The sequence below is a fragment of the Enhydra lutris genome, unplaced genomic scaffold (assembly GCF_002288905.1).
Source record: "Enhydra lutris kenyoni isolate GAN:26980312 unplaced genomic scaffold, ASM228890v2 scaffoldscaffold92, whole genome shotgun sequence".
Lineage (NCBI taxonomy): Eukaryota > Metazoa > Chordata > Mammalia > Carnivora > Mustelidae > Enhydra > Enhydra lutris.
Genome location: NW_019154176.1, coordinates 2,197,719 through 2,262,911, shown reverse-complemented (window position 1 = coordinate 2,262,911; position 65,193 = coordinate 2,197,719). Strand labels below are relative to the sequence as shown.

At 56.8% G+C, this 65,193-nt stretch overlaps 6 protein-coding genes across 13 annotated transcripts in view; 1 reads left to right on the top strand and 5 right to left on the bottom strand.

Moving 5' to 3' along the window:
* Nucleotides 1-2,667, bottom strand: part of LOC111162487 (erythropoietin receptor) — a 5,209-nt gene extending 2,542 nt beyond the window's left edge. Inside the window, exons 1-5 of the mRNA XM_022526940.1 lie at nt 2,417-2,667; nt 1,445-1,580; nt 887-1,065; nt 651-808; nt 8-161 (exon numbers count right to left, since the gene is read on the bottom strand). Coding sequence (XP_022382648.1) covers nt 8-161; nt 651-808; nt 887-1,065; nt 1,445-1,580; nt 2,417-2,531 — 742 coding nt within the window. The 5' untranslated portion in view covers nt 2,532-2,667. The remainder of the gene's footprint in view (nt 1-7; nt 162-650; nt 809-886; nt 1,066-1,444; nt 1,581-2,416) is intronic.
* A 2,228-nt stretch (nt 2,668-4,895) lies between these two features.
* Nucleotides 4,896-18,457, bottom strand: LOC111162533 (ral guanine nucleotide dissociation stimulator like 3). 2 transcript variants are annotated; one of them, XM_022527021.1, is made up of 19 exons: nt 18,314-18,457; nt 17,688-17,801; nt 16,882-17,105; nt 16,699-16,752; nt 16,370-16,581; nt 11,103-11,245; nt 10,783-10,998; nt 9,961-10,064; nt 9,730-9,814; nt 8,821-8,877; nt 8,636-8,722; nt 8,399-8,431; nt 8,193-8,314; nt 7,385-7,480; nt 7,216-7,284; nt 7,038-7,131; nt 6,242-6,394; nt 6,037-6,151; nt 4,896-5,014 (listed from the first exon to the last, which is right to left on the bottom strand). In XM_022527021.1, the coding sequence occupies exons 1-19, from the start codon at nt 18,344-18,346 to the stop codon at nt 4,896-4,898; spliced, it is 2,130 nt and encodes a 709-aa protein (XP_022382729.1). In that variant the 5' UTR covers nt 18,347-18,457. The 2 variants fall into 2 exon arrangements, with proteins under 2 accessions (XP_022382729.1, XP_022382728.1); XM_022527020.1 differs by having other exon boundaries at nt 7,038-7,173; nt 18,314-18,346.
* A 432-nt stretch (nt 18,458-18,889) lies between these two features.
* LOC111162441 (coiled-coil domain containing 151) lies at nt 18,890-27,726 on the bottom strand. 3 transcript variants are annotated; one of them, XM_022526864.1, is made up of 13 exons: nt 27,186-27,726; nt 25,839-25,960; nt 25,640-25,717; nt 23,483-23,653; nt 23,298-23,399; nt 23,072-23,197; nt 22,757-22,879; nt 22,068-22,220; nt 20,961-21,121; nt 20,718-20,874; nt 19,936-20,091; nt 19,436-19,520; nt 18,898-19,254 (listed from the first exon to the last, which is right to left on the bottom strand). In XM_022526864.1, exons 1-13 carry the CDS (start codon nt 27,424-27,426, stop codon nt 19,136-19,138), a joined length of 1,794 nt encoding a protein of 597 aa, XP_022382572.1. In that variant the 5' UTR covers nt 27,427-27,726; the 3' UTR covers nt 18,898-19,135. The 3 variants fall into 3 exon arrangements, with proteins under 3 accessions (XP_022382574.1, XP_022382572.1, XP_022382573.1); XM_022526865.1 differs by having other exon boundaries at nt 23,483-23,650; XM_022526866.1 differs by lacking the exons at nt 23,298-23,399; nt 25,640-25,717 and having other exon boundaries at nt 18,890-19,254; nt 23,483-23,650.
* Nucleotides 27,727-28,288: 562 nt separating this feature from the next.
* Nucleotides 28,289-39,394, top strand: LOC111162443 (protein kinase C substrate 80K-H). 3 transcript variants are annotated; one of them, XM_022526869.1, is made up of 18 exons: nt 28,289-28,367; nt 28,757-28,909; nt 29,102-29,218; nt 29,795-29,890; nt 29,989-30,046; nt 30,959-31,076; nt 32,526-32,655; nt 35,229-35,313; nt 35,918-35,996; nt 36,645-36,731; nt 37,020-37,187; nt 37,282-37,381; nt 37,823-37,892; nt 38,165-38,254; nt 38,452-38,526; nt 38,619-38,718; nt 38,800-38,963; nt 39,078-39,394. In XM_022526869.1, the coding sequence occupies exons 2-17, from the start codon at nt 28,834-28,836 to the stop codon at nt 38,944-38,946; spliced, it is 1,596 nt and encodes a 531-aa protein (XP_022382577.1). In that variant the 5' UTR covers nt 28,289-28,367; nt 28,757-28,833; the 3' UTR covers nt 38,947-38,963; nt 39,078-39,394. The 3 variants fall into 3 exon arrangements, with proteins under 3 accessions (XP_022382577.1, XP_022382576.1, XP_022382575.1); XM_022526868.1 differs by having other exon boundaries at nt 37,020-37,208; XM_022526867.1 differs by having other exon boundaries at nt 37,017-37,208.
* Nucleotides 39,395-43,150: 3,756 nt separating this feature from the next.
* Nucleotides 43,151-50,543, bottom strand: LOC111162507 (ELAV-like protein 3). Its single transcript, XM_022526970.1, has 6 exons — nt 50,330-50,543; nt 49,901-50,004; nt 46,385-46,538; nt 46,009-46,234; nt 44,992-45,030; nt 43,151-43,481 (listed from the first exon to the last, which is right to left on the bottom strand). Exons 1-6 carry the CDS (start codon nt 50,532-50,534, stop codon nt 43,151-43,153), a joined length of 1,059 nt encoding a protein of 352 aa, XP_022382678.1. The 5' UTR covers nt 50,535-50,543.
* A 7,694-nt stretch (nt 50,544-58,237) lies between these two features.
* LOC111162439 (coiled-coil domain-containing protein 151-like) overlaps nt 58,238-65,193 on the bottom strand; it is an 8,837-nt gene continuing 1,881 nt past the window's right edge. The window contains exons 2-13 of one of the 3 annotated variants that reach the window (XM_022526856.1): nt 65,187-65,193; nt 64,988-65,065; nt 62,831-63,001; nt 62,646-62,747; nt 62,420-62,545; nt 62,105-62,227; nt 61,416-61,568; nt 60,309-60,469; nt 60,066-60,222; nt 59,284-59,439; nt 58,784-58,868; nt 58,246-58,602 (exon numbers count right to left, since the gene is read on the bottom strand). The exon at nt 65,187-65,193 is cut by the window's right edge and continues 115 nt beyond it. In XM_022526856.1, the coding sequence (XP_022382564.1) occupies nt 58,484-58,602; nt 58,784-58,868; nt 59,284-59,439; nt 60,066-60,222; nt 60,309-60,469; nt 61,416-61,568; nt 62,105-62,227; nt 62,420-62,545; nt 62,646-62,747; nt 62,831-63,001; nt 64,988-65,065; nt 65,187-65,193 (1,438 nt within the window). In that variant the 3' untranslated portion in view covers nt 58,246-58,483. Of the gene's footprint in view, nt 58,603-58,783; nt 58,869-59,283; nt 59,440-60,065; nt 60,223-60,308; nt 60,470-61,415; nt 61,569-62,104; nt 62,228-62,419; nt 62,546-62,645; nt 62,748-62,830; nt 63,002-64,987; nt 65,066-65,186 lie in introns of all 3 variants that reach the window. The other 2 variants (XM_022526858.1, XM_022526859.1) reach the window with 2 other exon arrangements.

The window sequence follows — 65,193 nt, the reverse complement described above, 5'->3', positions numbered from 1 at the left end:
GCCTCACCACTAACTGTCAGCAGCGACGCAGGCTCGGACCAAGCGCTCCAGAAGCCACCGAAGCTCGGCTCGGCCATCCGCGCGCGTACCATGAAGGTGTAACGCGTTCCACCCCGAAGGTTGCTCAGCACACACTCAGTGCGACCATCCAGGATCTCCACCTGGGGGCGGGGCCTGGGTGAGAGGCGTGGCCAGTGGGGCGGGGCTAGCAGAGAAGCATGGGGGGCGGCACTGAGCCAATCAGAGAAAGGAAGGACAGCTCCCCAGCGCAGCCGTGAGGGGAAGGGCGAGGAAAGCAGGACGCCGCTTCCCGAAGGCTTGGGGCCAAACAGGACGGGTCCCAGGGAGCAGAGGGCGGACTATTGAGGGGCAGTGCCAGAGCCTAGAGGGTCGGGACCTTGAAGGGGTCTAGTGTTTGGGACACTGGGGTAAGTGGGATTGGGTCCAGGTGCGCTGGTGGGGCACTGGGAAAGAAAACCTGTCACTGGGCGTGGAGGTGTCTCGGGCAAGGAGATGACGGGCGTCAGAGGCTGGGCCTGGAGGGGCGAGGCCAGGGGGCGGGGCCGTGGGGACTATCTGGGCGAGAGGGAGGGAGGAGGCGGGGCTGTCCACCTTGGAGCCTTTGGGGCTGGCGTTAGAGGAGGCCTCACCTTCTGTGCGCCCGCTGCGATGTTGCCGGAGGAGATGTTCACTTCGTAGCGGATGAGGCTGGCCACCGGGGCCCCAGGAGGCGGGAGCCAACGCAGTACCACGTGGCCGCCCTCGTCGGCCCGCCGCGCCAGCAGCCCCGTGGGGGGATCCAGGAGCACTGAGGAGACGGGTTGATCAGGTGGGTGGAGGGCGAGACTCCCTCACCCGACAGAGTCCCCATTCCCTGCTAACTTACCCACTTCGTTGATGTGGATGATACGGCGATAGCGTGGAGCGCCCGAGGATACCGCTGTGACGCGCAGCTCTAAGGGCACGAAGCTCGACGTGTCGGCCGTAGGCAGCGAGCACCAAAAACGCACCGCGCCGCGAGCCGTGGGCGCCTGGTGCAGGCTGCATGGCTTCCATGGCTCACCCCTGTGCGCCAAGGGGCCAGAGAGGGAAGGGATCAAGTTGGGGCTAGGGGTGCGACAATTTGCCTGGACCGTGGGCGCATTTTGGGCACGACCACCAAAGGGCGTACAACCAGCCCCGACGCACGCGACGCCTTAGTCCCATCGGAGGGGTGCTGTCCCCGGAATTGCTCTCCAACAGAGATCGCGGGAGTGTTCCAACCCCAGCCACTAGGGGCGCGTGTCAGTCCCGACCCCGCGGGCTTCCCACCGACTGGGGAGGTGCCACCCGTCCCCGGACACCAGCAGATATCCCAAAGCGAGAGCTCCGGGGCGCGCTCAGTCCTGCCCACCCGCCCCCTCCTCAGAGCGTGGGGGCGCTCCTCTTGCCATGCTGCACTCACTCGAGCTGGTAGAAGAAACTGTAGTTGTCGGAGCCGACCCCGGCGCTTGCCGCTTCCTCCCAGAAACACACCAAGTCCTCCAACCGTTCGGTGAAGCACAGAAGCTCTTCGGGCTCGCGGGCAGCCAGCAGGGCCGCTGCGGGTGGGAACAAGGGGAGGGGGTCGGGGGAACCCAGTCTTTGGGTCTCCGCGTCCTCCCCCTCCCTCCTGCCGCCTGTGCGAACCGATAAGAAAAAAGCCCCGCCTCGCTCTCTACCCCAAGCGGGGCCCCTCGAAGGGTCCCCAGAGGTGGTGCCCCCCGAACTCCCAGGCACAGGTTGCTTGCCTTACTGTTCCCACACACATCCCCGCCCACCCCACAACGCGCTGCACCGCGCGCGGCCTGCCCGGCCTCCGCCTCCCGCTGCCGGCCCCGCCCCAGGCCAGGCGGGTCCCTGGATGTGTGCGGAGGTGGCGGGCTCCCCTATCAGCCCCGGCAGGCTGCCGGGGACCAGATAACGCCAACCGTGACCCCCTCCCCCGCCCCTTCCTTCGACCCGGCAGGCCCGGGGATCTGGCGCCCGCATACAAACCATGTTTACAGTCGCCAGCGGCCCGGCCCCTCTGCCTCGATCTGGGCTTTGTCCTCCCTCCCTCAGTGCAGGGTGGGCTAGGTCCCCTCTCCTCAGGGACTCTGGACGTCGAGGCCTAGACCCAGCACCACCCCTGCCCCATTAGGATATATCATGTCCCAGGGCCCCCTGAAAAGATAAAATGGGAACTTTATGTCCCCCTCCAGACCCAGTCTGGAGTCTTAGACCCCGGCATGGTACACCGGGTCCTAGTCTAAGAGGCTCAAAGACCAGTTTGGCCCCAGGATCTAAACTGGAGGTTCAGAACCCGATATGATCCCCAGGAGCCATGCTGGAAGTTCAGGCCTGAGCAATGCCCTCCGGGACCTAGGGCGGGGGTCCCACACCGATCTACCCTTACCTTTACTTTCAAACTTGGGGTCCAGGGATTTGGGTGGGGAAGCCCAGGCGGCCCCAGCCAGCAAGAAACAGAGAGAGCCGACACTGGGCCAGAGGTGGGCCCGAAGGTGATCCATGATGCAGTCCCTGGCGATGGGGGGCCCAGGGCCCCTGCCCCCTGCCCCCCTTCCGCCCCTGGCACAATCCACAGCTGGGTCAGCAGCTGCCTCCGCCGGACACAGCTGACCAGGCCCTTCCCGGCCAGGCGCCTCCAAGTGGCAGCTCCCCCGAGGGGGCGGGACCACACGCAGCCTGGGCTGAGATAAGCGGGAGGAGGCCGCCCTGCTGGTCCCGCGGGAGGCGGCAGGGGCCCTGGGGGCCCCCCCCGCGGCCACTTGGGGGTCAGGAACAGTGCCGGTTTCTGGGTTTCTGAGGCAGGCAGACTTTCTTACTCTGTGACCCTGGACAGGTGACTGACCTGAGCTTCAGCCTTCTCATCTGTAAAACCCGGCTTGGCACATAGCAAACATTCAAAAAATGTAAGATACTGTTATTATCGTGCTAATCAACATCTCTTCCCAGGCTGGGTAGGAATAAATAATCATAATAGTGACCTGCGGTTGAGTGCACGGTGTTAAGCAGTGTGGCCAAACAGTACGTACCATATGATCCTGTAATAAAATAACATATATTCTAGATTTGTGACTTTTTTTGGAAAACAGTTTTTTTTAACTCTTGGGTGTTTTTTTTGTTTTTTGTTTTTTTTTCCTGTTGGGATCTTATTTTATTTTTAAGATTTTATTTATTTATTTGAGAGAGAGAGTGAGAGAGCATGAGAGGGGAGAAGTTCAGAGGGAAAAGCAGACTGCCCACGGAGCCTGGAGCTCAATGACGGACTTGATTCCAGGACTCCAGGACCAAGACCCTGAGCCAAAGGTAGTCGCCCAACCAACCGAGTCTGGGGATTTTTATTTTATAAGGAATGTGCTGTTCTTTTAATAATCTGGAAAGTAATTATAGTTGCACATGGTGAAAGCTATTTGCTTGAGCTGAGCTTCTCAAACTAGGGTAAACATCACCACGGTGGTACCTGCCTGGAGCAGCGCTGGATATTGGTGCCTGCCCTCCCTAGACTAGCCAGTCAGAACACTCCATTTCCTGGAGAACCGTGATTGGCTGGGGATGGGCATGTGACCTAAACGGATCCAATCAGCCTCTGTCCTGGGACTTTATCCAAAGTTACTGTGAGAAAAAGAATTTGCCTACATCCCATTGGCCAAGACTTAGTCACATGATTACATTTTGCCGCAAGGGAGACTGGAAACGTGTTTTCTACTTTGGATGACCAGCTAAAAATCAGGTTGTTCTGTTGCCACAGAGGGTGATTGGATTTGGTAGAGTACAGGGTGGGGGGTGGAGGGTGGACACAGTCTCATTCTCAGAGCAAATCAGGGCCCAGAGACAGCAACAAAATCCCCATGACAATTTTTGCCTCACTGAATCCAATTGTGATTGAAGCTGGACCCACCGAACTTCTCATTTACACGAGCCATTAGTTTCCTTTTTTGCACATCTGCTTGGACTGAATTTTTGAACACTTGAAGCACAAAGAACCCAAAGCCCCTAGTTGACGTTCGGCACAGAGGAGAAGTTCCTCAGTGAACACATTATTGTTAGGATGGTGATTGTTGACAGTTACGACTGTGTCGCAGTTGACCCTATGGCTCCCTTTGTCTCTGCCTTCTCCGTTTCCTCTCCTTCCCCCAGTACAGGGAGACGGTGTACCGCTCTCCTTTCATCCCCACATCCTGTTGGCTGGTGGGTGATGATGGTATTTGTCTCCGATCCCAATGGATTTTCATTTCTCCACTCACCCATACCCATATCTGCCGAAAAGAAGGATAGTGGCCCCCAAATGCTGGGGAGTCCCAACCCCTGTGTGTGATAGGCAACCTCTGCGTGTGATAGCACCCACCCGCCCCACCCCCTCGTATCTGGTCGTGTCTCACCCAAACCCTTTCACAAGGCTCTTAGATTTTTTTGTTTTTGTTTTTGTTTTTTTAATTTCTGTCATGATAGAGAACACAAGGCCTAGGCTCAGAGCAGACAAGACAGACCTGTTTCATAACTTTGGTTACTATTTTCATCCACTTCTGTCAGTTCTGATGTGTCTCTGCCAGTTACAAGATTTCTCTAGGGAAGGGTCTGCCCCCCCACCCCCAGCACCCTACCAGCCTTCTATGTTTATGGGATGAAGCTTCTCACGGCCCACCCGTGAGCTGATGGCTCTGGAATAAGGATCTGGTGCCAAGAGGGTCAGAGAGAGGGTGTCCAAAGGGCTAAAATTGGAGGTGGGGGGTCATGGAGTACAGAACACAATGGGCTTTACTGGAGAATGGGACTTCTCTAGGAGAGGAACCCTCTCCCCACTTCCATGGTGAGGGAAGCTAATCCCCAACCTGCCCCTGGGGCCTGTGACCTAGAGGGAGAAGGGGGCCCCCTCAGGCTGAGGAGATTGTGGTTGTGGGCCGGGCCCCCTCCTTTCGCCGCAGCACAAAGTCTCCAGGGGCGGCTGGACTCATTGCATAGAAGACATTGGCATTGTCAGGAATCAGGAGCTCTGGCCAGGGCAGACATGATGGTCAAAGGCGGGCACAATCTCATATTTTCCCCACAAAAGACCTAGGTAATCTTCTGCCATTCACCAGTCTGCTCTGCAGAACAACCTTGGGTCCCTTCAGCCAGCGCTAAGCCAACCTCATTCTCCTCTCATTCAAAACCCGGACAACCTCCCACACAAAGCCTGCACAACCTCATGTCTCTCCCTCCTCGCGCCTGGGCAACCTCCTGCTATTTCCCTCTGGAGTCTAGACAAGCACACTGCAAGGTGGGACAAACTCGGGTCACCCATCCCTAACGACTTCCTGCTCATTCACCCTTCCCCCCAGCCAAGTTCATGCTGCTCTCACCATGAACTTGGACAACTTGACTTTCTGCATCCCCCTTGTAAAATCTGTGGCCCTCACTCTTGATAGCCAAAGCCAACAGCCTTCTATGTTCCTTCCTAAAATCCAACCAACCCCATGTCATGTCCTTTAGCATGTCACTCTATTGCCTCTCCTTCTTGAGAACTGGGCGACCTTCTACTTGTGTCTGTATTGAACAACATCGTGCTCCCCTACCCTGAATTTCAATACCATGTGGCCCTCCCCCGTGCCAAGTTCAGATAACTTCAGGATCCCCTTGCTGAGCTGGAGCAAGCTCATTTCCTCACAAATTCAAGCCTAGACCCTCTTTAGACTCCTACCCTACCAGGCTGAGCCTGAATGACCTCATGATCCTACAAATTGAAGCCAAGACAACCTCCTTTCCTCCCTCTCCCATTTGACTTTGAACAACTTCACTTCCCCACAAATCCTAAGAAGACACCTTTAGTGCTCCTCTCACTCACACAGCAAAGGCAACCTCAGGACCCTGCAAAATCGAGGCACCAATAACATTTCCTCTTACCCCCACCCTGTTTCATCTTACCCCTACTCTGTCAGAGCCACTGCCTGGCCCTGTTAGGCCAGCCTTGATTCTAGTCAGTCTGCTGCCCTTGGAGCTAACCCCCAGCCCAGCCTACATGCAGTCGCTGCTCACCCCTGTCCCCAGGAAGGACTTGGAAGAGCTGGTAGTCCCGGGCCCAGGGCTGAGCCACATTGTGCTTTTCCAGGGCTCGCTGCACCACGCTGGGGGCCTTGTCCTGACTAGTGAGCTGGGAAAAGATGGTGGGTGGTGAGGTGTGACAGCCAAGCCCCAGGGGGCAGGGCTGCCCAGCATGTTCCTGTCCCCATCCCTCCCTCACCAAGATGCTCCGATAGAGGTTCCCATGGTCATTGTCAATGCTGACGCGGATGACTCGAGCCTCCGATCCTGGCTGCCCCGGTACAGAGATGTGAGAGCTGCTCAGGGGCAAAGCCAAGAGCCGCAGGGCCGGCAGGTCCAGGCTCAAGGGCAGCTGTAGGCAGTGGGGGGGGGGTTGAGTGGGGGCGGGAGTTTTATGTCCCCCTTCACAAGCGGAGCCTGGAGACAGGCAGTGAGGGTGCACTCACAAGCCCACATCCATGCAATCACATATGTGGTCTGTATGTGATCTATGCATCACATACAGACCTTCGTGCCCTGTGACGAAAACAAATTTACGCGTGACCCATACACATGGCACAAAGCTGTGTTTATGCACAAGAAATCCCACGTGCACAGACAGCAGCGAGTACACACACGCTTGTAATTGCTATGCCTCCACAAGTCCGTGAACAGCCCCATTCAGGGTCCCGTGGACACTGTGGATATTTATGCCCATGCGTCCCTTTAGGCATGCCAATTCCTGGGGACATGCATATTCTTGCAGAAGTATAATCACACCCTGGAGCGCCCTGTGGGCGAGCTGACTTATCCAGATCAGAGCATAAGCCAGACCCAGGGACAGTCCCTCAGACAGAGCCATGAGATGCACGTGGTCTCCTGGGCAGATACCTGGAGTGCTCAGCCAGGCGTGTTCTTATGTACATGCCTGGCTGTGACATCCCATGTACACACACAGACACACAAACACACACAGACACACACAGCCCCACAATGCACATAGGCAGGCCTAATACCTTGGTGTTGGGGCCCTGGGGCCCTGGAGAGGCCGGGGGACTGCCAGGAGGGTCTCTCGTTCTAGGACTAGATGGGGGGGACCCTGGGGACAGACTGCAGGAGACACAGAGTCCGAGGTCAAGTGGCTGCCCTGAACTCTGACCCTGCCATGTCTAGTCCCTTCACTGGGAGGCTCACCTAGAGGTGGGGGATGACGGGTCCCCAGGACTCCCAGCAGGGGATGAGCGCCTCTCTCGGGACAGCTTTCTAAAGACAGACGCAAGGGACAAGGATGAGCCTGGACTTGCGCCAGGAGCAGCCTCCCATCTCTGCCCACATCACTCCCCAGGTGCACCCCAAGACTCACGCGCTGAGGCGCTTGGTGGGGCTGATTCGCCGCCGGACGTGTGGGGAGCTGGGACAGGAGGCAGCAGGTGGCTCAATGACACGGGAGACCCGATAGCTGAGGAGTCAAGGTGCACGTTGGGGTGGGTTGGGGCCAGGAAGCAGCAAGGAAAGAGGTAAAAGCTAGAAGCAGTTGGGAGCTGCATTATGGGTGTGTGTGTGGGGGGGAGCAGCGGGGGTTGGGCTGAATACCAGGGTCAGGATAGCAAATGGGGACATATTATGGCATCAGAGTCTTATTAGGGATGAGACACGATGGCTTGGTTGGCAGGTCATACAGGGATTTTCAGAGTGGGATTGAGGAGTAAGATTTGGTCAAAGATAGAGTTCAAGGTCAAGTAATCACTGGGGGTCAATGATTAGGGTAATGGATTCAATAGAATGAAGAGAAACAAATGGGATAGTTGAGTTGGATGGTTGGTTATTCCAAACTGGGGGAAAATGATCAGGCTCAGAGATTCAGACTGGGGTTACCAGTGGGGTCATAGGTCAGAGAGGGTCAGAAGGTGGGGAAGAGAACAGATGGGACGGGGGGATGGAATGGCCCCTGTACATTAAAGGCTGAAGTCAGAAAGTCAGACGGGGTCAGAATTTGAGGTCAGAGGTGAACTGGGGGCCTCCATGGGATGGAAAAAATGCAAGATCATAGGATGGGAGTCAGGCTCAGGAGAAGGTCTGGGGAGTTGGAGAGGTACATGGGGTAAGTGGGTCAAGCATGCTGTCCAGAATCAGCCAGGGTGGGGGCTGGGCCAGGCCAGGGGTGGGGTCACCTCTGCTCCTCGCTGAGCTGGCACTGGGCACGCAGGGCAGCCAGGACTGGGGTGCGGGGACTCAGGCAATAGCTCCCACACCGTTTCTGCAACTGCTGGATGTGGGCCAGGATCTCCCATTCCTGAGGGGGTGGCCTCTCAGAACCAGCCCCTCCCCCCCCCCAGCCTGTCCTCCCCCCAGCCATACCCATCCCAGTGTCACTCACTTTCCTCCTCTTCTCAAAGTTGATGAGATCCCCCTGGGGGCAAACTTTGTCTGAACTGGAGCCTCCAGAATCAAGACCCTTGAGGGTCACGGTCAGGGGCTGGGATGTCAGGAGCCCCACTGCACTAAGGGGGCTGGGATAGGGAACGTGGGCAGGGTCAAGGGTGGGTTATCAGGAGGCCCACTGTGCTGAGGGTAGGTGGTGCTAGGGTCAGGAGTCAAGGGTCAGGGGTCAGACCTCCAGCATGTCCGGCAGGGCTGTGTCCAGCATAACCAGGTCCGTGAGAAAGGTGCCAAGGTAGGGGACAGGGCCCGGGGGCAGTTTCTGTGGTCCCCAGAATTTCAGTCACTCTCAGCCCCATCACGTACCACCCCCTTCTGTGAGGACCCTGCTTGGCCCCCATCCCAAACCACCTCACTCACTGGGGGCAGGTTTCCTGGGAAGGTATCCTCCTCTTGGGGGCCCTCGGTGGCCTCCTCCTGGGGGGAGAGGGAAGAACTGAGCAGTCCCGGGTTCTCTCCGCCCCTGTCCTCAGGGAAGATGCCTCAAGACCCACCATATATGCTTGTTTTGCTTTCAGCCACCACGGGCACAGCGCCTGGCACCCAGTAGCTGCTGAATTCAGAGCTTCCTGCTCCTTGACCTCTTATCCTAATCTGAGACATCCATTCACTCGCCGGTATTTACTGAGCAGCTACTCTGGGCCCGGCGCTGTTCCGAGTGCTGGGGAGGCAGCAGGGAGCAAGGGACAAACATCCTGGCCTCCCAGAGCTGACTATTAGCCAGGGAGAGACAGCATCAACCAAGCTCCGCGGGTAGCTGGTACAGGTAAGGGCAATCCAGGAGCAAGCAGGGTAAGACCTGCGGAAGGCGAATGTGAAGAATGTTCTGGGCCGAAGGAACAGGCTTCACCTTCCATCTGTTGTGGATTCACCCTAACAACCAGCATTAATTGCGATTCAAATCTCAATCTTGCCTACAGCAAGTCAGACTTGTTGGCAGACAATTCTGTTTTGCTTATCAAAGTCAAGTCCTAGTGTGATTTTGTTTTTTGTTTTTTTGTGTTTTTTTACGCTTTACTCTTTGCTGTGACTCTGGCCTCAAATGACCTTTTCCGTGTAACTTCTGGTATTTGATGAATGAATAAATAAGGCGGTCACGGAGCGTGAGCGATATTGAGGGCAGCAGAGGCAGTAAAACAAGGGGAAGGTCATTGCTGAGCAGTATTGAAAGGACATTGAATTTTTGGCAATGCCAAGTGGTGCCCGGCCGCAGGTCTCGGTTTTCCCTTTCTGGGCCTGGGATCCTCGGGGGTCCACACCCATCATTACCTGGGAAAGAATCTCTCTACTACTGAGGTGGTTGTTCTCATCGGAGAAAATCTGCGAAAGTTTTCTGAAAGTGGATAACCTTTCCCTGGGGGGTCAGGAGAGGGGTCAGGAGTCAGCGGCTGGGAAGGTCAGAGCTGCGTTGGGGAGGACATTACGCCTCAGCGACAAGCCCCCTCCCCCCCTCAACGGCTTACTGCGCCCGGGCTCCCCCCTCCCCCCCCACCTCTTTACCTGCTGACTGCGCCCCAGCTGCGCTTGAGCCGGTATATGGGGTTAGACTGCAGGGCGGACAATATAGCGCGCAGCGAGGAGAAGTTCCGCAGTTCCCGGCAGCGCTGCGGGTGGGCGGGGAGCCGGTGACACCCCACGCCTGACCCCCAGCTATGATTCTCTTTTGATCCGAGACTTCTGACCCCAGGTCAGACTCCTAGGGACTGCCCAACAAGCTACCAGTGGTCAGCCTCTCCCCTCAGGACGCTCCCCCCTCCCCTACCTGCAGCCCCAGCCCCTCCCCCAGCTGCCCCTCCACTCCCTACGTCCCATCTTGGCTTCCTTTGTCCCCGCTCCTTACTTCTCCTGGGCCCTAGACGTGCCCAAAGTATCTCTCCTGGACCCAGACCTCTCCTCCCCCGACCTGTGTTTCACCCTGGGTATCAGCCATCTACCCCCTTCCCTTCCTCCCTTGCCACTCCCCCACTCTCCTGGGCCCCCATTTCTTTCTCTTCAGCCTTGAGGCTGTTGACCTGCCCCCATCCAGTCTCTCTCTCTCGGACCCGCTGCCCCCTTCTCTGAGCATTGGGTCCTCCTCCAACCCAACCCCTCCTCGTTAACCCCCCCACCATCCCATCCTCTTATCCCTAGAACCATCCAGTGTCCCTCAGTAGCCCTGGCCCCCCTGTTAGGTTTTCCGTTAGGGGGACCTCCTAACCCCAACCCTCCCCTCATTCCCAGACCCTGGTCTTCTGCCTTCTGCCTCCCGTCCCCTGTCTCTCACCAGGCCTGGTCCCTCCCCCCATACCCCTCCCCCCATGTCCCCTTTCCTCGGAGGAGCACCTGGGCCACACGGATCCACTTCTCCAGCCGCTGTGCCCTCTGTGGGGCAGCCAGGCCCTGCTCTCCCAGCACGGAGCCCAGCACGCAACCGATCACCATGTTGAACTGGGTCACAGTGGCGCGCACAGTGGGGGCGGTGCTCGCGGCCCCTGGACGGTCCCGCTGTGACCACACGGAGCCCAGGCACTCGCAGGAACGCACGCGTGAAAACAGCTCCTGAGTGGAGGTGGGGAGGGTGGGAGGGTGCGTGTGTGGGTAGGTGTGTAGGATCTGTGCTCAACCGAATCTGCCCCACAACCGCGGCCCGCCCCGGTGCTCACCACGTCCAACAGCGTGAGCTGTTCGGCCAATTCATCTACACTGAAGTCTAGGAGCTCAGGGCCTTCCCGCACCGGTCCTGCCTCCTCTTCAGAGCAGTCATCGGGGAAGTCTGGGCAGGGGGTGTGGACAGCTCCAGGAGGTCCTGAGGGAGTATTAGAGAGGGTTAAAAACTGTCAGGATTGAATCTGGGACTGGTTCTGTGATCTTGGACTAGTTCCTTAGTGTCTCCAAGTCTCACTTTCCTAATCTGCAGAAGGGAAACCTCTCTGGGTATTTTTAGGGGTGTCAGAGCAATGGTAATGTTCATTTAGCACCTACGGTGGTAATCCACCCTAGGTAACTGGTAACTGAGCTACTCAGTTACTCTAGGTAACTGAGCACCTCAGTTACTCTAGGTAACTGAGCACACTAACCCAGTGAGGGAGGTACTATTATCCACCTCCCATGGAAGAGGCAGCTGAGGCAGAAACAGTTTGTCCTAAGGTACACCTACAGGAAATAACAGGATGGGGATTTGAAGCCAGGTTCTTTTTTTTTTTTTTTTTTTTAAAGATTTATTTATTTATTTATTTGACAGAGAGAGATCACAAGTAGACAGAGAGGCAGGCAGAGAGAGAGAGAGAGAGGAAAGCAGGCTCCCTGCCGAGCAGAGAGCCCCATGCGGGACTCGATCCCAGGACCCTGAGATCATGACCTGAGCCGAAGGCAGCGGCTCAACCCACTGAGCCACCCAGGCGCCCTGAAGCCAGGTTCTTAAAGGCTAGAGTAGGAAAGAGTGGTGTTTTGGGTTTTGAACCTATACTATAGTTAAGATCTGTCTGCCCTATTCTTGTGGTGAGAGGTGGTATATAACTTTGTAGTTAAGGGAAGGCTATAGTATCAGTCCCAAGGTCAAATCCAAACTTGTCCCCCCGGGCTTGCTATGTGAACTAAAGCAAACTCTTTAACCAGTGTGTGCCTTGATTTCTTCATCTGGATTTTAAAAAATCAGGGATCAGGGGCACCTGGGTGGCTCAGTGGGTTAAAGCCTCTGCCTTCGGCTCGGGTCGTGATCCCAGGGTCCTGGGATCGGCCCCGCATTGGACTCTCTGCTCAGCAGGGAGCCTGCTTCCTCCTCTCTCTCTCTGCCTGCCTCTCTGCCTACTTGTAATCTCTGCCTGTCAAATAAAATAAATAAAATCTTTAAAAAAGAAATCAGAGATCGTACATACTAGACAGCTATAAAGTACCCAATAAATAGAGATGATTTTTCTGTAGTGGGATTCTATAGTGGCGTTCCCTAGGAGATATTTTGACGTGGAAATCTGCCACAAGGGGGCCGACCTGCACAGTGAATTTGTGCGCTCAGCCTCCAAGCGTCCCTCCAAGACATTTGTGTCCTTGGAAAACCTGTTTACAATAATCTGCACCTAGAACAAAGCTATCTTTCTCATAAACACCCATTAGTTTGGCTCCAGGAATGCAAAGACTGCCAGAGTCTGGGCTCTGTTTTGTTTGGAATATATGAGTGTTATTCACCATTCTAGAAAGTGAGGTCACCAGTGTTTATGCTGCTACACCTGTGTGGCCGGTCCTCTCCCCTGCATTAGCTGGTGTTTGTGGCTGTTACATTGACCGTGATGCTGTAAGAGACAAAGGCTCTGGACTACTTCACCATGTATCTTAGTAAGACATGGCGACAAGTATAGTTTATTATTGTGTAAACTGCTTTCGCTTTATTTCTCCTTCATATTATATTACAGCACTATATTATTATTTTTAAATTGTCTTTGTAAGTCCACTTAATTATCTGTCTTTCATTTCAAATTAGGACAGATGGCGTTGCAAAATACTAGCTTGAAAAAGTTGGCATTGGAAAAAAATCGCACTTAAGCTAATCGAATTTGCAGATCTTATGGCAAATAGGGGGATAGAAGAACATGCTTCATGTCACCATGAGACAGCAAACAGGTAAATGGAGAAGGTGAGACACTCCTCAGGACAAATGACCCATTTTTTTCCCCTTATGACATTAAACAAAAGGCAAAGGGAGATTGTCATAGAATAAAACAGACTTAAGAAATGAAAAATCAAGTGCCTACAATAGATGTTTGCATTTCAAAGAAATAACTGTAAAAAAAAAAAAAAGACAATTTAGGGCACCTGGGTGGCTCAGTTGTTAAGTGTCTGCCTTGGGCTTGGGTCATGATCCTGGGGTCCTGGGGTCAAGCCCCGCATTGGGCTCCCTGCTTGGCAGGGAGCCTGCTTCTCCTTCTCCCTCTGCCTGCTGCTCCCCCTCTCACTGTGTCAAGTAAATAAATAAATAAATAAATAATCTTTAAAAATCTAAATAAATAAATAATCTTAAAAAAAAAAGAATTTAGGGACAATGGAGGGATTTGAATCTGGACTGGGTTTTTTGCTGTTGTTGTTTGTTTGGTTTTGTTTGTTTTGTTTTTGAGAAATAGTAAGATGGAGGGGCAGAGAGCGAGATAATCTTTTTTTTTAAAGATTTTATTTTCTTGAGAGAGAGAGAGAGAACATAAGAAGGGGGAGGGTCAGAGGGAGAGGCCGACTCCCTGCCAAGCAGGGAGCCTGATGCGGGACTCCATCCCAGGACTCCAGGATCATGACCTGAGCTGAAGGCAGTCGCTTAACCAACTGAGCCACCCAGGGCCCGAGAGAGAGAGAGAATGAATCTTAAGCAGGCTCCACACCCAGTGTGTGGAGCCTGACTCGGGACTCAGATCTCATTACCCTGAGATCATGACCTGAGCCAAAATCAAGAGTTAGACGCTTTAACTGACAGAGCCACCCAGGCCCTCCAGGACTGGGTAACTTTTGATATTAAGTAATTATTGCTGATTTTGTTAGAAATGATTGTATGCATGAGGTTATATTAAAAAAAAAAAGTCCTTCTCAGTTAAGGTGTGTAGTGAAGTATTTATATGTGAAGTGATGTAAGTCAGGGATTTGTTTTCAAATCATCCTAAAAACACATTTTTGTGTCAGATTCATTGGTGTCTGAGTATTCTTTATACTATTCTCTCTACTTTTCTCTATGTCTGCAATTTTTCACAGTAAAAAGTAATCCCAAAATAAAGATGTTAAAATAAAGTATATCCAGGGCACCTGGGTGAATCAGTGGGTTAAAGAACTCTGCCTTTGGCTCAGGTCGTGATTCCAGGGTTCTGGTATCACGAGCCCCGAATTGGGCTCTCTGCTCAGTGGGGAGCCTGCTTCCTCCTCTCTCTCTGCCTGCCTCTCTGCCTGCTTGTGATCTCTGTCTGTCAAATAAATAAAATCTTAAAAAAAAAATAAAAATAAAAAATAAAGTATATCCCAGCAGGGCACACAGTCGGTGTGAACACTAGAAATGTGGCTAGTGTGACCAAAGAACTGAAATTTTTATTTTATTTTATTTTTTTTAAAGATTTTATTTATTTATTTGACAGAGAGAGATCACAAGTGGGCAGAGAGAGAGAGGAGGAAGCAGGCTCCCTGCTGAGCGGAGAGCCCGACGCGGGGCTTGATCCCAGGACCCTGAGATCATGACCCGAGCCGAAGGCAGCGGCTTAACCCACTGAGCCACCCAGGTGCCCCTGAAATTTTTATTTTAAATTCAATCTCAATAACGACATGTGGTGAACAGCTACCCCCACTGGACTGTGTAGCTCTAGTGACTTGGAATCGGCTGGTGAAATCCCATAGGCAGAGGAAGATGACACTTAAAAACCAAGGGGAAAGACAGAGGGATAAAATATATATAAATAACGGATTTTGTCACCAGGGAAAAAGAAGTGGCTGCTACTTTGTAAAGCAGAGATGAATGCGGCCACTTTAATCTGAGGATTAAAGGATAGGGATTAGGGATTTAGATGCTTTTGAGATCGTGATCAGGTCCAACACAGATGGATGAAAGATGATACCTTATAAGCAGGATGCAATTATTCAATCAACAAATCTTGGTTGTTTCTGCCCCTGGGGACAGAGTCAGGGAAAAGGCCAGTGAGGGCTATGCATAAAAATAAGGCTGGCAGGGCGCCTGGGTGGCTCAGTGGGTTAAAGCCTCTGCCTTCAGCTCAGGTCATGATCCCAGGGTCCTGGGATCGAGCCCCGAGTCTCTGCTTGGCAGGGGGCCTGCTTCCCCCTCTCTCTCTGCCTGCCTCTCTGCCTACTTGTGATCTCTGTCTGTCAAATAAATAAATAAATAAAATTAAAAAAAAAATAAGGCAGGCAAGGAGGCAGAGTGGGAGGATATATTTGCTTGGAGATCAGAGAAAGGGACAAGTTGAACAAAGACCTGAATGAAGTATGTAGATCTTTTTCCCTCTCCCCAAAAGCTCTCTGCAACAGAGGTTGGCAAATTCTATGAAGGACCATATAGGGCACCTGGGTGGTTCAGTTGTTAAGTGTCTGCCTTTGGCTCAGGTCATGATCCCTGTGGGATCCCATGTGGGATTGAGCCCCACATGGGGTTCCCTGCTCGGTGGGAAGCCTGCTTCTCCCTCTCTCTCTCCCACTCCTCCTGCTTGTGTTCCATCTCTCCCTGTCTCTCTGTCAAATAAAAAAAATTTAAAAATCCTGAAAAAAAAAAAAAAAAGAACCAGATAGTTTGCTGATACCTTACTCTACAAGAAAATATCAGTGTGGGTTCTTATGTCTTTTCACCTTAAGTGGTAGATTCTAAGTAAGAATCAGTGATAACAACAATGATGAAAATAACACTATTGCCAAGTTTTATTTCAATGTTTCAATGTTTCAATGTTTATTTATTTACTGGTTTACTGTTGCCTTCCCTAGGAACTGGGAACCCCTGTCCATTTATATGCCAAGAGCGAGTAGCTAACTATTTGTTGAATGAATAAAGAGGTCAATGAGGGAAATAGTATTATCTCCCCCATTTCACAGATATGGAAACAGAGGCTCAGAGAGAGAAGGGACTTATCCAAGGTCACACAGTCAGCAAGTGGCAGAACTGGGATTTGAACCCAGGTCTCTTGGCTCCTAAGGTAAGCAGCAATGGAATAAGTTGTAGCGAAAAACAAAGGGCACCATGACCCAAAGGCAGAGTATTTTTGTAGTTAGGATGGAGGTGTAGGGGGAAGTGTTAGACAATGCTAATTTGTTCCACAAAGGGTCAATACTCCCATTATACAGGTGGGGAAACTAAGGCTCAGACACAGTTAAGAATTTTGCCCAAGACTTGTCACTCTGTGAGGGCAGAAGGCCACTGGGAAACAGATGATGCAGGAAAAAGCCTGCTCCGGGACCCTATACCCCTCACCTGTCCATGCCTCAGGCTTCTTCTCTTCCTGCTTTTGCTCAGCCTCCTCCAGGAAATCTCCCAGCAGCTTCTCTGCCTCCTGGGCCTCGGGCCCTGCTGGGGCCGCCCAGCCCAGAAAGGTGCAGACACTGCCTAGGTCCGAGTGGGCAGGGGGATCCCGGAAATCCTGAGGGTGATCCCGCAGCCAGGAGCCCAGCACGGACACAACAGCCCTGGCCAGAGTGGGGGGCCTCAGAGAGGAGCCCGGAACTCTGGATCTCGGGAGCTACTACGCCTCAGACATGACCTTGGACCTCTAAGACCCCCACCCTCACCTATGGGAGACCAACCTTAAATTCTTGTTGACACGCAGACCTCCTCCCTCCGTCTTCTTGATCTCTATCCTGGGAAAAGCAACTCCCCCATCAGGTGAAGAGGGAGGCTAGGGGGCGCTTAGGGGTAGGGAATGCCGGATCGAGTACCCTGGTGAGAGTCTGGGGGTGGGAACACGGAGGTTTCCCCTTGGTACTGACCCTGGAGGCAGGGGCGGTGGCGGTGGTGGCAGGAGAAGGCCCAGCACGCGGGCGGTGGACACAAAGGCTCTGTGGGTGGCCAAGAAGGCAGGCACGAAGCCCGGGTCCTGCTCGCGGTCCCCAGACACCAATTCCTGCACTAGCCGCTCCAGCCTCGCCGCCCTCAGCGCCCGCACCTTGCTCGTACGGTAATGGAGGAAGGCATCCGCAGTGGGGTTGGAGGCCTGCGGGACAAGGGGACGGCAAAGAGACACAAGGAGTGGCCCCCAGAGCACCCCTTTTTCCAATCACACCCATCGCTAAGTACAGCTCTTGCATCTGACCTTGACCATTTCTCTGAACCCCGCCTCCTGGATTCACGATTCTGCTCCATATCCAAACGAAATCGAAATCCGCGCAGCACACGGCTCTCCCCCCAGCCCCGCCCCGTGCCCTCACTCACTCTGCCCTCCCATGCCGTTCCCAGCTCTCCAGCCGCGCTTCGCTAGTCGCTCCCCGGCCAGGGTCCCAGCCCTCCACCCCAGCCCGCTCTCACCCGGCTGCTTCTAAAGACCACCCCCCACTCCAGCTCCGCCCCACTAAACCTGGCCTACCTAGGCCCTACGGTCGGGTTTAGTCCCAGGTTCCACACTCATCAACCCCATTCACCTGGCCGCCCGCAGGCGCTTTTCCACCCTTACCTGGGCGCTTGTAAGCCCCGCCTTTCCCACCGGCCTCAGCTCCGCCCCGCGGCTGTGCCCTCGGGCCTCTTCACCTCCAGGCCCCTCCACACCGCTCGGCGCTCCACCCTCCAACCCCTGCCTCACCTGGCTGCCCCCGGGCCCTGCCCTCGGGCTCAAGCGCTGACTGAGCTGCCGACGCAGGGAGACGCTGTACACCGCTCCGTCCTCGGTCTCCTCGCCCCAGTCTTGCAGCGGCGCCTGTACGCGGAGTCGGGCTCAGGGTGCCGCGGGAGGACCGGCCCCGAGACCTCGGCCCCCGCTCTCCCGCGCAGACTCAAGCCGGGCCTTCTAGCACCATTCCCCCTTCCCAGTCAGACTCAGCGAGGCTCGGGGCGGGATCCCGGGGGCCTCAGGCAGCCTCCTCCCCGGCCCTGCATGGAGTGGGATCTGGGGACGTCCCAGGGTCCGGGCCTCAGGCAGCCTCCTCCCCGGCCCTGCATGGAGTGGGATCTGGGGACGTCCCAGGGTTCAGCCTCACGGAGTCTGTCTCTGTCCCCACCCGTAGATGAACTCAGAGACACCAACCCCCCAACCTTAAGAGGTACCAGCCACTGCACTGGGGCAGGGGCCGGGAGGCCCAAGGTTGGGACTCCTGGGCGGGTACGAAGGGTCCGATTTGCGGGGAGATAAGGTCCAAAAAGCAGGGACCTGGCGTTCCTGGACCTCAGGGTCGCCAGGAATGCGGGGTCCGAGACCCCTGGTCCCCTTACCAGGACGAGCTCCTTGCCTGCTGTCCGATCCATGACCTGTGGCCGTCCGGCTCCGCAGCGCGGCTGAGTGAGGCGGAAAGGCCGATGGGCGTCGGGCAGTGGCCGGGCATTGGGGCCCGCCGGGCGGGGCGGGGCGACCCGGCGGTGCAGGGGCGGGGCTGGACCCGTGGCTCTCGGTTGCCCCCAGCTGGACCCCAGCGCCCAGCCCAGACCCACGGAGGTGAGGTCCCAGCTCTCCCTATAGGTGTGTATCAATCTGTGCCCAGGAGAAAGGACCCCTCCCTCTCCCAGGGAAGGAGAGCTGTGTCTCCAGGTGTGGGTGAGCTAGTGTGTGTAGCTAAGTAAGTTGGGGAGCTAGTCTGCTCCCCTGGGGAGAAGAGTACCCTGTCAAATGCGGAGGGCTGTTTCACTCCAGGTGTGAGAGTAGCTCTTACTATCCTGGAAGTGGGGGTGTTCAATCTGTGTCCCCAGCTGATGGGGAGTCCGTAGTCCCCAGGTCAGAGAAGGGGAGTCTGGGTTCTGGATTTTAAGGGCAGCAGTCTTTGCAGCGGCGCAGGGTCAAGGAGAGGCAAATACCCAGGGGGTTGATTGGTGACCTTTATTGAGCGACTCTGAGGCCAGCACAGGCTCGCCTTGTAGATTTACTGTGGGAACATCCGGTGGCCCGGCCCCCTTCTCTACTCCCGGGGGCCACCGGCCTGTTCTGCTCCCTTGCCTCAGCTGCGTTTAGCCTTTGAAGGGGCCCATGCGCCCGAGGCTGGACCCAGAGGGGTTGGGGGCTCCGCAGGGGCCCGGAAGCGCCAGGTGGACGCAAGGGTGAGTCTAGGTCTTCCTTGAGCGATTGCGTTTCTTGCTGCGGGATTCAATTAGTTTCTGGGAACGAATCTTGAGCTCCGCGCGGCTCACCACGTCGTTGTCCTCCTCCTCACTTTCCTCTTCGTCTGCGCAGGGCAGTGAGGGGATCCGGGTTCCTATTCTTGGCTCAGATTTCCCTTCCCAGCCTTTACCATCCCTTCCCAACTCGGCCCCGCCCCCCAACTTGGCCCCCCGCCAGGCCTCGCACTGCTTTCCCTGGGTCGGCTTGGGCCCCCAGCCCCGCCTCTTTTCCCTGACCGTACTGACCGAAGAACTTGTCCTTGAGACTGGCAAGGGGCAGGGTGATGCGGGTGTTGTACATAGGCAGCTTTCCCTCTAGGGTGGAGTAGAACTGGGGGGAGGAAGGGAGCGGGAGACGAGAGTGGGTGCGGTAGAGGCTGCAGGGGCGTTCTGTATCCCCTCCTCCTCACCCCATTCTAAGATATACCCTGATTCCACATGACACCTCTGCCCACTCCTCCTCGAGTTTTTCTCGAGCCCAGCCGACTGACTCGTTCTTCAAGCTCCCCGGATACCCAATCCCGCCCCTTTGACCGCCCCTGATCTCAGGGTTTTCGCCCCTTGATTCCCCGCTTCCCCGCGCACGTGCACACACTCCCCAGCCCTGCCCACTGGCCTCGCGGGCCCTCTGGAAGTTCTCCTGTCTCCTCAAACCTCACAGGTTGTCCCTAAAGGTCATTTCCCACCCACAGGCTCCCCGGTTTTCTGCCCCTGCATCCTCAGCCCCGCTTTGGCTGTACTCGGACCTCCTGGTCGGTGAGGTGGCGCAGCATCTCGGGCACGTCATGGCTCTCGAGCTGTGCCTGCAGCTTCAGAAGCTTTTCTTCCACGACGCCCAGCAGGTCTGGCAGATAGTCACCCGCCTGGGGATCCAGCTCCTTTCCGGCGAAGGGGCCCTCCACCTGCGGCGGGGGCGGAGCCGACTCAGCCCAGAGGGGGCGGGCCTCGGGGGCGTGTTCCGCCAGGGGCGGAGCTTTACCCCCCTAGAGCTAGGCTTTCGAAGGCGAGGGACGACCAACAGGGGTGGGGCTAGCGCCTGTGGGGCGGGGCCTCTGAACGCCGGAGACCAACGACAATGGGTGAACGAAGTGTTTGAGTGGAGGAAGGGGGTAGTAACGCACCAGAAGTCATTTCGGGGATGACTTTAGGGGGAAAAAATGGGCCACTGCTGCGGGCAGTGTGGGGCGCCCCCCGTCGCAGGCTGCCCAAGTGTTGCAGTGGGGGTCTCTGAGGTATGGCGTGGGGAGGCAAAATGGGACCTTCCCGTGAAGATGCAACAGGGTCTCTGAAGTCCTGAGCCTCTTGAGAAGTAAGGCGGTTTCCCCGCAGGAACCGCAGGTGGGGTCTCTGAGGAGTGGGGCTGGGTGTCCCCTTTCGGCGGGCTTCTGACATCCTGGACAGGGCCCAGGGTCGGTCCCCTTTGAGTAGGGGCAGAAACCCCACCGTCTTGGGCTGCGGAAGGTTCTGCGCTGAGCTTCCTAGGCGAGGGGTGGAGGCTGGGGGGAGGTGCGAGGGTGCGCAGGCCTACCAATGTGATGTGGTTCATCTTGCCCGCCAGGTGTTCGAGGCCCTCCTTGAGCATCTGTACCGCCCACATGGCGCGCTCCAGCTCATCCTGTGCCTCAGTGCGCCGCTGCTCTTCCGCCTTGAGGCGCTCCTGCAACTCAGCCTGCAGCTTCTGCTGACTACAGGCAGTGGGGAGGTCACCTCTGGAGAGTGCCTCCGAGCCTGGGGGGCCCCCCAGCCTCTCCCTTGGGCACCCGGGCCACACCTCACAATTGTGGTCTCCCCGGAGTACTTGAGGTCTTCCAGCTCTCGCTGCAACCTCTGCTTCTCTTGCTTCAGCCTCGCCAGCGACTGCTCATTCTCGCTCTTGAGCGTCTCCAAATGTGTGAAGGTGTCGCCCTGTGCCAGGAACCGCCTCACCACCGCCTGTTGGCCACACACCCCCAGGTCAGAGGGAGGCCTGGGCAGGCCTGAGTACACCCCCTCTTCCTCTCCCCTGGGCACGCAGGACAGATGGCCTAAGCTGGTGGCTTCTGCACAGCGATGATGTTTAGGGACTCCGTGATTCAGACTCAGTGCTGCCTCAAGGATGTGCAGCCCCCCAACACATAATTTTTGCCGGGCCCTTGTCTATGTAAGGAATTTGAATCAGCCCAGATCGGTGTGTGGTGCCGGGTAGCAGTGAGCATCGTTGTTTTCCAAAATCAACCCGCCATCCACACTGTGACTGCGAATCTTGCCCAATCCACCAAGGAAATAAGGCCAATCTCGGGAGCTAGCTGCCCACCAGGCCAATTTCTGGGAAGGTGCCAGGCCACACTGCCCCACATGACCCCATAGCCCAGATTCCGCAGAACTCATCAGGGGTTAGTTACCCTATGGGAGAAGTAGCAGTGGGAGAGTGCACAAAGGGGAGAAACTGGACGGGGCCCAGTGGGATCAGCATCTGCCCGCGGAAAACATAAGGGTCTTAGCAAATGGCAAGGAAAATGCTGCAAACCGCAGGGCCCAGGGCAGGGGCCTGGCTTGCCAGGGTCTGAAAGCGGCACCAGGCAGTCTACTGTGCCCCAGACCCTGTCACAGGGACTGGAGACACAGGAGAGACCAAAGTCGCAGTTCTCACAGAGCTGACATGCCCAAGAAGTTAGCACCCGCATAAGAGCAAGCAGGTAAGAGACTGATGGCCAGGGTAGACGGCTCCTGTGGGTTTTGCTGGGAGGAGCAGCAGCAAAACGGGGCAAAGGCTGGAGGAGGGAGGAGTGTCTTTGAGGCTGCAGAAACGGGAGGCTGCGCTTGTTGGCCTCACGGGCCTGGGCTCAGTCTGAGCAGAACTAGAGGGCGGGGAGGGTTGCGGGCAGTGGGCAGCACTCACGTGGGTTTCTGCCACGCCGGTGGCGTCCTTGACCTTGCCAAAAAGCATCTCTGTCTGGTACATGCTCCAGCGCTGCCTCAGCTCCTCCTCTTTGGCGCGCAGGCTGTCCTGGGTCGAATCCTCGGACTGCAGCAGCAAGTGCTCACGCTGGGTCTGCTCACAGGGCAGGAGTCAGCTTTCAGGCAAAGATTCGGGGTAGAGGCCAGAGAGAGGGAGCCGGGAGAGGGCGGGGCCCAACTGGGGAGCCAGGGTAAAGGCTCGGGGCCAGGTCCAGGGCACCCAGCCTGGGGTCAGGAGTGCAGTAAAGGGTTGGTCAGCGATGGGCAGCCTCAGAGGCAGGGCGAGGAGGCGGGGTCAAGGGAGCGGGGGCGGGACCTCGAGTAAGGGGCGGGCTAGAAGCGGGACCAGATTTGGGAGTGGGGCGCAGTGTAATCAGGTGGGGATGGATGGGAATGATCGGTGACTGAGGGGCGATGTGGAAGCTCCTCCAAACAGGGCAATCGGATGGAGGGAGGGCGGGGTCAGGGAAGTGGGAGGAGCCCTAGTCATCCGGTGGAGATGAGGGCGGAGTCCGGAGAAATGTTAAGAGCCCGGAAGGTCTAGGGATTGGCTCGACATAGAGGTGTGGCGGTACCCGCGGAGTCAGGTCCAGGCTGGGGCTGCACCCCGGGACCTGTGGACACGCCCACCTTGCGCTCCATGCGTTCGTTCTGCAGCTTCCTGTCCTCCGCGCGCTTCTTGCACTCGGTTATGTAGCGCTCCCGCTTCTTGCGCTCCCGGAACACGGTCTCCTCCAGGTACTGCAACTGGTTCTGGAGGCAGGGCCAGGGGACAGCAGGACCAGCTGGTACCTACCGAGGCTCAGGGCCGAGGGACACAGCTGGGCCAGAGTGCGGGGTCCTGGGAGATAGGCGGGAGGAGCTCGGGGACAGCTGGGGTTCAGATTCTGGGGCCAAAAGACCAAGGCGTCTGGGCGGGAACCCCAGGGCCTGGCAGTCTGGCACCTTGGCGATGTCCCGGGCGTTGATCGCCTCCTGGTTCACCACTTGCAGCTCCTCTAGCTCGCGTTTTGCCCTCACCACCTCCGCCTCCATGAGGTCCAGCCGGTTTTCCAAGTGAAGGCTCTCCTCCTGGGGGTGGGGGTGGGGACAGGCCCGTGACCGCTGTCCCTCTGCAGGCTGGCCTTCCTACTTGCCTCCACCCCACCCCCCAAGTCGCCCTGGTCCCTACTTGGAGATAGGCCTTGAGCTGCAGGTACACATTGGTAATGTGTTCGGCTTCTTCCGCCTTCATCCTGGCCTTCTCCAGGCGGTTCTCCAGGTTCCGCATGGTCTAGATGGGAAGCAAGGCTGGGCCGAGTCCCCTCCCCTCTGCAGTTCTCCTCGGGATCTCTACCCCTCCTCAACGGGCCTCACCTTGGCCACCTCTGTGTTGCCATTTTGCGCTTCGGCCATCTCCAGCTGGCGGAGGCTGTGCCGCAGCTGGAGCTCTTCCAGCCACTTCTGCCGCACGCCCAGCTGGTGCCGCAGCGCGTTCAGCTGTTTAACCTTCTCGCTCAGCCGGTGGTCCAGGTGCTCCAGGGCCTGCTGGAGAGAGGCCAGCCCAAGCAGCAGCCTGAACCCTCCCACCTAAGCCTTCCTCCCCTTCTCCCAGATCTTGTTTCTCCTCTCCCCGGGCTCAGCGGCATCAGACTCCAGACCCAGCTGACCCCTTGCTCCTGCAGATCGTCTCCCCACTTCCCAGTTTGCCACCCTGGCTGCTCTTCTTCCCTTACTTGGCCCAAGGAGAGACAGCCTCTGAGGCTTCTCACCTCTGTTCACACCCACCCCCTCCATGGACCTATCCAGGCTCAGGGTCTGAAAACTCACCATAGCTAAGAACATCCACATTTAAGCACCCCTTCCCCACACCAGGAACTGCAGGCTCATATACCCATATCTACACTGCCATCCAGGCACCTCAAAACCATTGTGTCCAAAATTGAGTACATGATCTTTCCCCAAGTCCTTCCTGGACTCTTCTTCTCCATGTCAGCTCATGGCAGTTTCATCCTTCCAGGTATGCAAGTCCCCCAAACCCGATGTCCTCACCTTCTCTTCTTCCATCCCACCTACAGCCAGCTTGTTAGCAATGCTTTGTTCTATTTCAAAGGTTTTCCCAGAGCTACCTCGTTCTTCCTATTTCCACCACTTTTGTCGAAGTGCAGCCAACACCGTCTTCACCTGGAGGACCTCCCCGCAGCTTCCCTCTTCTTCCTCACACTCTATGTCAGAAAATCTAAACTCTTAAGCCTGCTGGAAGGTTCAGCCCCTGCTGACCTTCTTTTTCTTTTCTTTTTCTTTTTTTTAATCTTTTTTTTTTTTTAAGATTTATTTATATTTATTTGACAGACAGAAATCACAAGGAGGCAGAGAGGCAGGCAGAGAGAAAGGAGGAAGCAGGCTCCCCGCTGAGCAGAGAGCCCGATGTGGGGCTCGGACCCAGGACCCTGAGATCATGACCTGAGCCGAAGAAGGCAGAGGCTTTAACCCATTGAGCCATCCAGGCGCCCCATTCTTTTTTTTTAATTAAAGATTTTATTTATTACTTTGAGGAGAGAAAGAGCCTGAGCAGGAGGGGCAGAGGGACAAGCAGACTCCAGGGCTTGATATGGAGCTCAGCTCCAGGACACTGAGAGCATGACCTGAGCTATAGTCAGAGGCTTAACGCACTGAGCTGCCACCCAGCTGCCCCCTGACCCTCTTGACCTCATCTCCTACAGAGCCCTGCTCAAGCGCTCCCATCCAGCCACACTGGCCAGGCCTGTGTCTCCAATGCTCTACTCCCTTGCTTCTACTTCAGGGACTTCGCACTTGCTGTTCCCTCTGCCTGGATTGCTTTTCCCCAAACCATTTCCTGCCTGTCTCATTCTCAGCTCAGATATCAGTGTCTTAGAGAGAGGTGGCTTTCCTGACCTCCCCAAACAATCTGAAGTGCAAACCCCTTGGGGTGCCTGGGTGGCTCAGCTGGTTGTCCACCTTTGGATCAGGTCATGATCTTGGGGTCCTGGGATCTAGTCCCGTGTTGGGTTCTGCGCTCAAAAGAGTGTCTGCTTCCCCTCTCCCTTTGCCCATCCCACCCCCTGCTCATGCTTGTGCTAAGTTAATAAATCTTAAAAAAAAAAAAAAAAAGGTGCAAATCTCTGCCCCTATCTATTTCTGTTTAATTCATTTCTGGTACTCCTGGAAATTACTTTATTTCTGCATTTGTTCTTGGTGTTTTTGTTTTGTTCTTGTTTTTGTTTTGTTTTGTTTTCCTCCACTCTCTTTTCCCCACTAGGATATGAAGGTTTGGGAAGTGGAGATTGGTCTGGTGTTTTGTTTTTTTTTAACTGCATAGTCCCCAATATCGAATACCATGCCTACACGTGGTCGGTGTGTGATAAAGATTAATTGAGTGAATAAATTAGCGCCAGCTAATGTGGAGAAAGGATTGGAGAAGGTGAGATGAGTCAGGGAGTCCAGTGGGGAGGGGACACAAGTTGGAAACGAAGGGAGAAGGGAGAGGGTCAGTGGAGTGGGGATGGCGCAAACCTGTCCTGTCCTGTTCTTCAAATACGGCTTCTCTGACTTGCACTCCCGAATCACCGCCTGGACCAATTTCTCATCTCCCTGCAAGGAGAGGAGCCCAGTCACTACTCACGCAGACCACCCCAACCTGAAGCAGCGCCCTGCCCCCCTGGGAACGCTGCCCTCACTCTTCGGGACCCTTCGCCCATTTCAGCATCCTCACCTGCAGCAGGTCTGTCAGCTGAACTCGCAGGACCCTGGTCTCCTCCTGGAGCTGGTTGATGGTCTCCTGATTCTTCTTGATGTTCCACTGGGTGCTCTCATAGAAGGCCTTCCGGTCACCCTCTGAGGTCATACGAGGTACACAAGCGAAGTGTGTTATAGGGGGTCGGGGGCTTCCCAGAGAAAAGCTGTTTTTGTTATCGTTGACTTAATATCACAACGATACTTCAGTGGGAACACTTGTCCTATACTCGATGCTGGACAAAGAACCTTCCAGCTGTCAAATACCATATGTCAACAGGTACATATCCATATCATACCCCTTTACAGATAAGAAGAATGAGGCTCAGGCTTATTAGATTGTTCAAGATCCCAAGAAGTCTGATTCCCGAGCCTGTACCTTCAACTACCGTGCAAGATTATACCTTCTAATAATAACAAAACAGTTACCATAATGGTTCACATCAGAATTCTCCAACCTTGGCATGACTGATATTTGAGGTGGATAATTATTTGTTTTGATCTGTCCCATGAGTTGTCAGATGTGGAGCAGAGTCCCTGGCCTCTGGACGCTGGATGACCCCCACCCCCAACAATGTGACTGCCAAAAATGTGTCCAGGCATTGCCAAGGGCCCACTGCGGAGCAAAATCGCCCTCTTCCATTGAGAAACATCGGTTTATGCTTTATAGTGTTTTACCATGTGCCAGTCACTGTTCTCGGCACTTTATACATTTCAACCCCTTATAGGGTTGTACTCTTACTATCCCCATTTTTTTTTTAAAGATTTTATTTATTTATTTGACAGAGATCACAAGCAGGCAAAGAAGCAGGCAGACAGAGAGAAGGGGAAGCAGGCTCGCTGCTGAGCAGAGAGCCCGATGCGGGGATCGATCCCAGGACCCTGGAATCATGACCTGAGCGGAAGGCAGAGGCTTTAACCCACTGAGCCACCCAGGCTCCCCTTACTATCCCCATTTTACGAATAGAGAAATTGATAGCAATTAGGCTACTCATCGTCCCCTAAGATCAAACACTCTTTGCAGAGCAGAGCCAAGATTTGAACCCAGAAAATCTGGCTTTAGAATGTGTTCTTTACCAACCCCCGCCCCCCAAAGTGCGTGGTAGAAGAAATTACACGAAACTATGAAACACAGTCTAGTTGGTTCTGAGCCTAGGAAAGATTTCATAAGAGATAAGGAAAACCATGAACAAGTATGAGTTTTTGCCTCCAGTTTTTGCCACCTGGATGAAGACCGGTGGAAGGCCCTTGTCACACAGTGTCTGGTCGCAGGGCTGGGAGGGCACTGTTAACTCCTGATTCTTTATGCCCTTTCGAGCGGTCTTACCTAACAGTTGTATCTTCCTCTGTAACTCTGCCACCTGCGTGTGCACAGCAGACTTGCCCCGGAGGACATGGAGGGGTCCCGCCTTGGAATGGAGTGGAAGCCAGGCCTGGGGCACACCCTTCACTCGGGAGTGACTGTGCTGGGCCTTAGTCTGACTGCCCTGGACCTTGCGGGAGGTCGAAACCTGGTCCTGAGAAGGCGGGATGTTGGTGGAAGCCCCCCAGCACAGGGGAGACGTCATGACTGGGCTGGGACCTAGGGTCCCTGGGGATTAGGGTGGCAAATAGCAATTGCCCCGGTCCTGGATCCGTCAGCACGGGTTCCCCGGGCTCTGGGAGAATGCACTTTCCGACCGCTTGGCGGGGCCTCTCAGCATTTCCCGGTTGCTGGGTAACTTCTGCCCCGCCCACTCCTTCCAACGCTCCCATGGAAACCGTCCGCGTTCCACACCACCGCTTTCATTGGCTAACGCTGGGCAGAGGGGCGGTCCAGTTGCGGGCTGGTTAAGCCTCTCGGCTGGGTATTAGGAGGGGAGTACTTTGGGGTCACCTGCTCATCTTTTTTTTTTTTTTCTTTTCGTCTTATTTTTGAGTAATCTCTACACCCACGGTGGGGCTGGAACCTGCAACCCTGAGATCAAGAGTCACACGGTCTATGTCGGAACCAGCCAGGCAAACCCTACTTTAAAAAAAATTTTTTAAATTTTTGAGTAATCTCTACACCTAATATGGGGCTGGAACACACATCCTCAAGATCAACAGTCCCGCTCCCTGACTGAGCCAGCCAGGCACCCCCTACTTTTTTTTTTAAAGCACCCCCCCTACCCCCGCAACACCACTACCACCCCGCTGGGTTTCCAGGGCATTTTTCAGAAACCTTCTTTTCCCGGGGAAGAACCTGCCACTCCCAAGATGGAGGAACGGAACGCCGCCATTAAGCGCGAACCATCAGAACGATCCCCTCTAGGGCTTCACAGTCCTATCCAAGATGGCCGTCTGGGTTCCAGCCCACCCCTCCCCCATTTGCCACTCCCAACATGGCCCCCTTGGGTCGCCGCTCCGCACGAGCGGCGTGACGCCGGAAGTAACGCGTCCCACATATTTCCGCTTTCTTTTTTCTGGAGGGACGGTTGGCTGCTGGGCTGGGGGGCGCGGTGGATATTGACCTTTGCCCCGGCCTCGTGTAGGTGGTGAATTAACGCGCGGGGTGGGGTGGTGGGGGTCTCCCCAATTTCTTATTGGGGGCAGCTCGAGGGTGTTCGTCGGTAGAGTGGGAGACTGTTAACCCCTTTGGCCAATTGGAGGGAATTGGATAGCTCACCAACCCTACCCACCCGCGACCCTCCCCAGGCAGGGAGCGGAGGTTTTGAGCCTTCCCCCTTGATAAGAAAAAAATGACACTCCCTCTGGGCAAGACTGGGGAGAGCCCCCCCACGCCGCCCATATCGGAAGCAGAGTGAGCCCCCATTGCCCGGAAGCGATGGAGGAGTCCAGCTGGCTGGAGGAAGAGGTGACTTCCTTCGGCTGGAAGTAGCCCTCTCCCACTGACTGGCGATCCCTTTCTTGCCGCAGCGTGGGTGCACAGCACATCTCCCCGCGGCCGGCTTCCTCCCCCCAGAACCTCTTTCCGGCCTGCGAGCTTCTGCGAGATGTTACTGCTCCTGTTGCTGCTGCCCCTGTGCTGGGCCGTGGAGGTCAAGAGGCCCCGGGGCGTCTCCCTCACCAGTGAGTCTGCCACTGGAGGTGGCTGGAGGTGGGGGTAGGGTGTGGGAGGGGCCGACTTGGCCCCTGGGATAGACACTTTGAGCTTTCTGCCTCAGTTTCCTGGCCTCTGGGTAGGGAAGGTGGATATACTCAGCGGCTGAGGGGGCCTCTTCCTGCCTTGGGTTGATGAGCCCCTTACCTCTTCGATCCCAGACCATCACTTCTATGACGAGTCCAAGCCTTTCACTTGCCTGGACGGCTCTGCCACTATCCCTTTTGATCAGGTCAATGATGACTACTGTGACTGCAAGGATGGCTCAGATGAGCCAGGTGAGTCTTTCTCTGTTCATTCATTCATTCGAGGTTTTCTGAGTGCCTGGGAAATGCCAGCCCCTGTGGTGCGGTAGTGACCAAGACAGACCCAGTCCTGCCTTCCCATGGCTCCCTGCTGAGTGGGGGAAAGCAGGCATAGAAGTGAGTGGTTTGGTGAGGAGGGTCATAGCTGCTGGGGGAGCCCAGAGCGCCCCTCCATCCCCACCCCTCGCCCAGCCTGGGGGGTCGGGAAGTGAGGTCTCCACTGAACCCTGATGTGTGCGGAAAATGGAGGTGTCAGCAGGTGCAAATACCTAGAGACAGGAGAGAAGGTGGGACTGAAGGGCAGACAAAGACAGAAGTGGAGGCAAGGGATAGAGCAGTGGGCTGGGCCTCGTTCTGAGGGCCTTGGTGAGAGGCAGAGGAGAACATGGGAGAGTTTGATTTCAGTCCCTGAAGCCCTTCCTTCCCTTTCTGTGCATCGGTGGTCCTCACATGCCGTGTGTGTGTGCACGTGTGTCCGGATGATCGGTCTGTGGGTGGATGTGATGAGTTAGCCCTGAGGTCACCTGGAAAACTACCTTCCTCCCAAAGGTACAGCCGCCTGTCCTAATGGCAGCTTCCACTGCACCAACACTGGCTACAAAGCCCTGTACATCTCCTCCCGATGGGTCAACGATGGAGTTTGCGGTGAGTGAGATCACACCGGGGTTGGGGAAATTGGCGGTGGTGGGGAAGTAGGGAGGAGCCACTGCCGGGTCTGATCCCATCCCTGCTTCTGCTCCCAGACTGCTGTGACGGGACCGATGAGTACAACAGCGGGATTGTCTGTGAGAACACCTGCAAGTATGTGGCTGGCAGCTGCTGCCCTCCCCCGCCCCCACCGCCCCCCACTCTCCTCCCCAGGGTCCTAGTCTCACCCCATCCAGTGAACCAAGCCCTTCTCTTTTCTGCTTTGGCCCATCAAGTGCTCACTCTGCCAGGGCCTTGTGAACGAACACCACGTCGCCACTCCATCCCCGGCCCAGAAGCGGGCACAGTTGTTTCCCACTTCAGCAGATGAGAAAAGTCAAGCTCAGGATAAAAAGGGACTTCCCCAAGGTTCCCACATCTAGGTCAGATCAGAGCCAGGACTTGAACCCAGGCCGGTCGGACATGAGACTCCCATCTCTGAATCACTCCACTCTCGTGGCAGACCCTGAAAACTGAAATGCCCGCGGCAGGTGGTAGAAACAGCAGAAGGCGGCTGAGTGAGGCAGTAGGGAGTGGTGGGCATTGTGGCATCTAAAGGATACACTTGCCCCTTGACTTTGGTCGGTTGAAGGCAGGCGGCCAGGCTAGATTCGTTTTTCAGAGAAGCTGAAAATCCCAGTACTTTTGTAAATTTGCCTTATGGAAGATTGTTTAGGTACAGGGTGGGTCAAGGGCAACCCAGTTACCCATCAGATGGCCTTCTCCTCCAGGAGTCTGATTTCTGTGCTTTTCTTTCTCTTTTGGGGACCAACCTCTAGCCCCACACCTGAGCGTTCCCTAGCCCCTCTCCTAGGTCCCTACAGTGAGCAAACTCTGACCACTATCCCTCCTCTCGGGGACAGGGATGAAGAGCTCTGAGCCTGGGGAGGAGGGGGGAGGAGGGTTTGTTCTTTATGTTTTCCCCTGTGGGGCGGGCTGCAGGTGGGTTGAGCCCTTTTGGAAGAGGCCCAGCTGGTGAGCCCTAAGGGCCTCCCTGGGGGTGCTTGTGTGTTCCCTCCACCCCAGAGAGAAGGGCCGGAAGGAGAGAGAGACACTGCAGCAGATGGCAGAGGTCACGCGAGAGGGGTTCCGCCTGAAGAAGATCCTTATTGAGGAATGGAAGAAGGCTCGGGAGGAGAAGCAGGTGAGGGACCCTGCGGGGACAGCCCAGGACATTCTGGGCCCTGAGGCCTAGAGTCTTGGGCTGGTGAGGCTGGGTGGGATTGACACCCGCCCCTGACTAATGGAGTCCCAGGGCCAGTTACTGTCTGTGTATGCCTTGGTTTACCCATTTGTCTGCTGGCTGTTCAGTCACTGGTTAAGCCGTTACCAGGTGGTGGTCAGCATGGGTGTTGTGCAGAGCCTTGAGGGGCTGAAGTGGGCTCAGAGGAGCTCTCCTCCTGCATCCCAGAATAGGAGGGGCGCCTAGCTGCGTCCTGGTTCTGTGGTGCCCTCTCTGGAGGATGAGGCCAGTAACCATGCGACCTCCCTGTTTGAGGGGAGGACTCAAGACGTCGTCACAGCAGCCTGGGTAGTTCTATAGGGCAAGTGCTGCAAGGGCTGGAAGAAATCATGTGCCCAGGCCACCCCCTGGGCTGCTGGATGGGTAAGAGTCCTCAGCCCTGTCCCTGGACTTCTGCCAGGCTCTTTGCAGGAGGACTTCAGCTCTGTTTTTCTGCCCAGGGAAGGTTCCGGGTCTTTTTCCCCCTCTATGCCCTGGCTGGTCAGGCCCCTCCTGAGGTTGGGGGTTGCGGGGGAAGCAGTGATGTCCCTTCTGGGTTCAGAGGATAGTCGGGGAGCCATGCAATGAGGTTGGCTTTGAGTGGCTTTTGCCCTCATGGGGGCGGTAGGAGGATCCTGGGAACAGCCCCGGCCGAGGTGTGGGGCGGGGTATTAGGACGAAAATGATCCCATGGCGAGGCTTAGGCTAAGACCCTTCAGCTTGGGGCCCCACAGCACACTCGTTCCTTCTCGAAATATCCACAGAGGCCCTGGATGTGCTGCGGTGTAGTGGGCAGAGACTGGAAACAGACCTGGAGCTGCCTCAGGGGCCCATTGTCCACTGAGAGGGACAGATGCCAAAGAGCCACTGGAAAAAGGGACATTTGGGTTGGGGCTTTGAGGCCTAGAGGAGACTTGTGCCTGGTCTCCCTCCTCCTGCCGCCTGTTGTGGCAGGAAGCAGGGACGGCTTCTGGAGGAGAAGGCCTCTATCTAAACTGAAATCTGTGGGATAATTCAGAGTCAGCCATGCAGAGTGTTCTAGGCAGAGGGAAAGCATGTGTGAAGAACGGGAGGCAGGGGGCCTGCGGGGGATCTAAATGCTGTCAGGGAAGTTGGACCCCGTGGGGTAAGAAAGCGTTGGGGCAGTTGGGACTGGAGTGGTGGGTCTGGTTTGGCAGGCCCTCGGGGGCTGCCTCGAGGTGTTCAGGGTTCTCCGCAGGGAGCTCGGGGGAACCACAGGAAGGGGGAGACCTGGGGAGGCGTGCACTTGGGAAGGTCACCCGTGGCCGCCCTGTGGAGTGGAGGCAGGGAGGTGGCACTCGGGAAGAAGGCAGAACAGGAGACATGGCATCTTGCCTTTCTCCTGCCCAGGAAAAGCTCGCTGAGCTACAGGCTGGAAAGAAGTCCCTGGAGGACCAGGTGGAGATGCTGCGCCTGGTGAAGGAGGAGGCCGAGAAGCCAGAGAAGGAGGCCAAAGACCAGCACCAGAAGCGGTGGGAAGGTATGTCCCGGGCCGGCCAGGGCCGGCCCTTGTCTCTGGCTGGGAAGTGCCTGGGCCCGGGAGTGCTACTCGTTACCTGTTGGCTCGAGTGTCTGCTGACTGTCAGTCATGGTGCCTCGGTCCCCCACGTGCCCCCTTGGCTTTGCCTGTGCGTTGGTCATTGCATTCGAAAGTCATTCGTAGGAATAATCTGCCACCTAGCAGAAGGGATTTTTTTTCCCGAGAGGAGATGCTCTTCTTTCTGCCAGCCACCTGGGAACACTGCCACTGGGGGTCCCCCTGAATCCAAAGCAAAGGCCGGAGGCCCCTCCAGCCTGTCAGGCAGCGTGAGCTGAGGTGGGAGCACAGGCTGGGGATTTCTGGCCCAGCCTCTCCTTGAGGGGACAACCCTGGAGTGAGGTCACAGCTTAGTTATGGGACGGGGGGAGGCTTTGATTCCCTCTCCCTTGCCTCACAAATTCTCAGCAGCACAGATCTCCAGATTTGCTGGGAGCTTCCATGTTCTTTAACCTTCCTGAATGGCTTACTGCCCTGGCAATTTATGCCACTTCGGTTGGTTGAAGGTGGTTTTTTACACTTTGTCCAGCATTTTCTTGATTTTGGCAGGTTGTGCTGCCATTCTGGTAAATCGGGAGCCTTGGCCCTCGTCCTCAGTCTGTCCAGTGGGGGTCACCCTGTGGAAGCAGGCCAGATGGGAGAGATGGGCCAGAAACCCCCTCTAGACTAGTCAGAGGACTAGGCATTGCAGGAAGGATTTGGAAGTGTGGCCCTGGCTACTCCCCGGGCTGGTAACCAGGAGCTGGGCAGCTCGTCTCTGAGTCCACACTGCTGATCTCCATCTCCTGGGCACCTGCTGCATTCTTTGTCCCTTCCTCTCTCTTCCTTGGTTCCTCACAGTCGGTGATGCAGCAGTTCATCCCGTGTTCATGGGGTACCTGCCGCGCGCCAGGCACACCCCAGGTGCCAGTAGTTTAGCACTGAACGAGATGGAGCTAGCCCCTGCCTGCTGAGAAGAGTGAGCCAGGCAGAGGGCACAGGTGCAAAGGCCCTGAGGCAGCCTCATGTCTGGTTTTTAAGGGACAGCAAGGAGGCCATGTCGCAGGAGGGAGGGAGGGAGGGAAGAGAATCAGAGGCGGAGGGGGAGAGACCAGGGCAGGGCCTTGGGGACTGTGGGGAGGACTTGGGCTTTTACCCCAAGTGTGGTGGGAGCCATGGCCCAGGGGCAAGTGAGCCAGGGGGGGCCTCTGAGCCAGAGCCCCAGTGGCATCTGCAGCCTCCCCTTCTTCCCTCAGCAAAGGCTATTTCTGCCTCCAGACCCTGGCTCCCACCCCCGCTGCTCTTGGGAAACCCTGGACTTTGTTATGTCCCCTCTTTCCTGGGCCGTGTCCAGCAGGTACCTCCCCTCTGCTGAGAAGCACACTCAGGCCCCGCCACTCAGACAGCTGTCCCCAGCCTCTGCCTTCCTGGCCAGTGCTGGGAAGTCGGGGAGTCTCCTTTCTCTGTTCATCCCGGTGGAAGCTGACTTCCTAACCCATCCTGTGTCTTTGCACCTGGCCCTGCCCTTTGCCAGCCGGGTGACCATGGATAGGTCCCTTCAGCCAGCCAGCCTCACACCCTCATCTGGGAGAGGGACAGTTGCCAGCCTGGTCTGCTGGCGTGTGGCGGGCCCTCTGCGGATGAGGGACAGGGGGGCCAAGGGAACCCCGCTGGGCCCGTTGTAGATGGCTGAGCGGAGGCCCGGAGTGTGCTCCATCCCTGGAGCAGCATGGTGGCCGCTTTCCTGTCCAGCTCGTCTGGTGGGGGTCAGGCCAGCAGAGGGGGCACCGTCCATCCAGGTGGAGGTCCATCTGTGGCCCTGTGGCTACTGGCTACAGCCCAGTTCCCTTGCATTCCTGGGACACTCCTGGGACCCCCCAGGAAGCCTTCCTGTCTTGGCCACACCCCGCCCCAGTCTCCATCTTTTTTTTTTTTTTTTTTAAGATTTTTATTTATTTATTTGACAGACAGAGATCAGAAGTAGGCAGAGAGGCAGGCAGAGAGAGAGGGGGAAGCAGGCTCCTTGCTGAGCAGAGAGTCCGATGTGGGGCTCGATCCCTGGACCCTGAGATCATGACCTGAGCCAAAGGCAGAGGCTTTAACCCACTGAGCCACCCAGGCGCCCCCTCAGTCTCCATCTTGACCTTCAGTGTTGGAGAGCGGGCCTGGGGTGCACGGGCTGCTTCTCCTGGGGGCTCCCAGACATGGCCGATGCATGATCTCCCTGTCAGGCTTGCACAGTCTAGCCCCTGCTTATTCAAACCCAAGGTCCCAGGGTGCCTTCAAGCCCCACCCCCCATGTCTGCAAATCCTCCCCAACTCCCCACTTTGGAGTCTCCCTGCTATTGGCACTTCTTGCCTCTTCCTTGGTCCCTGCCCTGGCCAGCCTTTGGCAGCTCATGGCTCCCAGCCCCGCTCTGTGCTCTTCCTTGGCCTGACTCGGCACCAGTGCAGGGCCAGGCGCACAGTGGGACACGTGGGGTGTTGGGGCGGGGTAGGCCTCGGGGCGGTGGGTGACAGAGCTGGCCCCTCCACAGAGCAGCAGGCTGCCTCCAAGGCCCAGCGGGAACGGGAGCTGGCGGCCAGCGCCTTCCAGGAGCTGGATGACGATCTGGATGGGGCGTGAGTCTACCTCTCCTGCCCTGGGCCTGGGGTCCCTCCTCCCACCTCCCCCTCTCCTGCGCCTGAGCCCCCCTCCTCAGCACGGGTCTCTAGTGAGTCCCAAACCATAGCTGACCAAGCCCTTGTTACTCAAGTATAAAGCAGATGCAGAAAAACACTGAGGGTAGATGAAGGACCCTCCCCACCCCACCCTAGGAGCCAGGTCAGGTAGCTGGGGGGTCCTGTTACTTTTCCCAAGCACGTTCTGTGGCCTGGGTCACTTTGACGAAAGCCAGACCCCTTCTAATCTCACCGTGCCCCTGAACTTGCTGGGTGACCCAGGCTAATGGCTGAGTGAAGGGGGGCTGTCAGGAACAGGGCGTCTCTGTCTCTCCTTTGAGCCCCTTGGAGGCTGCAGAGTTCTCAGGACAGGGCAGGAGATGGGGCTGGGCCCCCCTCCGACCCCAACCCCAGAGCTCACCACCTCCCAACTTCTGCCCCCCCCCAACTTTGAGGTCCTAAAATAAGTTCTAGGGGAAGGGCCCTGACAAGAGGGGAAGCAGGTAGCAGTGCCTGGAGCCAGTGGGCCTCACCGCTCTGCCGGCCTCTCCGTGCACACCTGCAGGGTCTCGGTCACCGAGCTGCAGACCCATCCGGAGCTGGACACCGATGGTGACGGGGCACTCTCAGAAGGGGAAGCTCAGGTACTCCATCCTCCCTGCCCTGGGACTTGTAGAGGTCTCGTCCCGGGGTGACCTTAGGGCCAGGGGGCGGGGGCCAGGCTGGCCTGGGGCTGCTCCCAGGGCTGCTGGGGTGCCTGGCATGGCCAATGCCACTTGGCCTTGCCTGGGGTGGGGGGCAGGAGGCTGGAAGCCCAGCTCTCCTCCCTGCCCTTTGGGACCAGGTTAGGAACACTCCAGATTCCCCACCCACCTGGCCCCACGTGCTCCCCCGAGTGTGTGTCCCGACTCTGCCCTCCTCCCGTGCAGGCCTTGGCTCTCTGTCCTAACGGGCTGGATCCCTGCTGCTGGCTTCTTCCCTGTCCCGCCCTGGCCTCTGCCTCTTCCCTGGGGCCCAGCAACCTCTGCTGCTGGTGCTCTGGAGCTTCCTCTCTCTGTCTCTGTTTCTCTCCCCCCACCCCACATGCTCCTCTCCTCTGGGGCCGCCCTCTTTCCCACGGGCCTGTGCTGCCCCCTTCGGGCTGCTCGGCTTCAGCGCCCAGGCCTAACCCTGGGTGTTCAGAGCACAGCCGTGCCTGGCACCGTAGCCTGAGGCCCCCCCTTGAGAGTGCCTGGGGCACAGGGGCGCACGTGGAGGCCCCGATCTTCACCCTGCCCCCACCACGCACACAGGCCCTGCTGGGTGGAGACATGCAAACTGACGCTTCTGCCTTCTACGACCGCGTCTGGGCTGCCATCAGGGACAAGTACAGGTCTGAGGTCAGTGGGGGTAGGGGAGGAGATGCAGTACCCCCTCCAGGCCCCCCTCCCAAATGCCTCACAAAGGAACTGCCTCTCCTTCTGGCACAGGGCCACCCTGGCCAGCTGGGTCATCCAGGCACCCTCCGTGGAGGGCCCCCCCATCAGCTGTCTGTCCCTCTCTCCAGGCCCCTAGGAAGGGGTAGAGACACGGAGGCTGCCCATGGGGTGATGGTGTGAGCTTGGACTTGAGCCGGGAGGCGGGCAGACCACTGAGCCCATAGCACCCATTACCCACACACCCAGCAGGTGCTCCCCACCAGCCCCCCACCTGCACCTTCTGAGCCTGACCTGACAGAGCCCAAGGAGGAGCAGCCGGCAGTGCCCTCGCCGCCCGTGGAAGAGGAAGAGGAGGACGAGGACGAAGAGGAGACGGAAGAGGAGGAGGAAGAGGAAGAGGAGGAAGAAGATTCCCAGGTGCAGGGGGAGCAGCCCCAGGTGTGTGTGTGGGGGGAGAAGGGGGTGACAGGGTGGGGGGCTGGGTTGCCGGCTGACTCTGCCCCTCCCCCAGGAGGCTCCCACCCCACTGGTTCCCCCGCAGCCTGCTGCCAGCCCCGCGGAAGAGGACAAAATGCCCCCCTACGATGAGCAGACTCAGGCCTTCATTGACGGTGAGGGCCAGGTGGGGCAGGGAGGGGACCCTGCCCGATTTCATGCTCCGGGTGATCCACACCTTCAGGGACCCTCCACGTGGGCCTCACTGGCTTCCCAAGATGGGCTTGCATTGGCCCTGAGCAAGCCTAGGGAGGGGCATCTGGGGCCTGGAGAAGCCATCCTTGCCCCGATGGGCCCCGGGGGCCCTTGCGCCTTCTCTGGCTGCTGCTTGTTTGTGCCTCCCCGGCAGATTGGCCGGGAGCCAGCGAGGTCCCAGGAGTCCTGGCCCTCCTTCCGCAGGAGTGGAGAGCCTGTGTGCAGGGCGGGGTCGGCCCTGAGCCTAGCAGGCCTGGGAGCTGGGGGATGCAAGTGTATCCAAAGCACCCCTTCCCTCTTCTTCCGGGATGGGGGCGGTTGGGGCCCCTCAGACCTCTTCCCATACTGCCCACCCCTTCCAGCCGCCCAGGAGGCCCGCAGCAAGTTTGAGGAGGCTGAGCGGTCCTTGAGGGACATGGAGGAGTCCATCAGGTAAGGGAGTAGGGGCTGGCCCGGGCAAGGCCATGTCTCCACCTGCCAGGCAGCCTCCGCCTGCTGAGCTCCCCAGAGGAGGTGGTAATGGGGAGTTGCCCCGGATACGTATGCTAAGACAGGGGTGGCTCCCCTGGGGAGGGTCCCCAGATGGTGGGGAGCCTGAGCCCAGCCCCCGAGTGGCCCTCCACTGCTGGAGTGGGACAGCACATTGGGCCTCCCTGTGTTGTCCTGAATGACGCTGCCCCTTGTGGCTTGGCCTCCCCTTCCAGGAACTTGGAGCAGGAGATCGCCTTCGACTTCGGCCCCAGCGGAGAGTTTGCCTACCTGTACAGCCAATGCTATGAGCTCACCACCAGCGAGTGCGTCCCCAGCTGGCCAGTGGGGCGGGTGGAGAGGGGACATCCGGGCCCTGCGCCAGCCTGAGCGAGGAAGGGGGATGGGGGGGGTGGGCTCAAGGGCGGTGGGTGGAGTTTGAGGTTCCCCTGTGCCCTGGGTGTGGGCGCACGGAGGAGGTTAGGGCCCTGTGTCCCCGCCCACCATCCCTGTCCTGTGACAGGTACGTCTACCGGCTCTGTCCCTTCAAGCTCGTCTCTCAGAAACCCAAGCTCGGAGGCTCCCCCACCAGCCTCGGGTGAGTGGGCGTCGAATGGATCCCCTCCCCCAGCATCCCTGCCCCGGCCACCGTCCTCCCCCAACCCCCTCACCACCCCCGCTCTCCCACAGCACCTGGGGCTCATGGGCCGGCCCTGACCACGACAAGTTCAGCGCCATGAAGTACGAGCAGGGAACGGGCTGCTGGCAGGGCCCCAACCGCTCCACCACCGTGAGTGCCAGGGGCCCGGGGGTTGTGGGGGGCGGGTGTTGGGGGGCCAGGCCCACCTGAGCCCTTACCTGCGCATCCCAGGTGCGCCTGCTGTGTGGAAAGGAGACCGTGGTGACCAGCACCACAGAGCCCAGCCGCTGCGAGTACCTCATGGAGCTGATGACGCCGGCGGCCTGCTCGGAGCCGCCGCCCGAACCGCCGGCTGATGGTGACCACGACGAGCTCTAGCCCCCCCGGGCGCCAAGGTGGGCAGGAAGCTGCGGTGCCGCCTCCGCCTGGGGTTGCGCCGGGGTCTGAGCAAAACTTCTCTCCTCGTCTCCGTCTCCCATCCTTCTCACGTGGTCTTTCTCTGGCCCCAGAACCTCAAGGCACGGAAATACCCCCAGCGGTGTCGCCACCCCACCCCACTGTCTGTGGACCAAGGCCCCCGCTCCGGTCCCCTCACCCACCTAGCGGGGGTCGGAACCAAGTGGAGCTCCGGGCCCTGCTCTCGGGTGGCCGGGCAGGGCCCAGCCGCGTTCCCAGGCCCTGGCGGCCTCCAAAGTTAGAATAAAGGAGTTTGCCCACTCTGGGCACCCCAAGCCCACCCCTGCCCAGGGTGTCTGCCTCTGTCCCAGGTGGGTATCAGTGACTTGACCTGTGACCTCAAAACAATAAACACGATCCCCCCACCCAACCGGCCCGTGTCTGCCTTGCTTTACTCAGGTGTAAAGGGGCCAGGGATGGGCGGAGGGAGGAACTGGGGAGAAGTGACTTTCCAGGGATGGTGCCCAGACCTCCTCTCCCATCCGGCTGATGCCACAGCTGGGGTCTCATCAGAGCCTGATTGACATCTGAGATGCTCCATGGGCCATGGAGCAAAGCCCAGCACCACAGGCAGACGGACCCCGGGCCACTGACATCTGGGCTTTTGCCTGCACCCATTTCCCACCCACCCTGAGTCCCAGGTGTGTCCTTGGGGAGCCCCAGGGCTCCACGTGACAGCCAGGCCCAGCAGCCTAGGTGGGGTTGCACAGCTCCAGCCGATGACACACTCCCAGTGCTCCCCACCTGCCAGCACACAGCCAACGCCGTAAGATTCTGAACTTTTATTTTCTGGCATGAAAAGTACAAATAATTAAACAATTCCATGTAAAAGTCTGTTACCGCGGCCAGGCCTGTAATCCCGGTAATAAATAGTCTAAACGCAACGCAAAGTGTTCTTGTTGGGTTTTGGGTTTTTGTGATTTTTTTTTTCTTTTTCTTTCTTTTTTTCTTTTTTTCTTTCTTTTTTCTTTTTTTTTTTTTTTTACAGTTCTTTATCACCTCCAACATGGACTCTGTCATGATTTGAAACCTTCTGAATAAATAGCAAGATGAAGGGAGGGCTGGAGGGGCTGAGCCCCCATCCCACAGGCCCTGCCCCTGACCCCCAGGGATGTGGAAGACCCCAGGCCCCCCCAACCCCTGGGGTGAGGGGCTGGCCTCTGGGGAGGGGGCCTGGCTGGGCTGAGTTCTGTGTTTTAGAAAAAGAAGTCCCCTCCCAGACTCGGGGGTGTCAGGGGCCTAGGCCTCAGTGTGTGTGGGGGGGGGTGTGGGGAGGTGCCCCCTCTGCAGAGCCCGGCTGCCCCAGGGAAGGGGACAAACCCAGCCCTTATTGCTCACAGACGCCTCCTGCACGCTGCCCACGTGTGCACACGTGTCCCTGCGCTCGGAGGGCGGAGGGGAGAGAGCCCCAAGAAACAGCAGAGGGAGAGGGGTGGACCCGCTGGGGGGTGCGTGCCCTGCTGGAGGGGAGCTGGGAGGTTGGGAAGGACTTAAAAACCACAAGAATAAATAGGTTCGTGTATCAAGAACAAGCTAGGGTTTTCACCAGCTAAATAGGACTGAAAAAATTCTCAAGACGAGCAAAAATAATCCCATTAAGACCCCGGACGTCGCTGGCCGCGGGGACCGCCCCACAGAGCACACGCCCCCCGGGCGCCACTCGGCTACCATTACTGTTATTAATAATTATTATTACTTTAATGATTCCACTTCCCCTTTTATAAATAAATTAGGCATAACCACGTCTCAGCAAAACTTAAAGAAACAAAGAGAACATCGTGGTTCCTTTAAACTTGCAAACTGGATGAAGGAACAGAAATATACACAAATGTCCTTACAGGGCAACGAGGAGAATAAATAGTTAACATAGCAATAAGTTAAAACTACAAGAAGCTAAATTCGGCAAAAAAGTACAAGAAAGTTAACTGGTGCCAGTTTATGTCTTTTTTTTTTTTTAAATCTCTTCTGTGTTTTTTTTTTTTCTTCCTTCTTTTGTCGCTTTTTTCCTCTTCTGTTTGTGTTTTTTTTTTTTTGTCGCTTTTTTGATTTTTTTTTTTCTTTTTGTTCCTTGCAGCAGAAGCTCCACAGACGTTTACTAACAAACACCGGGAGGGGTCGGGGAGAGAGAGCTGGGCAGTCAGATGGGGCCATGGCCAGACACCAAACGCAGGGACACCGGAGAAAGGGCGACTGAACTCGGGGTTTGCAATTCTCAGTTCCGACTGGGCCCGCTGCAGGGGGGTGGGGGGCTGCGAGGGCTCCCAGGGGCTCCGGCCTTCGGCTTCTGTTGGAATTTTTTCTTTCTTTTTCTTTCTTTTTTTTCTTCTCTTTTTTTTTTCTTTTTTTCTTTTTTTTTAATAAAGAATGAAAACTAGGGGAATGGAAAGTGTCTGGACTTTCCAGACAGAAGCCGGGGCTGGGGCTTGGGATGGGCGCTGCATCCCTGGCCCTCAGGAGTTTGGAAAGACGGAAAAACCCAACAAACTGAAAGGGGGTGACAAGTGGTTGGGGGGGAAGGGAATTCGGGGCTGGGCCCCTGGGCCTGGCCACCCCATGGTGGAGGTGGGGGCCTGGAGGGAACAGCGGGTACTTCCTGCTGGGGAGGCCTTGGGGAGGGGGAAGGCTCAGGGTCCAGCCTCCCCCCTCAGCCTCTGGGCCAGGGCCTCGGCCCAGGGAGGTTCAGCCCCGGGGACAGGGGGTCCTTTGGCCTCAAGTGTTTGGGGGGGGGGCTGCCTCCAGCCCACCATGACGCCAAAAGTGAAACGAGGTATCGTGTGTTTGGGTGCATGGATGTTGTGTGCGCACGCCTGTGTTCGTGGGCGGCAGGGACCGCTATGAGCCAGGAGAGAGCTCTGAAGAGAACCTGGGGCCGGGCTGAGCAGGGCCGTGCGTCCAGAGGAGACCCAGGTGGCCTAGCTGGAGGAAGTGGACTGGGCCAGGCTCTGGGCCACGACCTCTCGCCTGGGCCTGAGGGATGCTATGGGCGTGTCGGTGTCTCCTGGGTGTTGTTATCTGTATCTCCATGACAGGGTGTCTAGGTTTGTGTGTCCGTGCATATCTGTCTCTGCTCTCATGTGTCCACGTGGAAACGTTCACCTTCTGCACCCACCTGTGGCCGCATTTGCCTATGACAGTGTTTTTGACCGTGGCCACGTTTGCGGAGCCCCCCGCTTCAGTCTACTGTGATTATCTACGTGTGTGTCTGCACGTCTGGTTCTAGCCAACGAGCTCCTGAAGGTGTCCGGGGCGTGTCTCTGGGTCTGTCAGTGCTTCTGTGTGTCCCTGTGGGGGGTGTGTGTGTGTGCGTGTGTGTGTGTGTGTGCATGCCCCCACGTGTCTTCGTGTGGCTGTGTTTCTCTGTGTGGCCCCATGGACCCCCAGCCCCCAAGCCCTGCTCCCTACCCCTGCCCCAGTTGGTAAACATAACCTGCCAAAATATTTTCTTTTTTTTTTTTGTCTTTTTTTGTGTTTTTTTTTTCAAGTTCAAGAATCCCCAGTAAAAATTCTCCACGAGGTCTTTTTTCCCTTTTTACAAAAATAGAGTTTTTCTTCCCCTCCCACCCCCCCTTTTTTTTTCATTTTGTTTCTGTTTCCAGCCCCTCCCCCTGCACCTCATACTCCATCCAGGGGCTCTGGGCCAGGGATGCCCACACCCCTCCTCCGTTTCGTTTTTTTGGGGATTTTTAAACCTGTCCCCCCTCCCCTCAGGCTCATCTAGGTGTTGGGGAGGCCTGGGCAGGGGGGTCTGGGAGCGCACTCCAGCACCCCTGCAAAGCCATCCCGTGGAGGGTGGTTGAAGGTGGGGCGGGGGCACATCTCTGCTTTCTTTTTAGCCGAAAAAAGAAACAAAAACCATCACCATGAACAAAACCAAGACGAGAGAGTGAACAGCCCAGCCTGGGGTGGGGGCAGGAGGATGGGGTGGGGGACCCCCAGGCACCCCCCCATTCCCTGCAGACTCTCCCCCCCACCCCAAGTGCTCACCCTGTGGCTTCCGCAGGGACGCGGGGCCCTCGTGCCGTCGGTGGTCTGCCTGCGCTGTCTCTCTCGGGGCCCCTCTCTCTCTCTCTCTCTCTCTCTCTCTCTCTGCTGCCCGGGGAGGGTGGGGAGGGCGGGCGGCCGTGGCTCAGGCCTTGTGCTGTTTGCTGGTCTTGAAGGACACCTGCAGCACGCGCTCGCCCAGGCGGTAGCCGTTGAGGCTGGCGATGGCCATGGCCGCTTCGTCGTAGTTGGTCATCGTGACGAAGCCAAAGCCCTTGCACTTGTTGGTGGTGAAGTCGCGGATGACCTTGACATTGGTGACCGCCCCAAAGGGCCCGAACAGCTGCCAAAGCACGCTCTCGTCCGCCTCCGGCGACAGGTTGTACACGAAGATACACCAGCCAGCGCCTGCCGCACCCCCCGACAGGCCCACACCCGCGAGGCCACTCATGCCGTCGATGGCGATGGGCGAGAACCTGGCGATGAGCGACAGGGGACTACTTTGGGGGTCACGCGGGCTCTGCCCTGACCCCCGGCACACCCCTGAGCCCCTGGGACCCCTGACACCGTCGTGACCTCAGACCGTGCGGTGATCCCTGCGTTGTCCTCACCCTGCCGTGGTCTCGTGACTTTTGCCCCCGACCCCACCCAAACCTCCATCCTGACCTGCAGCTGTGGCCTGAACTCTGACCTGCTCTGAATGTCAGGCCCTCACCCAGTCCTGCCAGGAGCCTCCAGCTACACCCGGACCCCCTAACCTCTGACCTTACTGGGTCCTTGGCCCTGTGGACCCTGGCCCCTTCCCCACTCCTGATGAACTACCCCTCCCTAGGCACATGTTCCCCCCCACGGACCGCACCCTGCCACCCCTCCCTGACTAGAGGCCCCCCACCAAGGGCAGCGCTCATCCCAGGCGGAGAGAGTGGCTGGAGGAGCCCCCCACTCTGGGACCAGGTCGCTGACTCATAAAGCAGTCAGCTGTCTTCCTCTGCCTCTTGCCAGCCTTTTCCTGCTCAAATTGTCTATTTAGGATCCACTCCCCTTTCTCTGCAAGGTTTTGCTCCAGCCAGAATGGCTCCCAGCGCGGCAGCACCAGAGAGGGTTTGTTGACTGACTGTCAGAGGGCCCGAGTGAATGAACAGACAGGACTGGCTCCACCCTCGTTCCTCACTGCCTCCCTACAGTTTGGGCCTCGCTCAGCTCAGAGGGGGCCCCAGTGGGGACGAACAGCTTGCTGGCTGGCACCCTGGTCGCGTCCGCAGTCTCAACAGGGTCCCCGTCACCCCCTCTCCTGCCCCCTTCACAGCCCTGTTCACTGTTCCTCTGTCTCCTGCCCCACTAGGCGGAGATAATGAATAACGATAACAATAATCACAGGAGCTGCTGCCTTTTATTGAGCGCCCACTACGTGCCAAGCGCTGTGCTCAATGCCACGTCGTCTCCACGGGAGACCAAGTCTGGCTGGCCCACATTGGGTCCCCAGCCCCAAGCCCAGCGCCCGGCACTCAGCGTGTGCTCAACAGCTCCCCATGCAGTAAACGCAGGGACCCTCTCAGGGGCAGGAATGTGGACAACGTCATGCGGGCCACAAGGTCCAGCCCAGACTCGGGGGTGAAAGGGGGCGTTCTGTGACCCTCAGCAAAGACCATTAACAGTGGCAGATGGGACTCGGACAGTGTGGGAACCAGGGGGCATAGCTGTGACTGGGCCCATGGCCATGACCCCTTCCATGGGCTGGAGAGCACCCTGGACAGGCCCTCCTGGGTCCGAATTCCATAGTAGCTCTTTCCAGGCATTTACTAGGCTTCATAGCCTCTAACTCTCCTAATGGACACGCGACTGACTCCCTGACCCCAGACAGGGGGCAGACACAGCTAAGCTGGCAGTCCCCAGGGGGAGGTGGGGGAGGGTGGGTTCCAGCACTGGGGCAAGAGTCCGAGGAAGGACAGTGGGGAGCTGGGGGCAGCAGGGCGGGGGCACTGTTACCTCTTGACTCCGTAGGCCATGTTGAGCAAGTTATCCAGCCTGTGGAAGCAAAAAGGGTGGTCACCCATGGCCTCTGGCCACACCCCCAGCTGTGACTCTGGCTGGCCCTGGCCTGACTGCCCTCCCCGCCCCCACCCAGCAGGCCAGCAGCCCGGCCCTGCCCCCACCCGCCTGCTCCCCGCCCGGCTGGACACCGCCTGGCACGGAACCGTGGTCACTCGGGCACTGCCTCTCGCCCGCCCTGCCTCTGCCTGGCCTGTGCCCGTGTCCTGTCCTCCCCATCCCAGCCTGCCCAGTCCCACTTGCCTGCCCCCAGCCTGTGGGGCTCAGGTCCCCAGAAGGGGAGATTCAGGTCTCTTTGGGGTAGTGCCTGGGCTGGGCAAGTGACAACATGTCATGGTGCCTCAGGGTCCCTGTTTGTAAAATACAGGCACTCTTCTCCTATGAGCACACAGCATGGGAGCTCCTCTCCCATGAGCACACAGCATGGGACCCCCAGCCCTGAGAGAGGGGGACCCCGATCAGGTGACTCTAAAGTATTTTTTTTGTTGTTGACTCTAAAATTCAAAAATTCGGGTGCCTGGGTGGCTCAGTTGGTTAAGCATCTATCTTTGGCTCAGGTCGTGATCCCGGGGTCCTGGGATTGACTCCCCCCAACCCACCCACTTTGAGCTCTCTGCTCAGCTGGGAGTGGGCTTCTCCCTCTCCCTCTGCCCCTTGCCCTCCCACCGCTTGCACTCTCTCCCTCTCTCTCTCTAATAAATCTTTACAAAAAATAAAAATCTTAATGCCGATGCCACTCATAGTGCCCTGCATACATTGAGTGCCTGCTGTGTACAAAGGCTTGGCCTCAGCATCTGACATACTCACACATTTCCCCTTGGCTGCCCTCAGTGGTCCCACCATGTGGACACCCTCCCAGGGTCCCTCTGCCCTGCAGGAATGGGGTTCAGGGAGGGTGGTTGCAAGGCTTGGACCCCCCCAGCCTGTGGGGGTCCAGAGTGCCTGGGGCCTTACCGGAAGCGCTGCGTCTGATGGTGTAGGGGGCCTGCGTAGCGTCGGGCTGATGACTGGTAGAGGTGAGTGAGCAGGGCCTGGCCAGTCTTCTGACTTGGGTTGTTGGCGAACTTGACCGTGATGGGCTCCGCCGCGCCCAGAGGCTTCTGCCCGTTCAGTCCTTTGATGGCCTCCTCAGCCTCGATCCTCTTGTCAAAGCGAATGAATCCCACACCCCGAGAGACGCCTGTCAGGGAGTGAGGGTGTCCTGAGGACCCTGCCCCCTGACCCCCTTTCCCACTTCTCTGCCCCCGCCATGCCCGCCTTCTCCACTTTGGTCCCACCTCCGTGCCTTTGCCCGGTTCCCTGCCAAGTGCATCATCCCTGGCAGCCTGACCTGTGACCTGGTCCACCAGGATGCGGGAAGTGATGATGCGGCCATACTGGGAGAAGAGCTGCTCCATTTCCTTCTGGCTCATGGTCTTGGGGAGTCCACTGACATATAGGTTAGCATCACGGATGGATGCAGAACTGGGTCTGGCATAGGACACCTGCAGGGAGGGTAAGTGGACAGAGGTGAGGGAAGACCCGTTTCACAGATGGGGAGACTGAGGCCATGTCTTGGCCACCAGCGAGCAGCACTAGTGCCTCACCTGTTCATGCAATAAATATCTCTCAAGTCATCTCCATGGGCGGTGCTGAGGGCTTGAGGGAGGGGCCGTGGCCGTGGTTGATAATGTGGCCTGGCCTCCATAACATGGAAGGGAAACCTGTCACTGGGTCCCAAGGTGGCACATATCTCCCTGAGGACCTCGAGTCCCCAGCTCCTGCTCTCACACCATACATTCCGTCAACAAGTCATTTTCTGCTCCTTTGGAAAGTGAGCCTGGGACTCTGGCCCTTTTCTTTCTGACCATCCCAGGGCCCTCGGGGTCACTCGGGTCTTTAGCTGCCAGCTCAATGCTGATGACTCCCAAATGTCCGTCCCCACTGTGGGCCTGATCCCCAAGCTGCACACCTGTGTGACACCTGCCTCTGGGCACCCCCGAGGTCTCGCAGGGGATTCCACTCAGTGGGGCTGCATCTAGCTCCCAACTGTCCCCAAGGACGCCCCAGTTCAGTAGTGGTAGCTTTATCCTTCTGGGTGCTCAGGTCCCCAACCTCCGTTGTCCCTGATGCCCGTCTTTCACACCCACATCCAATCTACCATCGATTCTTCCTCATTACCCAGAATCCACACTTGCCCCGCCACTTCCACTGCTGCGTCATGGCCCACCCTGGCTCACCCAGGCCAGTACAGCAGCCTCTAACCTGGTCCCCACTCCCACCCTAACCTCCCGTCTCTTTCCACCACAGCTGCCAGAGGGCGCCTGTGAGCAACTGAGTCAGGGCACATCCTTCCTTTGGTCAGAACCTTCTGTGGCTCCCAACTTCCCCAGAGTAAAAGTCCTTCTCACAGCCCACAAGGCCCTGAAACCTGCCCACCCCCTCATTCTCATTTCTGCCCAGACTTTCTGTTTCAGCCACACCAGTCTCCTCCGTGTTCCCCAAACACACCAGGCACATTTCAGTCTCAGGGCCTTTGCTCTGGCTGTTCCCCTCGGCCTGGAACACCCTTCCTCTCCTTTCTTCTTCCAGTCTCAGCTGAAGTGTCCTCCCTGTCCTCTTCCATCTGAATTTGGTCCTCCGCTCCTACCCGCCCCTGTCACTCTCTCCAAGCACTTCTCTCAGTGGTGAATTAGAAACGTTTTAGTATGATCATTCGATTTGTGTCATTAATTACGGTCCAGCCCAACAATGAAACTCTCTGCAGCTGTTTTAAAAAATGGTGGACATGTATATTTATTTCCCAGAAACAGTGGTGAGTATTGTAAACGGGGGGAAAGAAAAGTCCATTTATAGAGCAGCCTGCGGTGTGAGATGTGACCCCATCTCATTGTGTGCTTATTCGTGTCCTGGAAACACAGTCTGGGGGGGCCACCCCAGATGCTAACAGGTTGACCCAGAGCTGGCGGGGGCCCTGGGGGGCACGAGCTTCTCTTTCCACTTATTTCTGCCACTGTCTATCTTCTGTAGCCTTCTAAATTAACCTCTGGGTAGATAAGGGTCATTGTCAAGGGCCAGGCTTTTTGTTTGGTGTGGTGAGCTGGGAGGGCATAGAACTTCATTAGAAATGACTAATTAAAAAAATAACAAAAGGTGAACATCGGGCTGGGGGGCGGGGGTCAAGGTGAAGGCACTCCTAGGCTGGAGGTAGAGGGGTTCTAATTAACGCAATTGTGCGCACCTGGGGTCCTCCAGGAAACAAACAGAAACCCAGCAGCTGCTCTTCTCCCCGGTAATATTCATTCAAAATCACAGCCACGTACTCAATGGTTTCCACGCTGGCCCACAGGGCTGTGAGTTTTGAGGCATGAGGGCTTGTTGATGAATCAGACTTAGGGGTGAGGGGAAGATAGGCCTGAGCTCCTGGGTGGGTGTTTGGGGTAATCAGGGTTCATTTGAGGCATTGAGTAGGACTTCTGGGGTATTTCCCATCCCCCCCATGATGGGGGCTGACCCACGTCCCTCAGCTGGGTGTGGGCTCAGCCACACCCCCTCACCAGGACAGGACAAAGGCAGAATCTGCCAGAACACCCGGTTGGGACTGACCACACAACTGTGCCGCCCAGGCAGACACACACACACACACACACACACACACACAAGGCCACCCCGTGCTCTGCAAGGCCCTGGTGCCTAGACCAGCAGAAGGGTGACTCAGGCTGCAAAGACATTCCCAGAGGCTCTGGGGGTCTTGGATAAGCACAGCTAAAGAGTCACAGAACTACACCAGTCACCACCGCACAAACCCACATCCCATATGAGGCACAGCCAGACACACCCACACAGCCCCACCAGGTCACGGACAGAGTCGCAGCGTGTCACAAAGCACCCGAGCGATAAACACCACGTCCCACAGACACACAGTGACACAAAGTCTGTAATAGCCGGACTCACGTGACAACAGACACACAGTCACGGTGTCCCACAAACACAATGGCTCACAGCCCAGGGTATCGCGCACACACGCTCACTCAGGGCACTGCATGCATACAGTGGCCCTCTGGATTTGTCGCTCTCATGCCCCAGGGCTTCTGAGTCTAGTTGGCCATGGAGCGACCCATCAGGTCATGACCTCATCCTCCCCCACAACGCACAATGGGGAGAGGGAAAGATTCCTGCACCTCTGTTCCCAGAGAGAACTGGGGGCCAGATGGGCACCCCTAGCTCAGCCTCCCCCAAGGTTCCAGAGCAGATTTGTGGGGCGGAGTCCAGACACCCCCAGGCGAACCTAGAGAGGGGGGTTTCCATGGCGATCCCCCTCCAGGGAATCTGGGCTAGCAGAGTCCCAGCTGCAGCTGCTGAGAGGGGAGGTCATGGAGGGGGAGGGGCGTTGCACAAAGGTGGGGGAGGGGCTCGCCCCTAATCCCGCCCTCCCAGACCCTAATTAGGCTCCAGATGGCAGATGGGCCCCCACCCCTCCTCCATTTCCATGACAAAGGCAAGGGGGACTGCCCATCCGACCCTGGTCACTCCGCTACTGCCAATGGCATGGCTACCTCCCTGAGCTACCAGAGAACGTGCGGCTGGTATTCTGACAAATAAGGAAACAGTTTCAGAGAGGCAGAGCCACTGGGCCCCCGATGCCCAGCTAGGAACCCTTGGAGGAGAGTTTCAACCACTCAGGGGATGAGCCATGGAGAAGGGTGGGTGGCAGTGGGGAAAAGGGTGTGTGGCGAGGGTGAGGGGCTGTAGGGGTTCAGTGGCAGTGAAGGGGGCAGTCCGAGAGGGCAGTAATACAGGGGGTTGGGGACAGTCGCAGACGGGCAGTCATGGGGGATGGGCAGCAGAAGGAAACGAGGGCACTAACCTTGATGGTCTTCGTCTGCAGTTTGAGGCCGTTGAGGGTGCTGATGGCTTTGTCTGCATCGTTGGGATCAGAGTAGTTCACAAACCCGTAACCGAGGCTCTGCCCTGTGGGCAGGACCAGAATGATGACCTCCCAGACCTACCAGTGTCCTCCCAGACCTGGTCCTGAGAGGCTGACTGCCATCACTCAAGGTTATGAGACACAGGATCCCCACCTTACTGTTCCCTGAGAGTACTACCTTGTCCCCAGGACACCTCCAATCCCCCAGAGTCCTGCCTGCCCCCATCACCCCAGAGATACTCTGCCAGGGGTCACACCTGTCTCCCCATCACACCTCAGATTCCCCAGGGTGCTACCTGCCCCCACCACACCTGTACTTCTGAGACTATCACCTCTGTCCCCTCCCTCCCCACCTGCCAGCAGCCACACCTGTGATCTTATCCCGAACCAACTTGCAGGATTCGATGTCACCAATGCTGCCAAAGAGACTCTTGAACTCATCCTGGGTCATGTTCTGGGGCAGGTAGTTGACGATGAGGTTGGTCTTGCTGTCATCAGTGGCTCCATTTGTACCAAGGAGTGGCCCGTTGGGCAGGGCCGGGCCGGCCGGGCCCCCCGCCACCTGAGACTCCATGGCCCCGAGTATCTGCTGGAGACAACAGGCCACACCCGCTCACGGCCCAGTCCCCACACAGGCATCAGTGGGAGTGAGAGGGGCTCAGTGGTGATGGATCAGTCAAGTCTGACATGGGCTTAAACATGGAGAGAGGAGAAGTATTATTCTAATAATCCCTTCCACTCCTCCAGCATCAGGCATGCACCTTACATGTGATTTTACTTTCTATGTTTACTTGCTATGCTTGCTAGGTTTGCCTGTTTGTCTAAAATCAGTCTGTGCATTTCTAGAAGAAGAAGATGAACACTCTTGTCTTCAGAATAAGAAATATAATACCTCCCTGACGATGTCCTGCCCTCCTCCCACCAAAGGGAATTCCTATCCCAAATGTGTTAATATTTCTTTTGTTTCATGCATAATTATCCCCCTAGACATTTATCCCCCTCCCCCAGTTTTTCCACTGAGCTGTTTTTTATTATTATTTTTTAAATGTATTTATTTGAGAGAGAGAGTGAGTAGGGGCAGAGGGAGAGGAAAAGAGAGAATCTCAAGCAGACTCCCTCCCACCCAGCACTGAGCCTGATGCAGGGCTCAATTCCACAACCCTGAGATCATGACCTGAGCTGAAATCAAGAGTCAGATGCCCAACAGACTGAGCCACCCAGGAGCCCCAATTATTATGATTTTTTTTTTAAGATTTTATTTTTAAGGGGCACCTGGATGGCTCAGTTTGTTAAGTATCTGCCTTTGGTTCAGGTCATGATCCTGGGGTCCTGGGATCAAGCCTTGCATCCGATTCCCTGCTTAGCAGGGAGTCTGCTTCTCCCTCTGCCTCTCCCCCAGCTCATACTATCTCTCTCACTTACTCTCTTTCTCTCTCAAATAAAAAATAAGGGCACCTGGGTGGCTCAGTCTGTTAAGTGTCTGCCTTGGACTTGGATCATGATCCCAGGGTTCTGGGATTGAGTCCCACACATGGGGCTCCCTGCTCAGTGGAGAGTCTGCTTCTCCCTTTCCTTCTGCTCGTGTTCTTTCTCTCTCTCCAAAAAATGAATAAAATCTTTAAAAAAATCAATAAAAATTAAAATAAAGTCTTTTAAAAACATATTTTAAAGTAATCTCTACATCACATGTGGGGCTCAACTCACAGCCCTGAGATCAAGAGTTGTGTGCTCTGACTGAGCCAGGTAGGTGCCCCTGAGCTATTTAAATATACAACATAATAACACCAGCAAATAATGACAGCTTTATTTTTTTATCTCCAATCTACACCTGTTATTTATTTTTCTTGTCTTATTGCAGGGGCTACAGTGCGATAGTGGCTTTTTAATTCATGATGTTAAATGAAATGCTTTAAACATTTCACAGATAAATTTGATTTTTGCTGTGGGTTTTCACTTATGAATGTTTAATTTTATTCTTATTATCCTAAGATGATTTTTTTTTAAAGAATGGATGTTGAATTTTATTTAACGTTTTTTCCCCCTGCATCTATTTCTTAATAATTGACATATAATATTACATTAGTTTCAGGTGTGTAACATAATGACTCAATATTTGTATGTATTGCAAAATTATCTCCACGATAAGTCTAGTCAACATCCATCACCATACATAGTTATAATTTTTTTTTCCTGTGATGAGAACCTCTAAGATCTACTTCTTTAGCAATTATCAAATAAATTCTTCATGTATTTTACATGTAAGGACCACACAGAGAAGAATTTTAAGGCCACATCTGGGCTCAGCAGGAAACAGTGCTGGGATTATCTGTAACGGACGTAGGAAGGTAAAGCAGCCAGCGTTTCCTTAGGTATTCTCCGATGGCACGGTTGGCCGATGGGTGCCCTTACTTGAAAAATCAAATCGATTGGTAGGGTTTTCTGAAAGGGATGAATTAGGAAGGATTAGAAGCCATATTCAGTTTCAGCAGGAGAGATCACTGTGATTGATTAGCAATGTCTTTGAGGCTACAGAATTAGGAAGTCAGCAGGTACATTTTATCTCAGCCCTCCCTGAGCCAAAACACAATACCATACTTGTTCCCAAATATTGGGCCTCCTGTGTGCCAGGCACAGTGCAAAGCCCTCTATAAGCAATGTTTATTTTTTTTTTTCTTATTCACAACCACCCTGAAAAGAGAGCTTAATTTCCCCTGCCTAACAGATGCTGTGAACTGGATGGCTGTGTCCCCTCAAATTCATATGTTGAAAACTTAATCCCCAATGTGATGGTATTTGGATGTGGAGCGTTTGGGAGGTAACTAGGTCATGAGGGTGGAGTCCCCATGAATGCGATTCATGTCCTTATAAAAAGGGGCAAGGATGGGGTGCCTGGGTGGCTCAATCAGTTAAGCGTCTGCCTTCGGCTCAGGTCATGATCCCGGGGTCCTGGGATGGAGCCCTGCATGGGGCTGCTCCCTGCTCAGCGGGAAGCCTGTTTCTTCCTCTCCCACTCCCCCTACTTGTGTTCCGTCTCTCATTATCTCTCTCTCTGTTAAATAAATAGAATCTTAAAAAAAAAAAAAAAGGAGGGGGGACAGGATAGAAATGATCTCTCTCCACCAGGTGAGGACACAGCAAGAAGAGGTCCATCTGCAAAGCAGGGAGCAAGTCCTTACTAGGAAGCAACTCAGGTGGTACCTTGATCTTGGACTTCCCAGCCTCCAGAAGAAGATTTATGAGAAATAAATGTCTGTTGTTTAAGCTCCCCAGTTTATGGCATATTGTTAGAGCAGCCTAAGCTGACTAAGACACCAGAGGGGGAAAGTGAAGTTCAACAATGTTTTAAAAATTACTAAAGGTCACGCAGCTTATAAATGGCGAAACGGGGATTTGCACAGGAGCGTTTCTGATCGAGTGTCTGCATTTTCAGCTTCCACTGCCAATGGAAGAATAGTGCTAGCCCTAACCTTTCTCAGCTCCGTGTCCTCGGGTAGGCTGCATAATGCTCCTGGAGCTCTGCTCCACTTTGCTGCAAACTCCAAGTTATCGGCACAGTGACCCCAGGGAAGGATCTAAAACCACACGTGGGTGCAGCTGGAAAGTATTCTGGGATCAGGTCTGCCATGGGGACAATCACAGGAAGCAGCTTGTCGTGTCTGCCATCCCTGTTTCGTAATCCTGGCTATTAATACTGGTTCTGCCCCATTGACATCTGTAGGCCAGGCACCGCGCGTTGCGAAGTGCTCCCAGGCATCATATCACATATTTCTCCCAGTCATCTTTAGAGACAGCAACAGTCTCCATTTTATAAGTGAGGCAACAGAGCCCAGAGACGCTGAGTGATGTCAATGGCGAATTCGATCTCAAACTTGGCTGTGTTGGACTCCAAAGCTGTTTTTAATGAGAGACCAAAGCATGAGGGCGGCTCTGGCACCTTACAGGTGTGTGTCCACAGGGATGACCTTAGCTCTTCTTCGAGCCTCTGCTGCCTTTCCATTTACTCTTATTAAAAGGATGGCACAGAGGGTCAACTCCCCTACATCTCCAGTTGGCTGAGCATGGCTGTCCGGGGGCTTCTGGGAGAGTTAGTTATTCTGAAGCCACATCCAGACTGAGCAGGAACACACCCCAGGGGTTGATTAGCAATGTCTGCCACAGGCACTTGCCATAAAATGGGAATGCACACTACAGACCCTCGTCCAGTTTCATAAGGTTAATACTCCACTGATGGCCACGTATTGAGGCCCTGCTATGTGCCAGACAAAATCCTTTCTGTGACAGTTTCTTGGCAATTCTTCCAACATCGAACATTATGGGACTCTTTCCTTCATTTATCAGAAGAGGAAACTGAATCTCGATGAAGGGTTTAGGAATTTACACAAGGCTGGGTGGCATGCAGATGGTGGATCAAGAATTCAAATCAGGAGCTTGGCCATCAGAGCCCACTTTACTAGTGGCCAAAAAGGCCAGTAATAGTAAAAAAAAAAAAAAAATAACAAAGTGAAATTGAACCCGTACTCTACACCTAGCCCAGGCATCATGACATTTAAACCCACTCTGTTGGCTGAGTCTATCCATTCAATTCAACAAACATTTACTGGGTACCACCACGTGCCAGCTTCAGGCTCCAACCTCCTCACCGTGTATCCGCTGACACATTGCCTCTCTGGGCCTCTGTCCCACCACTAAAGATATGGCACCAAAGTTCCCCACGCACGAAGATGGATTCTGAGTTCCCGTCTGGGCTTGGCAAACTAGAGTTCTGTGATTGGTTGATGACGTCTGTTATGGGACACCCCCACCACCACCAAATAATTAGCAGTACACGAATCGCTGTTTCAGGACCCAGTAGGTTCCAGCTTTGGAACCCCTACTATGTGCCAGGCACTGAGCAGATGCAAAGGTTTCACTGACTTCCCACAACCACACTGAAAGCTGGAGGTCATCTGTTCCATTTCTCTCATGGAGAAATTGAGGGTCAGAGGGATTTGTGATTTGCCTGGGAGTGACCGGCGGCAGAGGTAGTGATGAGGTTTGACTACTGATCTGATTATCCCAGAGCGTACAGAGCCACCCCAAATGTCCTCAACTTGGATGGGGTTAAAAGGTAATTGGGATCTTGAGGCCCAGCCGACTAATCTCCCCAGCACCCCATCTCCCTCCCATCTGTGCCAGAGCTTAGCAGGATCAGTGTCGCGTTTCCTCTGCAGCTCAGCCGGCTGAGCCGCTAATAGGGATCGGATTGGTGGAGATCACACCCCCCTGGCCCCAGCCCATGGCAAACGTGTGGCCTGGGATGACTCGGGGATCACAGGGACCTTGGAGGGCTGTCCCAGGTCAGGAGCGGAGGGGCGAAGTCAGAGGGGAGGATCCAAAATGGGGAGGCAGAGATGATCTGGGAGCAATGGAACCTTTCCTCCCAGTCTCTCCAGCTTTTCCTCTGGCTCTCTCTCTCTCTTTCTCTCTCCCTCTTTTCCCCGTTTCTCTGTCCTCCTGTCCCCTCTGAACCCCTCTGTCTCCCCCTCCCTTTCTCTGCTACTCTTTCTTCAACTCTTTTGCACCATTACACATACATATGACATATGGTTTTTGCAGGGAACACATCTGAGGTCACTTGTTCTGTAGACCCTCCTGTGACTGACCCCTTTGGCCCCAGCTGTGACCCCCTGGTCCCAGTAGCAGTAATAGATGCCTGGATACTGGCCACAATAGGGCATTGAGTGACTATACATGCTAAGGCTGGGCCACCACGTGGTGCTAATTAGGCTTCTCACTTCTGGGTCCTTCTTCCTCCATATAGGGCCCTCACTGTCTTAATTTATCCCCTCACTTCCTCCCAGATTGTCCCCCTGGTGGACTTTGGCCGAAATGCCCTCCAGGGGAGTAACCAGGCCTTCCAAGGCTTCAAGGCCCTTCTGTGACCTCTGACCACACCCTCGCCCCTTTGTGCATCAGTTTCCCTCTTTCAAATGAAGGAACAGATCAGAGGAATGGATGCTGGACAGCTGTGCGGGTTCTGAGGGTCCTCAGGAGGCTGCACTTACGTTCCTGAGACTGGGTTAGCCGCCCGAGGCCCAGAGAGAGGAGGGTGCCTGCCTAAGGTCACACAGCAGGGAAGCATGGCCTCTCGGTCCTCCTTTCTCCGAGCCAGGTGGGCGGGTCCCAGGGTCCCATGCAGGGAGGGAGTGCTGAGCATCCCTCCACCCACTGTGCTCGCCAAGACTCCAAGAAGAGACCCAGAAAGAGACACAGTGCCCAGAGACACACACACACACAGACCGGAAAGACAGTAAGTACGGAAGGAGGCCTGGGCGCTGGGACCAGACAAAGGACGCGCGGCGGCGCGGGGAGCGGAGTCGCGCGGCGGGGGCGGGGGTGGAGCCGGGGTGGGGCTAGGACTGGCCAGCCCCGCCCCCGGGATACGCCCGGGTTGCCGAGTGGAAATCCGAGGGCTCGGGCGAGGCCGGGCCCTGGGGGCCCAAGGGGGCGGGGCCCAGATGGGCGGGGCATGGGCGTGGTTATACAGGGCGTGGCCGGGCGTGGCCGCGGGTTCGGGAGCTGACCAGCTCGGTGGTTGCTGAAAGCATCGGGAGTGGGGCAAGCGGCGCGGGCGGGCGGGCGCTCTCAAGGTCACCCCAAGGCCCAGGGCCCTGGCGGGGTGGGGCGCCTGGCCCTGGGCTAGGAAACATCCCTGAGTTTCTTACCCCATCCCCCGTGAGGCGGGGGCCCAGGAGTCAGGAAGCCGCCCCCACCCCCCACCCCACCCCCCGCAGGCCCTCCTCTCCCCTCCCCCTCCCCGAAGCCTGAGGCGCCCGCGCGAGGCTACGGCCCGCTAAGAAGCTCCGAGAAACAAAGGGACGCGGCGGCAGCGGCGGCGGGCCCGCGGGGCCTCCGGGCGCGCCCCCTCCTCTCCCCTCCCCGCTTGCCGCAAGGTCGACAGGCTCGAGGACGAGACGCCCGGCTCCCCGGGCGCGGCCAGGGCCCCGGGAGCGCGATCCGACGCTACCCGCTTTCCCGGGGTTCTCGGGGACGGCTTGCCGCCTTTTCCTGGGCCAGCACCAGTGACTGGGGCCCTGTGTTTGGCTGGGCGGCCTGCGGGGTCCGGGCCTGGATGGAGAAGGCATCCTCCGCCGCTGCGGCCCCTCCCCCATCAGGCCTGCTGGAGGGGGGCAATTCCGCCCCCAGGGCGCCCTAGGACGCCTCTCCGAATCAGAGTTCGTCTCCCTAAGGCCTCTCAGGCCAGACTCTATGCGCCCCCAGCACTCTGGGTGCGGCCCAGACCACTCTCAGGGCCCGAGGATCGGTCCTACCCCCCCACCGGGGCCTAGCTAGGCCGGGCCTCAGGCAGCCTCCTCCCCGGCCCTGCATGGAGTGGGATCTGGGGACGTCCCAGGGTCCGGGCCTCAGGCAGCCTCCTCCCCGGCCCTGCATGGAGTGGGATCTGGGGACGTCCCAGGGTTCAGCCTCACGGAGTCTGTCTCTGTCCCCACCCGTAGATGAACTCAGAGACACCAACCCCCCAACCTTAAGAGGTACCAGCCACTGCACTGGGGCAGGGGCCGGGAGGCCCAAGGTTGGGACTCCTGGGCGGGTACGAAGGGTCCGATTTGCGGGGAGATAAGGTCCAAAAAGCAGGGACCTGGCGTTCCTGGACCTCAGGGTCGCCAGGAATGCGGGGTCCGAGACCCCTGGTCCCCTTACCAGGACGAGCTCCTTGCCTGCTGTCCGATCCATGACCTGTGGCCGTCCGGCTCCGCAGCGCGGCTGAGTGAGGCGGAAAGGCCGATGGGCGTCGGGCAGTGGCCGGGCATTGGGGCCCGCCGGGCGGGGCGGGGCGACCCGGCGGTGCAGGGGCGGGGCTGGACCCGTGGCTCTCGGTTGCCCCCAGCTGGACCCCAGCGCCCAGCCCAGACCCACGGAGGTGAGGTCCCAGCTCTCCCTATAGGTGTGTATCAATCTGTGCCCAGGAGAAAGGACCCCTCCCTCTCCCAGGGAAGGAGAGCTGTGTCTCCAGGTGTGGGTGAGCTAGTGTGTGTAGCTAAGTAAGTTGGGGAGCTAGTCTGCTCCCCTGGGGAGAAGAGTACCCTGTCAAATGCGGAGGGCTGTTTCACTCCAGGTGTGAGAGTAGCTCTTACTATCCTGGAAGTGGGGGTGTTCAATCTGTGTCCCCAGCTGATGGGGAGTCCGTAGTCCCCAGGTCAGAGAAGGGGAGTCTGGGTTCTGGATTTTAAGGGCAGCAGTCTTTGCAGCGGCGCAGGGTCAAGGAGAGGCAAATACCCAGGGGGTTGATTGGTGACCTTTATTGAGCGACTCTGAGGCCAGCACAGGCTCGCCTTGTAGATTTACTGTGGGAACATCCGGTGGCCCGGCCCCCTTCTCTACTCCCGGGGGCCACCGGCCTGTTCTGCTCCCTTGCCTCAGCTGCGTTTAGCCTTTGAAGGGGCCCATGCGCCCGAGGCTGGACCCAGAGGGGTTGGGGGCTCCGCAGGGGCCCGGAAGCGCCAGGTGGACGCAAGGGTGAGTCTAGGTCTTCCTTGAGCGATTGCGTTTCTTGCTGCGGGATTCAATTAGTTTCTGGGAACGAATCTTGAGCTCCGCGCGGCTCACCACGTCGTTGTCCTCCTCCTCACTTTCCTCTTCGTCTGCGCAGGGCAGTGAGGGGATCCGGGTTCCTATTCTTGGCTCAGATTTCCCTTCCCAGCCTTTACCATCCCTTCCCAACTCGGCCCCGCCCCCCAACTTGGCCCCCCGCCAGGCCTCGCACTGCTTTCCCTGGGTCGGCTTGGGCCCCCAGCCCCGCCTCTTTTCCCTGACCGTACTGACCGAAGAACTTGTCCTTGAGACTGGCAAGGGGCAGGGTGATGCGGGTGTTGTACATAGGCAGCTTTCCCTCTAGGGTGGAGTAGAACTGGGGGGAGGAAGGGAGCGGGAGACGAGAGTGGGTGCGGTAGAGGCTGCAGGGGCGTTCTGTATCCCCTCCTCCTCACCCCATTCTAAGATATACCCTGATTCCACATGACACCTCTGCCCACTCCTCCTCGAGTTTTTCTCGAGCCCAGCCGACTGACTCGTTCTTCAAGCTCCCCGGATACCCAATCCCGCCCCTTTGACCGCCCCTGATCTCAGGGTTTTCGCCCCTTGATTCCCCGCTTCCCCGCGCACGTGCACACACTCCCCAGCCCTGCCCACTGGCCTCGCGGGCCCTCTGGAAGTTCTCCTGTCTCCTCAAACCTCACAGGTTGTCCCTAAAGGTCATTTCCCACCCACAGGCTCCCCGGTTTTCTGCCCCTGCATCCTCAGCCCCGCTTTGGCTGTACTCGGACCTCCTGGTCGGTGAGGTGGCGCAGCATCTCGGGCACGTCATGGCTCTCGAGCTGTGCCTGCAGCTTCAGAAGCTTTTCTTCCACGACGCCCAGCAGGTCTGGCAGATAGTCACCCGCCTGGGGATCCAGCTCCTTTCCGGCGAAGGGGCCCTCCACCTGCGGCGGGGGCGGAGCCGACTCAGCCCAGAGGGGGCGGGCCTCGGGGGCGTGTTCCGCCAGGGGCGGAGCTTTACCCCCCTAGAGCTAGGCTTTCGAAGGCGAGGGACGACCAACAGGGGTGGGGCTAGCGCCTGTGGGGCGGGGCCTCTGAACGCCGGAGACCAACGACAATGGGTGAACGAAGTGTTTGAGTGGAGGAAGGGGGTAGTAACGCACCAGAAGTCATTTCGGGGATGACTTTAGGGGGAAAAAATGGGCCACTGCTGCGGGCAGTGTGGGGCGCCCCCCGTCGCAGGCTGCCCAAGTGTTGCAGTGGGGGTCTCTGAGGTATGGCGTGGGGAGGCAAAATGGGACCTTCCCGTGAAGATGCAACAGGGTCTCTGAAGTCCTGAGCCTCTTGAGAAGTAAGGCGGTTTCCCCGCAGGAACCGCAGGTGGGGTCTCTGAGGAGTGGGGCTGGGTGTCCCCTTTCGGCGGGCTTCTGACATCCTGGACAGGGCCCAGGGTCGGTCCCCTTTGAGTAGGGGCAGAAACCCCACCGTCTTGGGCTGCGGAAGGTTCTGCGCTGAGCTTCCTAGGCGAGGGGTGGAGGCTGGGGGGAGGTGCGAGGGTGCGCAGGCCTACCAATGTGATGTGGTTCATCTTGCCCGCCAGGTGTTCGAGGCCCTCCTTGAGCATCTGTACCGCCCACATGGCGCGCTCCAGCTCATCCTGTGCCTCAGTGCGCCGCTGCTCTTCCGCCTTGAGGCGCTCCTGCAACTCAGCCTGCAGCTTCTGCTGACTACAGGCAGTGGGGAGGTCACCTCTGGAGAGTGCCTCCGAGCCTGGGGGGCCCCCCAGCCTCTCCCTTGGGCACCCGGGCCACACCTCACAATTGTGGTCTCCCCGGAGTACTTGAGGTCTTCCAGCTCTCGCTGCAACCTCTGCTTCTCTTGCTTCAGCCTCGCCAGCGACTGCTCATTCTCGCTCTTGAGCGTCTCCAAATGTGTGAAGGTGTCGCCCTGTGCCAGGAACCGCCTCACCACCGCCTGTTGGCCACACACCCCCAGGTCAGAGGGAGGCCTGGGCAGGCCTGAGTACACCCCCTCTTCCTCTCCCCTGGGCACGCAGGACAGATGGCCTAAGCTGGTGGCTTCTGCACAGCGATGATGTTTAGGGACTCCGTGATTCAGACTCAGTGCTGCCTCAAGGATGTGCAGCCCCCCAACACATAATTTTTGCCGGGCCCTTGTCTATGTAAGGAATTTGAATCAGCCCAGATCGGTGTGTGGTGCCGGGTAGCAGTGAGCATCGTTGTTTTCCAAAATCAACCCGCCATCCACACTGTGACTGCGAATCTTGCCCAATCCACCAAGGAAATAAGGCCAATCTCGGGAGCTAGCTGCCCACCAGGCCAATTTCTGGGAAGGTGCCAGGCCACACTGCCCCACATGACCCCATAGCCCAGATTCCGCAGAACTCATCAGGGGTTAGTTACCCTATGGGAGAAGTAGCAGTGGGAGAGTGCACAAAGGGGAGAAACTGGACGGGGCCCAGTGGGATCAGCATCTGCCCGCGGAAAACATAAGGGTCTTAGCAAATGGCAAGGAAAATGCTGCAAACCGCAGGGCCCAGGGCAGGGGCCTGGCTTGCCAGGGTCTGAAAGCGGCACCAGGCAGTCTACTGTGCCCCAGACCCTGTCACAGGGACTGGAGACACAGGAGAGACCAAAGTCGCAGTTCTCACAGAGCTGACATGCCCAAGAAGTTAGCACCCGCATAAGAGCAAGCAGGTAAGAGACTGATGGCCAGGGTAGACGGCTCCTGTGGGTTTTGCTGGGAGGAGCAGCAGCAAAACGGGGCAAAGGCTGGAGGAGGGAGGAGTGTCTTTGAGGCTGCAGAAACGGGAGGCTGCGCTTGTTGGCCTCACGGGCCTGGGCTCAGTCTGAGCAGAACTAGAGGGCGGGGAGGGTTGCGGGCAGTGGGCAGCACTCACGTGGGTTTCTGCCACGCCGGTGGCGTCCTTGACCTTGCCAAAAAGCATCTCTGTCTGGTACATGCTCCAGCGCTGCCTCAGCTCCTCCTCTTTGGCGCGCAGGCTGTCCTGGGTCGAATCCTCGGACTGCAGCAGCAAGTGCTCACGCTGGGTCTGCTCACAGGGCAGGAGTCAGCTTTCAGGCAAAGATTCGGGGTAGAGGCCAGAGAGAGGGAGCCGGGAGAGGGCGGGGCCCAACTGGGGAGCCAGGGTAAAGGCTCGGGGCCAGGTCCAGGGCACCCAGCCTGGGGTCAGGAGTGCAGTAAAGGGTTGGTCAGCGATGGGCAGCCTCAGAGGCAGGGCGAGGAGGCGGGGTCAAGGGAGCGGGGGCGGGACCTCGAGTAAGGGGCGGGCTAGAAGCGGGACCAGATTTGGGAGTGGGGCGCAGTGTAATCAGGTGGGGATGGATGGGAATGATCGGTGACTGAGGGGCGATGTGGAAGCTCCTCCAAACAGGGCAATCGGATGGAGGGAGGGCGGGGTCAGGGAAGTGGGAGGAGCCCTAGTCATCCGGTGGAGATGAGGGCGGAGTCCGGAGAAATGTTAAGAGCCCGGAAGGTCTAGGGATTGGCTCGACATAGAGGTGTGGCGGTACCCGCGGAGTCAGGTCCAGGCTGGGGCTGCACCCCGGGACCTGTGGACACGCCCACCTTGCGCTCCATGCGTTCGTTCTGCAGCTTCCTGTCCTCCGCGCGCTTCTTGCACTCGGTTATGTAGCGCTCCCGCTTCTTGCGCTCCCGGAACACGGTCTCCTCCAGGTACTGCAACTGGTTCTGGAGGCAGGGCCAGGGGACAGCAGGACCAGCTGGTACCTACCGAGGCTCAGGGCCGAGGGACACAGCTGGGCCAGAGTGCGGGGTCCTGGGAGATAGGCGGGAGGAGCTCGGGGACAGCTGGGGTTCAGATTCTGGGGCCAAAAGACCAAGGCGTCTGGGCGGGAACCCCAGGGCCTGGCAGTCTGGCACCTTGGCGATGTCCCGGGCGTTGATCGCCTCCTGGTTCACCACTTGCAGCTCCTCTAGCTCGCGTTTTGCCCTCACCACCTCCGCCTCCATGAGGTCCAGCCGGTTTTCCAAGTGAAGGCTCTCCTCCTGGGGGTGGGGGTGGGGACAGGCCCGTGACCGCTGTCCCTCTGCAGGCTGGCCTTCCTACTTGCCTCCACCCCACCCCCCAAGTCGCCCTGGTCCCTACTTGGAGATAGGCCTTGAGCTGCAGGTACACATTGGTAATGTGTTCGGCTTCTTCCGCCTTCATCCTGGCCTTCTCCAGGCGGTTCTCCAGGTTCCGCATGGTCTAGATGGGAAGCAAGGCTGGGCCGAGTCCCCTCCCCTCTGCAGTTCTCCTCGGGATCTCTACCCCTCCTCAACGGGCCTCACCTTGGCCACCTCTGTGTTGCCATTTTGCGCTTCGGCCATCTCCAGCTGGCGGAGGCTGTGCCGCAGCTGGAGCTCTTCCAGCCACTTCTGCCGCACGCCCAGCTGGTGCCGCAGCGCGTTCAGCTGTTTAACCTTCTCGCTCAGCCGGTGGTCCAGGTGCTCCAGGGCCTGCTGGAGAGAGGCCAGCCCAAGCAGCAGCCTGAACCCTCCCACCTAAGCCTTCCTCCCCTTCTCCCAGATCTTGTTTCTCCTCTCCCCGGGCTCAGCGGCATCAGACTCCAGACCCAGCTGACCCCTTGCTCCTGCAGATCGTCTCCCCACTTCCCAGTTTGCCACCCTGGCTGCTCTTCTTCCCTTACTTGGCCCAAGGAGAGACAGCCTCTGAGGCTTCTCACCTCTGTTCACACCCACCCCCTCCATGGACCTATCCAGGCTCAGGGTCTGAAAACTCACCATAGCTAAGAACATCCACATTTAAGCACCCCTTCCCCACACCAGGAACTGCAGGCTCATATACCCATATCTACACTGCCATCCAGGCACCTCAAAACCATTGTGTCCAAAATTGAGTACATGATCTTTCCCCAAGTCCTTCCTGGACTCTTCTTCTCCATGTCAGCTCATGGCAGTTTCATCCTTCCAGGTATGCAAGTCCCCCAAACCCGATGTCCTCACCTTCTCTTCTTCCATCCCACCTACAGCCAGCTTGTTAGCAATGCTTTGTTCTATTTCAAAGGTTTTCCCAGAGCTACCTCGTTCTTCCTATTTCCACCACTTTTGTCGAAGTGCAGCCAACACCGTCTTCACCTGGAGGACCTCCCCGCAGCTTCCCTCTTCTTCCTCACACTCTATGTCAGAAAATCTAAACTCTTAAGCCTGCTGGAAGGTTCAGCCCCTGCTGACCTTCTTTTTCTTTTCTTTTTCTTTTTTTTAATCTTTTTTTTTTTTTAAGATTTATTTATATTTATTTGACAGACAGAAATCACAAGGAGGCAGAGAGGCAGGCAGAGAGAAAGGAGGAAGCAGGCTCCCCGCTGAGCAGAGAGCCCGATGTGGGGCTCGGACCCAGGACCCTGAGATCATGACCTGAGCCGAAGAAGGCAGAGGCTTTAACCCATTGAGCCATCCAGGCGCCCCATTCTTTTTTTTTAATTAAAGATTTTATTTATTACTTTGAGGAGAGAAAGAGCCTGAGCAGGAGGGGCAGAGGGACAAGCAGACTCCAGGGCTTGATATGGAGCTCAGCTCCAGGACACTGAGAGCATGACCTGAGCTATAGTCAGAGGCTTAACGCACTGAGCTGCCACCCAGCTGCCCCCTGACCCTCTTGACCTCATCTCCTACAGAGCCCTGCTCAAGCGCTCCCATCCAGCCACACTGGCCAGGCCTGTGTCTCCAATGCTCTACTCCCTTGCTTCTACTTCAGGGACTTCGCACTTGCTGTTCCCTCTGCCTGGATTGCTTTTCCCCAAACCATTTCCTGCCTGTCTCATTCTCAGCTCAGATATCAGTGTCTTAGAGAGAGGTGGCTTTCCTGACCTCCCCAAACAATCTGAAGTGCAAACCCCTTGGGGTGCCTGGGTGGCTCAGCTGGTTGTCCACCTTTGGATCAGGTCATGATCTTGGGGTCCTGGGATCTAGTCCCGTGTTGGGTTCTGCGCTCAAAAGAGTGTCTGCTTCCCCTCTCCCTTTGCCCATCCCACCCCCTGCTCATGCTTGTGCTAAGTTAATAAATCTTAAAAAAAAAAAAAAAAAGGTGCAAATCTCTGCCCCTATCTATTTCTGTTTAATTCATTTCTGGTACTCCTGGAAATTACTTTATTTCTGCATTTGTTCTTGGTGTTTTTGTTTTGTTCTTGTTTTTGTTTTGTTTTGTTTTCCTCCACTCTCTTTTCCCCACTAGGATATGAAGGTTTGGGAAGTGGAGATTGGTCTGGTGTTTTGTTTTTTTTTAACTGCATAGTCCCCAATATCGAATACCATGCCTACACGTGGTCGGTGTGTGATAAAGATTAATTGAGTGAATAAATTAGCGCCAGCTAATGTGGAGAAAGGATTGGAGAAGGTGAGATGAGTCAGGGAGTCCAGTGGGGAGGGGACACAAGTTGGAAACGAAGGGAGAAGGGAGAGGGTCAGTGGAGTGGGGATGGCGCAAACCTGTCCTGTCCTGTTCTTCAAATACGGCTTCTCTGACTTGCACTCCCGAATCACCGCCTGGACCAATTTCTCATCTCCCTGCAAGGAGAGGAGCCCAGTCACTACTCACGCAGACCACCCCAACCTGAAGCAGCGCCCTGCCCCCCTGGGAACGCTGCCCTCACTCTTCGGGACCCTTCGCCCATTTCAGCATCCTCACCTGCAGC

What these genes read in the sequence shown, in the direction of transcription:
- LOC111162533 (XM_022527020.1), bottom strand. Translation starts at nt 18,346, where the DNA reads ATGGATCGGACAGCAGGCAAGGAGCTCGTCCTG. An exon ending in CCACCGCCCCTGCCTCCAGG is followed by an intron (nt 16,753 to 16,881) that starts GTCAGTACCAAG and finishes TGCTTTTCCCAG; the next exon opens with GATAGAGATCAAGAAGACGG. An exon ending in CCCACCAAGCGCCTCAGCGC is followed by an intron (nt 7,285 to 7,384) that starts GTGAGTCTTGGG and finishes GTCTGTCTTTAG; the next exon opens with AAAGCTGTCCCGAGAGAGGC.
- LOC111162441 (XM_022526864.1), bottom strand. Translation starts at nt 27,426, where the DNA reads ATGACGTCTCCCCTGTGCTGGGGGGCTTCCACCAACATCCCGCCTTCT. An exon ending in TGAAGAACAGGACAGGACAG is followed by an intron (nt 23,654 to 25,639) that starts GTTTGCGCCATC and finishes GCCTCTCTCCAG; the next exon opens with CAGGCCCTGGAGCACCTGGA. An exon ending in TCTCAAGGACAAGTTCTTCG is followed by an intron (nt 19,255 to 19,435) that starts GTCAGTACGGTC and finishes TGCCCTGCGCAG; the next exon opens with ACGAAGAGGAAAGTGAGGAG.
- LOC111162443 (XM_022526867.1), top strand. Translation starts at nt 28,834, where the DNA reads ATGTTACTGCTCCTGTTGCTGCTGCCCCTGTGCTGGGCCGTGGAGGTC. An exon ending in GTCTGTGAGAACACCTGCAA is followed by an intron (nt 30,047 to 30,958) that starts GTATGTGGCTGG and finishes CCTCCACCCCAG; the next exon opens with AGAGAAGGGCCGGAAGGAGA. An exon ending in GATGACGATCTGGATGGGGC is followed by an intron (nt 35,314 to 35,917) that starts GTGAGTCTACCT and finishes GCACACCTGCAG; the next exon opens with GGTCTCGGTCACCGAGCTGC.
- LOC111162507 (XM_022526970.1), bottom strand. Translation starts at nt 50,534, where the DNA reads ATGGAGTCTCAGGTGGCGGGGGGCCCGGCCGGCCCGGCCCTGCCCAAC. An exon ending in TGCAGACGAAGACCATCAAG is followed by an intron (nt 46,539 to 49,900) that starts GTTAGTGCCCTC and finishes CCCTCCCTGCAG; the next exon opens with GTGTCCTATGCCAGACCCAG. An exon ending in ATGGCCTACGGAGTCAAGAG is followed by an intron (nt 43,482 to 44,991) that starts GTAACAGTGCCC and finishes GCTCATCGCCAG; the next exon opens with GTTCTCGCCCATCGCCATCG.